This window comes from Lolium rigidum, chromosome 1, assembly GCF_022539505.1.
Source record: "Lolium rigidum isolate FL_2022 chromosome 1, APGP_CSIRO_Lrig_0.1, whole genome shotgun sequence".
NCBI lineage: Eukaryota > Viridiplantae > Streptophyta > Magnoliopsida > Poales > Poaceae > Lolium > Lolium rigidum.
This window is the reverse complement of record NC_061508.1, coordinates 35,225,700-35,296,548: the sequence shown is the minus strand read 5'-3', so window position 1 is coordinate 35,296,548 and position 70,849 is coordinate 35,225,700. Positions and strand designations below refer to the sequence as shown.

The window sequence follows — 70,849 nt, the reverse complement described above, 5'->3', positions numbered from 1 at the left end:
AAACAAATACTTAAGTAATCTAGTAACCATAATGGCTCACACAAGATGACCTATTATCATCACCATCATCATTCAACATCATACTAGGGTTTCTTCTTTAGTGTTTGTAAAATAATTTCCTCTCATTGAAAATTCTATTTGGGTTTCTATTTAGTTCCTTGGAGAAATAATTTCCTCTCGTTGAATCTTGTTAAGATTTAACCTCCTCAAACAATAAAGAATGAGCACATGTTGACCAAGATCAACACTTCACATTTATCATTTGAGAAACATGATTTAAATGAGGTATTACACCTCATGCAATTTAAACCTACTTTGATTTAATATCCACAAGTAAGCAATGATGAGACCATGCAACCAAGGTCATCACTTTACTTCACATTACTTGGGAAGATGATTTAAATGAGATGCTACATCTCATAGATTTGAAATTCCAAATTTGAAATGATTTAAATGAGCTAGAAATGACTACATAGCCATTATTTGAATCTAGCTCATGATCATATGAAGCAACCATGTCATATTTTTACATAATCAATTATAAAATATGAAATGTGATTTATGAGAGTTGGAATCAACTCAAAATCACTTATGGTTGATTTTTAATAATTGTTTGAATTTGAAAAAGGCTCTGCCTTGTTATTTTTGCTACTTTAATTCTACAATACCTCTAGGGTTGGAACCAGTGTAGTTGTTTAGAGAATTTCATAAGCCCTCCAAATATATAAAATTCATCAAATTTGGCTCAGTAGATTTGAAGTTATTTAATTTCTAGCAAAGTATCAGTATTGAATTTCACTGAAACAAATTAATTCGAATTTGAAATAGATGGGCTAGGCGGGAAAAATAAACGGGCCGGCCCAGCTATGCTCTCGGTGCACGCGGGCCAACTGACAGCGAGGGACCCACGCGTCAGTGTGTTATAACGCCGAAACGGTACCTTTTAAAGTGGGCCGCTGGATTAGAACGGCGATCGACGGCTGAGGAGCGTCATCGTCTCCGGCGAGAGGCAGGGTTACTGGCGGCGACGGTGGGAGGTGGGCGAGCTCACCGGTGCTCCGGCGATGATCGGCGAGGTGCAGGAGGAGGTTGCGGACGATGAGGAAGCTCCTGGTACACGCGGCTGGTCCTGGGGCGGCGGCAATCGACGGCGAGCTTGCGGGGTGCCGCGGGCTACTCCGCGTGAAATTCGCGGCGACCGAGGGCTCAATCGAGGAGGGGAAGTGGTCGTGGCGAGCTAGAAGAAGGAGGGAAGTGAGCTGGTGTGGAGATTGGAGGCGGGGGTGCCCTCCTTTTATAGCTGCGAGTGATGGCCGAGGCGGAGCGGCCAGGTCATGGTGGCGATGGTGCTACGGGCGGCGAAGGGGCAAGGGAGTGGGCGTGGACGGTGCAGCAGGGCTCTGTGATCATCACGCGCGTGATGGCGAGGACGGGGGTGGACGGGAGCAGGCAGGCGATGTCGTCGTCTCCGCAGTACCGTGGCGGAAGGACGGTGACGATGGCGACGGTGATAGGTCGAGCGCGGGCCAGTGATCATGTTCAAGCGCTAGCTGGTGGTGAGGTGAAGCTGCAGGCGAGAGGAGAAAGCTAGGGGAGGACGACAGCGATGAGGCGACGCAGTGCTCTGGCACGCTCTGCGTCGTGACCATGCGCGTCATGGCATGTACTGGGTGTCCTGGGCGTGGTCTGGGCACTTCTGGGCTGGTCAATGCCGTGCGTGTCTCTGGTCATGGAGGGTACAGGCATGCTTAGGGGAGTGTAGGGAAGCTCGTTGACATGGTGGAGGTGACCAGAGAGGGCAGGGGAGAAAATTGGCATGATGATGCCATGGTGCACGGCATGGTGAGGTGGTGATCATTTCCATCCTTTAATCAGTGTCTCCAAGGCCTGGCATGGTGTACTGGGCGTAAGAGAAGATCAATGATGATCAAAGGTGTGATGGTTTAGTCTAAGAACCAACATATATAAGAGTGTGTGTAAAATCCAGAAAGTTGCACCTAAGGTGCTTGATGTAATGGCCGAAAGAAATGAATTTTTGAATTTTGCAATTCTTTTTGGTGGAAGTGATTCAAATATTATTTGACACATGTTGATGGTGGTGGTGGGCCAAATTGAGTTGGTTTGTGAAATTTCAAAAAGTATGGAATCTAGAATTTGATTCAATGTCACCACTTTGCATCCTTATATTAAAGAATTGAAAATGAATTAGTCAAGGTGGTCAACACCAAAGTTGTTCACCTTGATGAGGTCTTGGATGAGGTGCAAAGAGTTGGGATTGTTTGGTTTAAGAATGTCTTAATACAGAGGCTCAAAGTGGGTAAGATATTAAAAATGGCACAAGTGACCATTATCACATGTCACTTGAATTTGAATTTTCCTTTGATTTGATTTGAGTTTCTTTGGTTCAAAAGTGTTTGTTATTGGTTTATCTATGTTTTCCAACCATTGGCACAATTCAATATGGCCTTGGGTGAGGATTTGAAAAAATGGCCATAGCCTCATATGAGGTGATATTTGCATTTTTCTTATTCTTCTATTTTGTTTCACTTGATTCACTTGGGCATGGTTTAGGGTCCATTTAGGGTTAGATGGTTTTAGTAATGGTTTCAAACCATTTGGGGTAAGGTATGAGGGTTTTGGTCAAGATTTGCCATTATGGCTATATGCCACATATGCCTCTATGTATATTTTTATTTTATTTTTGTTTCACCTTTGGTTTAGTTGGTAAGTGCTAGGTTGGGTTTGTTGAGGTTTTTCAAACCATCTAAACATGGTACAACATTGCATAGTTTATTATTTGTAAAAATGGTTATTTGCTCACATAGGCTTTGCTTTTTTATTTAATTTATTTTTATTTTGTTTTATCTTAATTGGATGGTGAAAAGAAGAGTAAGGGTTAGGGTTTAGGAGCATTTCAAAGTACTTCACATAAGCATCATGGCAATACTCACAACATATAAGCATGAGTATTATGCACAACCTCTAACTCAATTAAAGTTTTTGTTGGTTCCAATTTTTGGAAATAGGAAAAATCATTTTCTTTTTGTTTTGAAATTTGGGATGTTACAGGTTGCCGCTGAGCCGATTCTGGGTCCTGGAATCGGACAAGGAGGAGGATGCTGACGAAGGTACGGATCTGATGCCGACGCCTGTTTGCAGCGACAGGTCTTTGAGGTATCTGTGTCAATCGCCGTCACCGGTGAGCACGAGGGATATCTCGGAGGAGCCACTGCAACTTTCTCGTCGTGTACAACGGAGGATCGAGAGGCAACATCTCCAGCGCTAGGCAGCCTTGCTGTTCACTTCACCGATGTCATCTTCATCAGAAGGTACGTATCCCAGTTCGTGCTTGTCTCAAAGAGAGAGAAAGGGATCTGCAAGATCAAAGGATCAACTTGTTCTTCCAGTTCTAGAACCCACAATTTTCCCTGATGATTTGAGTGGGTCCTGGACGGTGGTTCGCCGGAGACGTTGGTCACCGATGATCACCACGAAGAAGGACTCTTCGTACAGATCACGATCCGAAATTAACGCAGTTTTCAAATGATCGTCGTATGTTGGGCCGTGGGCCGCAGACCATTGGGTCTAAACGTACGTCTAATCAAGTCTCAACCAAAGCTAACGATTATGGTTCCTCTAATACGGTGCCAAATCTTGTCGCTGGACAAGCTTTTCGTCACTTGTTAGGGTTAGTCTGGTCGACGTTCCAATCTGGGCAACGCTTTGTCAATGAAGGTTGTCGCCAGATGAATGGCGATGGTGGTCGTGGTGGCTTCAACCAAGGCCGAGGATACCAAGGCAGGAACTTCAACCCTGCCTACGCTGGCCGGGGTACTGGACGTGGGCGCTTCCCCTCCGGCGGCGGTGGTGCTGGGTCTGGTGCGGGTGGAGGCCGTTTCAATGGAAACAATAGCAGATCAGGGTTTTTCCAGGGAGAATCAAGGGTACCGTCGGAAATCGGGAGAATGCCTTTGGTGGCAGTGATGTCCAGGGCAATCACGGAGGTAATTCGACCAATTTTTACCGCGGTTCCAATTCAAATACTTACTTCAGAAACAATAGTGGTTATGCTGGGAATCAAAGTGGAAGACAATATAATGGCAATAATAGTATGAGGTCTGGAGGATACAATAATCGCTTTGCGGAGGGCAGACATGTGTTCAATAACAACAATGGAATTGCAAATTCTAATCGATTCAGTGGGTCTACTGGACCAAATGGCAGAAACAGTTCTGGGGTTGATGATGCTTTTCTCCACAAGACTGTCGCAGCCGTTGTGGCGGCTGTTACCGCTGCCCAAAAACCGCCGGAACAGACTGCTCAACATGGGACGGAGGGTCGGTGAGTCGTAACAAATGCAAGTTCTGGGTCTGAACCATCTGGAGGGGTGCCTCAAGGTGCTGAACCTACTGAGCATATTGTCCAACCTCTGGCTTCTCAAACCCAGACTCAGGATAGGGCAACGGTTGCTGATGTGCCCAAGCCGAAGGAGGCCGATGGAGCTGGTCCAGCAAAAAAGAAGAAGCTTGATAAAAATGGTCGTTTTAGATGCAAAAAAATCCTGGGCATTTAATTGATGATTGCACCATACCTTTTTGTTTATACTGCGAGTCCATTAATCATGAGTCCGATGATTGTCAGTTGTTAAAAGCTCCGAACCCATCTGTAGTTCTACATGGTTATGCTTGTGAAGAATTGATGTTCTTTGAACTTCCATGCTCAGAGACATACAAGCCAATGGTGGAGAACCCAAGACTTGCAAAGGTTACGGTGGAGGGTGAAACAATGACAATACCGGACATCATTGAAAATTTGAAGCGAATTGTGCCATATGATAATTTCAATTGGGAAGTATATCATTTTCAGAACAATGTCTACCGGGTTAAATTCCCAAATAAAAATGAGTTCCAGAGATTGAAATTTTTTGGCATATATATATGCCCGGGGAGGCCTTCAGAGATGACTTTTGACTTCTGGTCGACTTTAGAAGAACCACTATATATGTTGCCACAAGTTTGGATGAGGGTTTCAGGAATCCCATCGGACATTGGGAATGACTTTCTATCTCTGTGGGGGGTGGGATCTATGTTTGGCAAGACTGTTGAAGTGGATATGGCATTCACTCGGAGGAATAAGATTTTGAGAATCATGATTGGTTGTATTAATCCCTCCCTTATTCCTGATGAATCGGATCTTTTTATTAAGAGAGGTTTCTTTAAATTACACTTTGAGATAGAGACTGTGATGGTTGAGCAAGATGCTGAAATGATTAAAGCGAATGGGGGTCGGAAGGATGAGCATGGATCTGATAGGGCGAGTAAAGAAAAAGAGAAGGATACTGATGGAAACACTACTGAGATGTAAATGGATGGTGCAAATGATCACACATGCAGGGAGGTTTCTAATACAATGGAAATCACTGAAAGCGAGGGTCAGAAGGGTAAGCAAGTTGCCTTGGACCGGTCATTCATGGAAGTTAAAATTGGGACTTTTGTGTCTCAAATACAACTTTCAGGTATTAATAATCCCATCTCTGTTGATACACATTGTAATACTATTGGAACACCTATATTACATGTACAAAAAATATTATCCCATGCCAAATCTGAGATGTTTTCCGTTGCAGACCCGGTTCCGAACTTAGTACTGCCCAAATGTTATGGTCGCGCTACGGTGTGGAGATCGGAATCGCATGATGGTGCGCAGCAAGAACAGCTACAACCCATGTCGGTTGCGACAGGGCAGACTAGCAGCGACAAGACTGAAGTTGGCACAGCCGCCCAGGTGTGTCCGCTGGTGTTGGTACCCACTCGAAGATCGTCTTCGCCGATGACAGCCGTTGAGACTGTTAAGGGTCTAGATGCCGAAGGAGGGTTACTACATACCACACCTGGTGTTTCATCGTCATTGCATATGACTAAGACCAAGGTACGTACTGAATATGACATGCATAATGTGAGTCCATTTTATACTGATATGACAAGCTCCTTTGATTTGTTCCAAAACGTTGAGCAGATACATGAGTCTGGTCGTGCTCTGCAACCTGAGAAGATGAAGCAGACTATGTAGCCTACACATATGACGCATATTTCAGCTTTGCCGGAACCACAGAAAGAAGCGAACCTCACCAAAATCTCACGTCCCAATTCTGGTACGTCTGCAGATTCATCTGATTTGGTGTCGAATATTTTAAATGAGCTAGCCTGTTGAGGTGACAAATGATATTCATATGTCAGTTCCAAAAAGGCCATCTGTCGAGGAAGTGGTAGCTTTTGGAGGAATACCACGTCCCACTGCGACCGAAGTGCGGATCAGCGAGCGAATCGGTGCCCAATCGGATGCAGAATTAACTCAGATGGAGCGTGCAATGAAGAAAACTCAGATGCGTAATTCTATTAATTCAGGTAATCATGTACCTAAATTTTCTATTATATCTATACTTGATAGCGAAATTGAGAAAAGAGCGAAGTCTATGGGGATCTCTTTAGGAAAATCTTTTGATGAGGTTGCTAGTAGTATAAATGGGATAAAGACCCGCGAGGGGGAGAGAACTCTATTAATTTTACAAAAAAATGCTGATGAAAACATGAACGCAAATGATAGCTCCGCTTCCCTTATTGTTTCTAAAGCATCAGATTTATGTGATGCCCTATTAGATGATGAAGAGACACATGCAGACATGGGTGATCATTTGGATCATCCAATACTGAATACTAAAGGAAAAACACAGCGACGGAAGAAAACTTATGATCTCTCTAATATCCGCAAAAGTACAAGGATAAAAATTAAAAAAACAATACCCATAATGCAAAATATCAAAGGTTTAAATTGGAATAGTGAGGGTTTTAAGGATACGGCCAAACACTTGTTTGTTAAGGAGGCTATTCGAGAACATAAATTGGACTTCATTGCCTTGTTGGAGACAGGGTGATCCAATTTCTCGATGCCCTTTTTAAATCAGTTGGCGGCTGGCTTTAATTATAATTGGTTCTGTTTACCACCTCATGGACGATCTGGAGGTATACTAGTGGGTGTAAATTCAGATACGTTGCAGGTGCTAAATGTGAGATATGGTGATTATTGTGTCAAGTTGCATTTTAAATGTAAGAACGATGGTTTTGAATGGATTTTTGTGTCTGTCTATGGGGTTGCCCAAGAGATGCATAACTCAGATTTCCTGGCTGAATTGGTCCGAACATGTGAGCATGAACCGCTTCCTATGTTGGTAGGAGGTGATTTCAACATCATTGGGAAAAGAGAGGAAAAAATAATGATAATTTCAATGCCTACTGGCCTTTTGTTTTCAACGCTATCATTGAACATCTCAATTTGAGAGAGATTGATCTCTCTGGGAGACAATTCACGTGGGCTAATCGTAGGAAGACGCCTACATATGAGGGAACAGAAATTTCCTTTGGTTACAGTTAGAGCTCTATCTAGAGCTGATTCAGATCATACCCCCATTCTTATTGACTTAGGCGTGAAGGCACATTTGGGAAATAAGGCTGATTTCTCTTTCGAGTTGTACTGGTTACGACAAGAAGGCTTTTATGATATGATTGAGAAAGAGTGGAAGTCGATACTGACTGGAAACTCTCCTATGGATAGATGGCTAAATAAACTGCGTCATATTAAACGCTTTTTAAAAGGGTGGGCAAAAAAAGAGAGACTGCTCTCCATAATTGATGTTTTAGATTTGAAAGCTGAAAATCAACCACTGAATGCAGCTGAACGAGAAGCCCTTAACAAGGCGAATGACGGTATTAGGAAATTAAGAAGAGAAGAGGAAACAAAATGGGCCCAGAGAGCTAAAGTAAGGCATATCCAAGAAGGGGGAAACAATACTAGATATTTTCACTTAATTGCTAATGGAAAGCAGATGAAGAAGAAAAAAATTCAATTCGAGCAGCAAGAAGGAACCATTGTTGGTCAAGATAATCTAAATATCTATATTACCGAGTTCTACAAAAAAATTGTTCGAACGACCAGTGTATTCTTGATGGAGGACTTTGTATAGGATATTCCACAATTATCAGTTGAAGAAAATGAGATCCTAACAACTCCTTTTACTAAGAAAGAGGTGTTTGATGCGATTTCAAAAATGGAACACAACAAAGCACCTGGTCTGGATGGTTTCCCGGCGGAGTTTTATCAGATGTTCTGGGAAGTGATTAAAGATGACATTATGGCACTATTTCTTCAGCTTAGTTCAGGAGACTTGCCTCTTTACAAACTGAATTTTAGTGTTATCACTTTACTTCCAAAGAAACAGGATGTGATCCAGATTCTGCAATATAGGCCTATTTGCCTTCTGAATGTTTGTTTCAAAATCTTCACTAAAGTAGCTACCAATCGTATTACGGGGATTGCCCCCAAAGTAACAAAACCTATTCAGTCCGCATTTATGTCGGGCCGTAACATTCTGGAGGGGGTGGTGATTTTACATGAAACAATCCATGTATTACATAGTAAAAAATGGATGGTGTTCTCTTTAAAATTGATTTTGAGAAGGCATACGATAAGGTAAAATGGTCCTTCTTGCAACAATCGCTGCGAATGAAAGGTTTTGCAAATGGCTGGTGTAAGTTAATTGAATCTTTCATGCATGGAGGAAGTGCTAGTGTTAAAATAAATGACGACATTGGTCGCTATTTTCAAACAAAAAAAAGGTGTCAGACAGGGTGACCCATTATCTCCAATGCTTTTGAATATTATAGCAAATATGCTTGCTATTTTAATTGAAAGAGCAAAGAAGGATGGTCAAGTAGGTGATCTCATTCCTCATCTTGTTGAGGGTGGAATCTCTATCCTACAGTATGTTGATGATACAATTCTCTTCTTAGAACATGATTTGCAAAAGGTGGTAAATATGAAATTAATTCTATGTTTATTTGAAGAATTATCGGGCCTCAAGATTAATTTTCACAAAAGTGAGTTATTCTGTTTCGGGAAGGCTAAAGAGGAAGAGCAACAGTATAAACAAATTTTTGGATGTGATATTGGGGCTTTCCCATTCAGATACTTGGGAATTCCTATTCATTATAGGAAGCTTAAAAATTCAGATTGGTACCCAGTAGAGACCCGGTTTGAAGGAAAATTGGGATGCTGGAAAGGAAAATTACTATCGTATGGCGATAGATTGGTACTTGTCAATCATGTCTTAACAAGTCTTCCAATGTTCATGTTATCTTTTCTGGAAATACCCGTCGGGGTAAGGAAGCGTCTTGACTTCTATAGATCTAGATTCTTCTGGCAGTCGGATGAAGATAAGAGAAAATATAGGCTAACAAGATGGAATATAATTTTCCGACCAAAGGATCAATGAGGTTTAGGTATTGAAGTCCTTGAACTCAAAATAAATGTTTACTAAGTAAATGGCTCTTTAAACTACTTAATGAGGAAGGCGTGTGGCAAGAATTACTACATAACAAATACCTAAGCCAAAAAACACTTGCAGAAGTACATGCAAAACCGACTGATTCCCCCTTTTGGAAAGGGCTCATGCGGATAAAAAATGATTTTTTTTACTAAAGGATATTTTAAAATTGGTAATGGTACGTCGACAAGATTCTGGGAAGATATTTGGTTAGGGGAATCCTCGTTAGAGCTAGTCAGTACCCATCTTTATATAATATTGTGAACCATAAGAATGTATTGGTGGCTCACGTATTAGCACACGTACCGCTGAATATTGGTTTCAGACGTGTACTATATGCTAATAAGTGGACAGCGTGGTTACACATATGCCAAAGATTAATGGTGGTTAATTTAAATAATAAACTGGACTGTTTTATGTGGAAGCTAACAACTAATGGGTTGTTTACAGCCAAATCTATGTATGAGGATCTTATGAATGATCATACAACGTACTTGCGGAAATATCTTTGGAAGATGAAAATCCCCCTAAAAATTAAAATGTTTATGTGGTTCCTAAGTAATAAGGTGATATTAACAAAGATAATTTAGCAAATAGACAATGGAATGGGTGTACTAAATGTGTTTTTTTTGCGGAGAACAAGAGACGGTGGAACACTTATTCTTATCGTGTCCCTTTGCTAACTAATATGGCGAACTGTTAACTTCACTAATAATCTCCCTCCGCCAACCAATATTACAAATATGTTTGGAAATTGGTTAAAAGGTGTTGACAAACAATCCAAGGTTTTAATTCGCATTGGCGTATCAGCCTTATGTTGGTCAATATGGAGATGCCGCAATGATATAATTTTTAACAACAAGAAAAATTTCAATTTTTTACAGGTGATCTTCTCCATGGTGCATTGGATCCAACTCTGGGCTCTCCTCTCGCTGCAAGAGAAACGGGGTGTCATGGCTTCTGGATGCACACGGTTCCAGATGGTCGCTCAGGATATCTTGTGTCGGGCTGGCTGGCAGCATATTAGTCGACTAGAGGATGCTTAGTCACTTTGTGTTGTTTTCTTTTTTTCGCTGGTGGATTTTTGTATCAACTTTAAGCGAACCTTGAGATGTAATAAGTACTTCTAAATATGCTGGGTTTTAATAAAGAGCTGTGTGCATCATCACGATGTAGAAGCCGGGTTTATCCCTTTTCAAAAAAAAAACTAAACCACCAACCCAACCATCTTCCTTTGCCCTTGCAATAAGGATGGCTAGCATATCAGCGACGATATTATCGGAGATAGTGGATCCCCTTTCCAAAGACCCTTCAGCGTTTAAAAATAATGTACAATATCATCGTTAACTTTTAATGCATACACTCCCACACTAAACAAACCTAGCTACACATCGACACCACTGAGGTGGAAATCCCTTCATACGCAAGGCTTGTTGAAGGAATGACCATTTAACTTTATTGTATGACTTTTTAAAATCAATTTTAAAAAGGACCCCAACCATTTTATTCCTATGAATTTCGTGGATAGTTTCGTAAGAGCATTTGCTCCCATTATATGAGTCCATATTTCAAATTGTCAAAAAATTATAAACTAAATTTTTAGATGTACATCTAGATATTTTATGTTGGTACACAAGTTTTCAAAAAAAAACATTTTCTGTGGCTCCTGTAAAAAAGACAAATTTTGATGCTGTAACACGACTACGTACAGGATATTTTTTTGTCTTTTTTGTATAGACCACACAAAATATTTTTTTTACACGAAAACTTGTGAACGAATATAGGATGTCACGATGTACACCAAAAAAATTATGTCAGGTTTTTTTGACATTTTTTAAATTATTTTATTATTATTTTCTATAATGGGTGCATATGCACGCGTGTGTCAAAACGCCACCTTCCTCTGTTAGTTCCAACTTTAGTGAAAACTTTGAAACTAGCATTCATAGACAAATGGGTCTATATTGCTCAATTCTACTCGCATCTTCCTTCTTAGTTAATAATGTTATAACACCAAAATTCAACTTATATGATGGCAACTCCCCATTTGCAACTGCATGAATGCCATCATATCATTTTTATTAACATCCCAAAACTTTTGGTAAAACTCCGTAGCCTGGAGCTTTATTGTGTTCTATTTGAGAGATCGCTTCAAACACCTCATCTTCTGTAAAAGATGATGTGAGAATTACCCTCTCCTCCTCATTGAGTTGTGAGATATCATGAGTGACTTCTTCTCCAATGCTGATACAATTAGGTACCAGCGCACCAAATAATTATTTGTAGCATTCAGTTATGAAGACTTTGAGGTTCTCTTGACCTACTATAGTCCCCTCGTTAAGCCGAAAGATCTTTTTCTTTCGATGCTTTCCATAGCAATAAGGTGAAAATAATTCGTATTATTTCCCCTTTTGAATATGCTTAACTTTAGCGATAGAGCCCACTTGGTCTCTTCATCTCGCTTTAGCTTAGCTAAACTTATATCAACATCTTCTTTTTGCAACCCTCTTGGCTGCACTTAGAGGTGTAAGTTCAGCTTTTAAATCAAGTTCATCTGTTAGAAGAAGTAGCCTCTCTTTCTCCTTCTTACAGACTCCACTTAAATTCTTTGCCCATTCTCTCCTGTCTTAGATGTCTTATCTTATTTTGCCATCTTTCAACGGGAGAATTTCCGGTATAACCATCTCATAAAAACCATCCTGCCGCATCTAGGATAGCTCACATGAAAAGTGATTTTTATTACCAAGGTGAGTTGGCTCTCCTAAAATAAGGGTGTATGATCAGACCCCGTATGAGTCAGAGCACAAACCATTACAAGAGGAAATTTTTGCTCCCATTCTACATTGATTAGAACACGATCCAAGTTCTCAATAATTCCTGGTGTCTTCTATGCCTATATATCTATAAAATGCAAATCCCTAGTGCAAAGAAGATGAAAAAATAATGGACCAAATGGGACTCTGTGCTGGAACTAATGAAAAATGAGCTAGTCGTCTTTGGCTCAGGGAAGCCTTGCTACTTATAAAATAGTTTGTGTGGTAGGCAGTGGCATGAAGACACTCGTCCTCTTGGAGTCTTGGTAGGTAAATAGCTAAGAATCCTCTGGTTATAGCTTTGTACTTCTGTAGGCCATGCACTATGAAAACTTTGCCAATCTTTTAACCTTCTTAGCCTTTTCCTTTTGAAAAGGAAGAACTTTATTAATCTTTTAACCTCTATATCAAGATGATACAGCCAACACACAATTTATCATCACAAAATTCATGAAAAACGAAGCCCAATTGCTACCATTCGGTCATCAAATGAGAACACACAAGCCAATTAGAACCAACAACATCAGTTAGAAACTATCATCTGCGATCGCACCAACAATAAAAAAAAATGTAATTTGGATGTCACTTGAAAGATTCCAATATTTCATTAAAATTTAGGTACGTACTTGTTTGTGGTTAAGAGACCCACCAAACACGAACTGAACCTAGTATTTTACTACTGGATTGTCTTTATTTGTTCAGATGAAACACGAGCAAGACATACTAAAGTAGAGCAACATGATTACATGAACATCAACTTCCATGCTAGACTACTCTCTAAAGTCAAATAGCTGGAAGTCATGCCATACATACAAATTTTTCAATAAACTAGCAGATAGATGTTGTTCATAGCAAAGAACAAGCTACTTGCATCAGCAATTGCACTAAGACGGAACAAGGTAATTGATGAAAGCTTCTGCTTTAACACCCAAAGTTTTCATGCCATCGCGGGTGGCCATCTCATCGTCCTCGAACTGGAACGCCGGAGCACAGGTCACTCCGACGAAGGAATAGTGCAGGTCAGGGTTCCTTCCGGGTGTCTTGACGAAAACACTGCCGTCTTCAGTGAAGGACTCGATGTCGTGGGTCAGGAAGGCACCGAACCACACGTTCGGAGGGACCGTGTACTGCGGCCTCTGCCCTTCCTGTAGATTGGGACCGACGACTGTCATTTTTACTTGCCCATCATCATGCACCTCAAATACCTGAAACAGATTATTGGTTAGACAGGCAGTACGCTTAGAAAAACAGAGAATGACCAGCAAATTTGTTTTGTGTTTAGTTTGCAGACCGTGAGAGGCTCCCCCATGTAGTAGTGCCATGTCTCAGCGCAAGGGATGCGGTGAAGCCGAGCAATCTCCCCAGCAGGAAGCAGGAAATAGATTGCACTACTCACAGCACGGTCCACCTTATCTACAAGAATTAAAAACGAAGTAATAAATTAGAAAATAACTGTTACTTAACACAAGCTTTCTCTCAGAAACCTCAGCACAACCAAGTGGACAACACACAAGTTTCCTTGTTACCTACTTTGGAAACTCATATATCAATGTGACCTTTAATTGCTATTATATTAGCCAAATATGAAGGAAAAAAAAAGTGCACGGTGCTTGAAAAGTATTTAATGGATATGCACAAGAGAGTGTCACTGCTATTCAGGCTGTTTGATTATCCATTTGTTGTAATATCTGAAAGTTAAGGTTGTGATGGCTCATGTGAGCTAACAGAGATAATTCAGTGTTTCGTTGTTCTGACAGGATGGCTCACTGGCACAAGGATGCTAAATCCATTGTTTAGTGTGGCATAGCCTCTCAAACTAGCACAACAATGGCTGAGTAGAGCCGTATTACAGTAGAAAACTGTACGAAAATTGTTGGATAAATATATTTGTTGGGAGATTCAAGAGAAGGTTTCATTCTACAAACCAGTTGAGGGGTTAGGAAATCCCATAAGAGGTAAGTCAAAAAAACTCATAAATTATATGCCAAGTAAGTGACAGGTTCATGTTATTTCTACAACCATATTAAAACATGGACTGCAAATAACAAGTCTGCTTCTATAGTTGTATTTAATCTAGCAAAAAGTCCCGGTAAATTAATATAGAGGCTCCAAAGCATGCTCGACTAAGATATATGAAACATGAAAATACTTTCTTATTTGTACATGTATTCTCACCTTGAATATGTTTTAGGTGCAAGAACACACCAAAATCCATGGAGTTGCAAGCACAAGTAATTTGTAAGTCTAGACTTTGATCATTGTTTGAAAATATCTTCAATGTGCATCTTTCCTACTCATAAAAATTCCAGTTTCTGGTCGTCCGTTCACTCCACCTCCTCTCAGACCTGACGGATGGGTCCATGTGAACCCACGCGCATGGTAGTCAAGCGATCTCTCCCGAAGCCTCTCCCCGTTGCTTATATTGTTTCTGTATCCCGCCCCCTCTGACACTCAATGTCTCAGTCGCTGCCATTTTTTTCCATCCCTGTCTTCCTACTCTGCTGCTGGCATGTGTGCTCCACCGTCTCGCCTGAAGGAGAGGTGGAGGGGACGGCGCTGGCTTGGCCACTGCTGTCGAGCGGGAGGGACAAGGCCTTGGTGAGGGAGAGGTGTTGGCTCCGCCGTAGCTTGAGCGCCAGATCTGATTGGTTCGCTGCCATCGTGCCATCTTGCTACCATCATGGATTGTGGTGGAATGAGTACCGCGACCATCCTTAGGAATGCTGTCGTGCTCTACTTCAGCTTAACCAGATCCAGGCATGGGTGGCCAGGGGTAGTATACATGGGGGTGGCATCGGGGGCAAGAGAAAGAAATGGAGAGGAACATGGTCTAGCTTGAGGCACTGCCGCAGCCACATACGAGCTTCGGGCTTCCATCAACTTGGCTGCATCCCTCGCAACGAAGGACATCAAACCTGGATTAGCTCGTTGAACTTGTGAATCTATCTACTGAAGTGCAGGAAGGAGATGGGGCTCGTGGCTTCCGGATAAGAGAAGAAAAAATTGGCAGACAGAAATGATTTGTTCCTTTTCTCTTTCATTGATGACGTATGTTACACATACTAAACGATATGTTACTCCCAGTCAGTAAGTCACCAACCAAATAAGAATTAACATGAGTTTGATTGCAGTTTGCTGCTGAATAGAGACACACGTCTAAATTATAGTAGTAATTAGTGTTAAGCTTCATGCACTAGCCACTTGAACCAAAAGTCCGAACTGATGGAAAGAGCTAGGCAATCCACATATACAATTCACAACACCCCCACTCGCGTGTGACGGGAGAAGAGAAAGTTAACACGTGAAAGAAGAAGAGCACACCGAAACAGGGCATCAGCGGTGACTAAAGAGGGGGACAACAGCAATTTTTAGGCTTAATTGCGAAAACCATGAACAACAGCAATTTTTTGGCTTAATTGCTAAAACCATGTGAAAGCCAGGATTTGAACTCGAGACCTGGGGCTCTGATACCATGTTAAGCTTCATGCACTAGCCACTTGAACCAAAAGTCCGAACTGATGGAAAGGGCTAGGCAATCCACGTATACATTTCACAACAATTAGTAGGTTAGTACGCATATCTAAATGTAGATTAGAACTACTCTTTTTTATTGAATTGAGAAACATGTCTAAATTTTTACAGTCGCATGATTACGAATCAATCGGCAATATGAGACTATATTGATAATTACTCCCATGTCTGCGTATAGAAGTCTCAAGTGTATTTCGAGGCCAACATGGACAAACATTTTGATAGAAAAATATAAATTATATACCCAAAGAAAATACACATATAACTCACATCGTTTTGATCAAAATTGAGGTTTAAATTTAGACTAAAAATACGTGGACTTATACACCTCGTGAGGAGTGCAGGATATCAATAAACTATAGAAAAATAGAATATAAGTCAGATTCTTGTCTAAACTTTAGCATGGGTGCTCACATTTTTCTGGATTAACTCTACACTTTCTGGCAATGTTCTTTAGTGGGAGGCAGTGTGCATCACATATCAGTGACATAGTGCCAGTCAACTAGACGTCTATGTTAACTTCGTCAATCTCAAAATTCGTTGGCTCGGTATCTCGTGAATATATGAACATTTGCACATTGGCCACACCCTATGTCACTGATATGTGATGGACACTGTGCAAAATAATCAAAATTCAAAGTAAAGTATGACAAATGAGCAAATATTCCGGGCGCAGGCCATCTATACATTTCCCAAAAAAGTTAGATGGATTGTATCCGCGGACAAATAGACATATGCAGGTTTGCTACTGTACTTACTCTTCATCCTACCAATGTTCGCCCGGTCTATAAACTTAATGTGCCACATTGCCATACACATCAATTTGACTTTCAACCAAGTTATCAGTCTTACTCTATAATTGATAAATAAAAATATTAGAGTGGATTAACTCAGCCATAACTTTGGTAAACCATAATCACTTTGTTTTGATTCGTAGCGTAGCACGGGCACTTGACTAGTATCTAGAAAATGATGACATGCGTGTTTTCCTGAACCAGAAAACAGCACATGTACGACAAAAAATTTAAGCATGAGAAACAATAAATTTCTCGGTGCATGCTAATCGAAACAAGGGAGTAGTAAGAGGCAATAGAAGTGATTAGTGGAGAGTTTAATCTTTGGTCACAAGTATTGGATGGAGAATCATGAAGTTGAGTTAAACTTTTCTGACGGCTAAGATTTGAGAACTTGGAGCAATCTTATAGACAAAGAAACCGATATTGCTATCTTCATTAGTGGATTATAGAGATACACCTCACAAGAACGAATTCGATGTTGCTAGCAACTCTTGAGAGAACCCCCATAAACCGAATAGTCATGCACCACTCACGAGCATAGGCGTTGTTTCCTGATCTAAATCAAAATAATTACCATCACTCCCAAACTCAGTTCACAAAATGGACTGCAGCTACTTGCAAGAACTGAAAATTCACTGAACCTAGTGCTTCTAATGTTCTCAAACTCCACTCAGGCCGGTCTAATCGAATAGAACACAAGCCCAGCGCGAGATCAAGCAAACGATCCACCTACAAAGGCGGGCTTACATTGGGGTGGGAGCGCGGACTTGGGGAGCGCGACGGAGGGGTCGCGGAAGGTCTCCAGGTAGAAGCCGCCGTCGGGGTGGCGGTGCAGATCCAGCGTCGCGACCATCTCCGCGGCCGTCTTCTTCTCCGCGGTCGACAGCGCCATGGATTTCGCTTTTGCCTACCCCCGGTCGGTGCCTTTCCCTTCGCTTCCGGCTCCTATCTGGTCTCCTGAAACAATCTGGGCCGTGATTACGACAGATGGCCCAGCAATCAACGGCTCGGATTGCACCACGCCGAGTTCAAGGCGCCTACCTGCCTCGGTCGGTCAGGAGCACGAGCCACACGCCGCGCACAAGCCAGACCCAACCACGGCGAAGGGCGAACCCACCACCACCACCACCACCACCACCCAAACACCCCACGCGCGGCGGCGGAAGCGGCGGCGCCCCGCTCGACACCGGCGACCATGGCTCTGATGGCCATCTTCGTATTCCTCCTCGTCGCCGCGCTGCATGTGCTCGACAGCATGCTCGATCTCGCCAGGAAGGTCAGCGCCGTGGAAGTTCTTCATGTTTTTTCCCCTCGATGAATTTGGCACCGAATCACCCCCACCTCCCACCCCCGGAGACTTAAATCGATCTTTGGTTTAATTGAGGAGGATGGGATTCTACAAATTTTCTTGGATTAGTGGATCTGCTACATTATGCAATTTCGAGAGCTAGTCATGTTCAAGTAATGTTGTCCTGCCGGCTTCTCTTCCAGAGGGGATCATTAAGCGATGCGCAGCTCAAATTACGGGTGGAAATTTCGGAGATCAACAAAGAGGCCAGCCTTCTGTCAACGTAGGCTATTTCCTTACTGTCTCCCTCTCCTGTCCCTTCTTATTTCGTGATTCTGATATAATTGTTCTTTCCACCTGTATTTAGGTTTGTCACATTTCACCGATTATTTCCCTGTTCAATGTTGCAGGCCATCGACGTTTGCGCAGTGCGCAAAGCTCAAGCGGCTCGCTGTTGCTAAAGAGAAGGAACTTTCAAAGTGTAAGAGATGAACTCGATCTTGCTGTCTTTGTATCGGTTCAGCTTGCTGTCAAATTATGAGATGTGATCTTTCCTATATATCAGCTAAAATCCTAATTAATTATGGACGGTATATTTTTGTTTGGTACAAAAAACCTCACTAATTCTGTAAAGAAAAAACCTCACCAATGTTGATATTAAAGCAACTCTCATCCATTAGCATGCAATACACTAATAAGCTGTGCATTTACAATCTGCAACTGGTAAATTCTCTTGTTTCTACTTTGACTATGGCTGTTGCTAAAGAGAAGGAACTTTCATAGTGTTAGAGGTGAACTCTTGGTGTCTTTGTAGTTGGTTCGCCGTGTTGTTAGCATCATGGGATGTGATCTTTCCTCCATATTAGCTGATCTCGTAATTTGTTATCAATGTTATTTATGTATGTTTGAGATTTTTTTTTAGAAAAAACACTCACCGATGTTGTTACCAAAGCAATTCCCATCCATTAGCATGTAGTACATTAATAAGCTGTGTATTTACAATCTGCACCGTCTAATTATCTTTCCTTCTTTCTTCCAATTACAGTGCAACAGTCGGACATTAAGGGGAAGCAGTCTTTACATGACAAATATGGAAAAGTTTTGTTGGGTGCCAAGGTGCTTCTTCATTGCAGCTCGTATCTATTTTATTTGGCATTTGTACTCTCAGGAGTGTCTCAGTAAATTCATCTGGTGGTAGGTCCTAACCTATGGTCTGCTCATTCTGTGGTTTTGGAGTGCACCTGTAACTACTGTACCCATGCATCTTCTGCAGCCCTTTGGTATGTCATGCCACTTATCTCATATTCACATGTCAATTTGTTCCAATGCCTTGTTAGCTACAAGCATGGATAGCTCACTGTGTTGTGTTAGTATATTACTCCACCTTTCGTTTTTAGATGCTGTTTTATATGTAATGTGTACGGTTGACATTTTTGAAACATTGAGATACAGAGTTATATAAAGTTCGTCATATAAACTTCCATCTCATTAATTTTTTAGTAGTTAATACTTGTATTAAATGGGAAAGCTAATGGTCAGAAGTGTAATCAGAGACAGGTTATGTCAGACTCGGTTTCTAAAACGAGTAGAAGACAACTAAATGCACTCATTAGCACACAAGGAATGGAGCCTAGTGAACTCTAGAAAGAAATTTATGGTTAAAAGATCAACAATATAGTAATTTTTTGACCGAACTATATGGGTATTTTTCACTGCAAATAGACAAACTGCCGGAGTGTATCATTCTGTTCATTTTCATATCATCAATATGCACAATTGCTATAAGGATACTGGAGTAAAATTTGTATTTGTATTTGGTACTCCCTCCGATTCATATTAATCTAGTCAACAAATGCATCTGGATACATTCATATCTAAACAAAGTTGAATCAATTAATTTGAATCGGAGGGAGTATTACTGTCTACTTGAATATTGAGTTGTGGAGTGTTGACATACTTGCAAATTTTTTAAGGGAACAATACTATCGAGTTTCAATTTGGATGTTTGGTTCTTGCTTTACACTATCAGAACATAATTACTTCATTTGGTCCTTTTTGTTCCCATGGCACATATGTATAAATCAGCAATTATGAAGAAGTTAATAATTTGAATGATTCACAGGAAGGATGTTCTCCTGGAGAGGTATCGATCCTGCTACAGGCCATGTTGTGGTACGCATAATGAAACTTCAAATTAAGGACCTTCTTTGTATATTGTTTAATCCCACTGCTGAAGATATCACCCATGAACATGAAATGTTGATCTTTGGGATATCCTTTTCTGGAGATAAACTAAAAGGGTTAGGAAAATACAGCATGGGGCTGTCTTATTTTGCTACACTCTCTATTTTTTGTGCACAAATATCTTAACAAATTTAATATTTGGAAAAGCTTGCCCAGATGAAAGTTGCACCGAATAAGTTTCATGGAAATGAAAGTTAATACATTTTTCTGTGTCTAATTCTTCCTTGTTGGGTGCAGGTTGGAATTATCCCATGGCTATTTTTGACTTCTCGCGTCAGCAAATTATTATCCCAAAAACTTGTCCCCATTTTTCTGCATTAGTAGATCATTTTGATGAGTTAGACGTGATTTGAGTTTTTTGTTCTCTCTCACATTTTGTACATGACCGTTCTGCCTGATTTTGTACTTCTGCAACACCATTGCTTGAGGTGCTTGCACTTTCTGCAAAATTCTGCTTGTGCTTACCCGGCAAACTGATACCTATGGAGGTGTTTGATGTATCTTAAATGAAGCATGTATGGTGCAAATAGGCCCCTTTTTCTCAAGAATTCCACCCTTGCATTACTAGCAGTGTAATCATATTCCGTTGATTCAATTGGACATGGAATGACAATGTAAGTTATAAAATAGACCAAGAACATTTGATTCGTTTGGCATTTTATTATCAGTTTGATTAGACGCGTTATGCCTTGCCCTGCTCAGGATTTGCTCTAAGTAAAAAGGTACAGTTACGGGCTTCACAACTAATCTCACATTCCACAGAACAGTACATCCGCAGTTCGTAATGCAGGAAATCATACTTTACTCCATACTTAATGACGATCCACTTTTACGAAATTACAAAGTCTATCACAGGGATCCCCGCCTCCGGGTCGCCCCCAGGCGACTCCGAGGTGACCGCACCACCACCGCCACACCCCACCCTCCATCCCCGCTGCCGTCGGAGGAAGCCGCCCAGCGGCGGACGGTGGCAGCGGGAGGCCATCTCCTCCCAAAATCCAAGCTCCCCACCCCCAAGAATCCCCTCAAATCGAGCAGCCTCGGCCCTCCAGACCCATCGCCTGTGGCCCTCGCACCAGACGACGGCGGACGCCGGGATCTGCTGCGGGCGCGCGGCTGCTCTCCTGGACGGGCTCCTTGCCTTGGCCTCGCGCCAATTGATGGCGCCCCCGTCGAGATCCGCCGTGGCTTCTACTCCGCCCGCAGCAATCACCATGAGGGGCGACCGACTTGCCCCCCCTAGCCCTCGTCCCATCCACCGATGCCTTACGCCCGGCGACTGCCTCTGCCACACAGACTGCTTCCCCCGCCGCCGTCACACCGCACCGCCGCCAACACGTTACTCCGCCGTCGAGCACCTCACGGCCACAGGTCTGCGCGGGTTTGCTGCTCCCGCCGCCGATGCGTCCCATCAGCCATCTGGGCGCCGGCCGGCCTCAAGTCCGCCTTCGGGTCGAGGCTAGTCTGCTTCCGAATCGACAGTTCGAGGCCTGCCCTGGACCCAACCGCCCCTCTTCCATGCGCCGCGCGACGGGGCCCTCTTCTTCGACATCGATGCCGCCCCTGACCTCGGTGTCTCCTCTGCCAAGTCTCGCCCTGTCGTGGCGCCCTTTCCAGGACATTCACATCGACGGCGTGCACCATACTCAGGCCAGCTCCCGTGAGCATTTGGGCGACGTTCTAGCGAAAGTTGAGCAACGACGGCGCTCGTGGGCGTCGTCCACCTTCCTGAAGGCGTCGCGATGGACTACCCTTTGTCCCTTCGCATGGCAGCACAAGGCCTGCGGTGCTGGTTGCGGGTGAAAACCCAGCAATGATGCCACCATTGGTGTCATTCTCCTTCTTGAAGGCGCCGTGGAACCTTTCGTTGTTCGGGTGGCCTAAATGGGTTGTTCATGCCAGTGAGGCGAAGCCTTGCAGCGCTTCCGTATGGTGCCCTCATCCCCATTCTCGATCAGTTGTGGAAGCTCGAGGGTGATGACTGCTATCACGGTGTTGAGCTCTATATTCCCGCTGCGGTCTCGGTTGATCGATCTCCTTCGATGGCGGAAGTGTCAATCCTTTCCCCACAAGTGCCTCTGGCGTCCCTATGGCAGCTGGCCAAGGTTCGTGAAGTCTACTGGAATCTCGGTCTTGCAATGCCCTTCGAAGGCATTGCTAACTTCTCATCTCCAATGTCATCTCGGCGGAGCATGGCCCTTCGACAAAGCAGACGGCACTCGTTGACCAGCATTGCTCGAACCACCAACCCGTGGATGTCCGCTTGTGTTCAGAAAGACTAACATTTGCAAGATCTCAGTATTGTGATACCCTTCGACTGTGTTTGTTGGCACTTCCTTGTACTGTGTCTATATGTTGTCTCCTCTTTTAGTCGACGAACCTGTGAGTTTATGTCGATCTCCTCTTGTTTTCTAATGTAACAAACTATATATCCTGACTAATGTCAACCCTTGGGGGTGGACAGGAGCCTGGTCTTGTAATGCCCTTTTGAAGCAATATATTCAGGTGGGGAGTCCCCCCCCCCCCGAAAGTTTTTTAAAAAAACTCCATACTTAATGTATGTCATTCTGAAATAAAATTCAAAGGGGGTTATATTTATGCAAGAGAAAAATTGAAGGTAATCTATCTTGAAATGGAAGATGACATGTAAACAAAATGTGAATGCTAGAATGGCATGTCCTTTGAATTTTACACGCTAGAATTTCCTGACTACGTACCGACAAGTAATTGATCTTACAGATAACCCCCTGAGAAACTTTGTTGTCGATTTGAAAACCGGTTTGATCAAATTTCTTGCAAGTACAAGTTCAGAGAATTATGAAAAATTGCCTTCCAACAGTGCACGTACACTTCCACTGTGATGCGTGTTAAGCCAAGTAGCCAACAATGTTCATTTCCCGGCCAAGCAGCCGCCGCAGCAGTCCTGCAGTTGCCAGTCGCAGCAGACAATTTGGGGTTATTGATCTAAAAGCACAGATGACCACTGATAATTGCAGCAGAACTACAAACGTGCAACAATTTCGTGCATTTGAGCTGGTAAAATCCCTGCCTCACGCGCGCGCATGCGCCTTGGCGCCATCCTCGGCCGCCCTACTATTCCCGGCGAAGAAGCAGAGCCCCAAGAAACCAAAACTACCCCGGGAACCATCCTCAGGCAGGCGCGTCTCGCACGCCGGCCTCCCCGCCACCATGGGCCCTTCTCCCCTCCACCTCCTCCTCTTCGCCGTCGCCGTGGTCCTCCCGTTGGTGGCCGCCGACGAGGGCATGACGGAGGCGGAGGCGCTGATCCACCTCAAGAAATCCTTCTCCAACTCCTCCTCGGTTTCCTCCTGGCTCATCACTAACAACGACGGTGGCAAGTCCCCCTGCGCGCCCGGATCGCACGAGTGGCACGGCGTCGTGTGCAGCAACGGCAAGGTCACGGGCCTCCGCCTCAGCGGGCTCCAGCTCGGCGGCACCATCGACGTCGACGCGCTCTCCAGCTTCCCCGACCTCCGCTCCGTCTCCTTCGCCAGCAACAACTTCACCGGCCCGCTCCCCAGCTTCCACCGTCTCACGGCGCTCAAGTCCATGTACCTCTCCGACAACAAGTTCGACGGCCCCATCCACGACGAGTTCTTCCCCAACCTCAACCACCTCAAGAAGCTCTGGCTCGACGGCAACGATCTCTCGGGTCCCATCCCGGCGTCCGTCGTCCAGGCCGAGGCGCTCATCGAGCTCCACCTCGAGCGCAATAGCTTCTCCGGGGAACTCCCTCCCGCGCCGCCCCCCGCGCTCAAGTCCTTCGACGTCTCCGACAACGACCTCGACGGCGTCGTCCCGGAGGCGTTCAGGCGGTTCGACGCCGCCGGGTTCCGCGGGAACCAGTACCTCTGCTTCGTGCCGAACCCCGGCCAGCAGTGCAAGCGACCGGATGTCGCGCCACCGCCCGGGTCGGCGTCCGGCCTCGGAGATATCTTGGTTCTCGCCGCGGTGATCGTCTCGGCCGTCGTGTTGGCGGTGGTCCTCTGCGCGTGCTGCTGCGGCGGCGGTGGTCGCGTCCACGACTACGACCACGCCAACAAGGGCGACACGGAGGACTCGCCGCCGGTGTACATGGTGAAGCAGGGATCGTCGGCGACGCATAGGAGGAGCACGTCGTGGCTGGGTAGGAGGTCGGGGTCGTCGCAGGGCGGGCGGCACCGGAGGTCGTCATCGGCGGCGAAGGTGGACGACGGGAGCTCCGGGGGCGGCGTCGGCGACCTTGTCATCGTCAACGACTGCAAGGGTGTGTTCGGGCTGACGGACCTGATGAAGGCCTCCGCGTCGGTGATCGGCGGCGGCGGAGGTAGCGGGATCGGGTCGGCGTACAAGGCGGTGATGGCCAGCGGCGTGGCTCTGGCGGTGAAGCGCGCGCGCGACATGAACCGAGGCACCAGGGACGCCTTTGAGGCCGAGATGAAGCGCCTCGGCGCCATGCGCCACGCCAACCTGCTCCCTCCGCTGGCGTACCACTACCGCCGGGACGAGAAGCTGCTCGTATCCGAATACATCCCCAAGGGCAGCCTCCTCTACGTGCTCCACGGCGACCGTGGCATGGACTATGCCGCGCTCGACTGGCCGACGCGGCTCAAGGTGGCCGCGGGGGTAGCGCGCGGCGCGGCCTTCATCCACGCGGAGCTCGCCGGACACGAGGCTCCGCACGGGAACCTCAAGTCCTCCAACGTGCTCCTCGCGCCGGACTTCGAGCCGCTGCTCGTCGACTTCGGCTACTCCGGCCTCGTCAACTACACGCAGGACTCGACGACCATGTTCGCTCGCCGCGCGCCCGAGTGCGTGGCGGGACACCCGGTGACCGCCAAGGCGGACGTGTACTGCCTCGGCATCGTCCTCCTCGAGCTACTCACCGGCAAGTTCCCGTCGCAGTACCTCCAAAATGCCAAGGGCGGCACGGACCTCGTCATGTGGGCGACCACAGCGCTGGCCGACGGCTACGAGCAAGACCTGTTCGACCCGGCCATGGTCACGGCGAGCAAGTTCGCACTGCCGGACATGAAGCGGCTGATGCAGATCGCAATGGAGTGCGTCGAGGCGGACCTGGACAGGCGGCCGGACATGAAACAGGCCGCAACCAGGGTGGAGGAGGCGGTGGCCGCGGCGCTGGCTAGGGTGAGGGAGAGGCAGGGCGCCGGCGAGGGGGACGCCGACAGCAGAGGCTCGCACGCCTCGTTTGTAAGAGACGAGTCCATGCAGCGGGTCACAAGCGACGGCGAGCGGTCGTAGCGGCGGGGCAGCAACGACGACTCTTGCGGCATCTCGTGAGTCAGTGAGCTGGCCGGAGTCAAATTTTGTAAGTCGATGTCATTGGTCCCTGTTTACCCAGCCCTTTTCTGTATATCACTAGTCATCTCCTGTACATGTAAATGTAGCTCCAGAAATGAGCAATCAAAACATTTATTCTGTAAAAAGGGTAAATGTATGTACAGTAGCTCATGTACATTGCACAATTTAGTTGATCGATTCCTCCTCACACAACAGATGTATTCTCATTGTTGTCTACTCACAAATAATCTTCCTAAACACACTCACAAAATCCTCACAGAAGAAACATAGTACCGTATTCATTTTTACCAAAAGCATTTGATCAGATTGAAACCACTCAAAAATGGATGTTGCTAAATTTCTACTTTTCTAACTTCACTTGTCTTCTCCTTGTCATACAGCCTGCTGAGCGAGGTTGTTCTGCAGCGAAAAATAGAACATACAGATATACATCAATACAGGAAGCACAAGAAAAGGTAGGAAGAGGATACATTGCAAAATGAGGAGAGAATGAGGCATTAACGGAAAATCTGTAGGATCCAACAGCTCTAACAGTTCCTTTGATCTTAACTGTACTGTATGTAATTGTGTATGTATGGATGGTTGTATTCTAACTCCATGTGTAGAATGGGATGCATATAAGGTCCTTAATTTGTTTACATGGCTTTGTTTGACCTTGGTAGATGACATTTTTCAGGATGCGTCTGCCACATGTTTTTAAGACTGTGTGCATCTATTGATGCAGAGGCCGGAGCAATGCTCCCATATCGAAAAAAACATGTTTTTAGGAAACCACGGGATAGGGTCATGACCTGACTTGTAAGCCCTTGTCTCTCAGTAAGTGTTTACGTCCTTAATTGGTCGCATGATCCATTGATTCCTGATGCTTTTTGCTTTGAGTGAATTCTTGAAGTTCAGTTCATCGTCCCCTCTGCATCCGCACCTTTTTCAGCAAACTTTTTTCTGCGAAACCACACCAGAGTGGCAGAACCACATGAAGTGCTCAGCTAGCTTCTGAAACTGAGAACCAGCTGTGACCGGCACCCTTCCTGACATTACTGCCATCAAGCCGCTCTCTCAACACCTCCTTTTCACGCCATTGACATTGTTCAGCATACATATTGGACAGCAAAACATAAGGGCCATAATTCCATGGCTCTAGCTCCATGACCTTCCCTGCTGACCTCTTCCCCAGCTCGACTTCTCCATGTAAGCCGCAAGCACCTAGGAGTGACTCCCATGCCAATGAATCCATTTCCAATCCCATTGCTCTAATCAATGTCTCTGCTTCCTTTAGCCTCCCAGCGTGTCCTAGAAGATCAACCAAGCATGCACAATGCTCTCTCCGTGGTATAACATCGTGATCCTCAACCATGGAGCAGAAAACCGCAAGCCCCTCATCCACAAGATCCCCTTGTCTACAGGCAGAAAGGACTGCGAGGAATGTGACACCATCCGGCCTAAACCCGTCATGAACCATTTCTCTGAAGCACAAAACAGCCTTCCTGGCCTCGCCATGACGCCCAAAGCCGACGATCATAGCTGTCCACGACACCACATCGTGCACTTGCATCGTGTGAAACGCAGACGAAGCGTCCGATGAGCTGCCACACTTGAAGTACATGTCAAGAACGGCGTTCCCAACAATTGTATCAGAGCAAAACCCCGACTTCGTGACACGACAATGCGCCATCTTTCCATGCTCAAGGCTTGCAAGGGCGCCAAATGCCGAGAGCACCGAGGTGAAGCAGTAGTGATTCTCCCTTTCTGCCGTCTTCAGCATCTCTTTGTAGAAGCTCACTGCTTTCACAGCAAGGCCATTCTGAACGAACCCAGAAATCATCGATGTCCAAGTGATTATGTTGGGCTCTGAGGTCCTTTGGAAGACTCGGACAGCTGAGCTCGTCTCCGCGCCGCATTTCAGGTACATGGTGATAAGAGCATTGCAGATGGCCGTCTCTGAGTCAACCCCAATCTTACAGGCCCATGTATGGAGCTGCAAGCCGAGGCTGATATTGTCCTCACGCGAACAACACGCCTTCAAGAAGCTCGCCAGCGTGAACCCGTCGGTAACGCCTCCAGCCCTGCGCATCCTTGACAGCATCTCCACAGCACGCGGCAGTCTCCCGCGCCGCGTGCATGCATCGGTCATCACATTCCAGCACACGGCGTCTGGCTCGACAACCTCCTGAAACACGGCGGTGGTGGCGCCCGTGTCCCCCCGCTGCTCGTACGCACGCACCAGAGCTGTTCCCACAAACGCGTTCGAGCAGAGCCCGAGCTGCACCGCGTGGGAGTGCACTTGCCGGACGAGGCCATGGCTCGCCCCGGCGGACGGCAGCGCAAGGAGAGCCGAGAGGGTGGTACCGTCGGGCCGCACGCCGCCGCCGTCCTCGCGTAGCATGCGCGAGTAGGCGCTGGCGCCCTCGGCTGCGGAGCCTGAGCGGGAGAGGCGCCCAATGTGGGTGTTGTACGAGACGGTGTCACGCTCGGGCATCGCGTCGAACAGCTTGCGGGCGAGCACGGGCGCGCCGCCGCGGGAGAAGAGACCGAGCAGCTTGTTCCATAGGTAGGTGGTGGAGGAAGAGGAGGAGGCCTCTAGCCTTAGGACGCGCGCGGCGACAGCGAAGATGTGGTGGTCGCGTGCACTGGAGGAGGCGCGCGGCGGCGAGCGGGTCACGAATCGGGAGCGGACGCCTTTCACCAGCGTCTGCGTCTGGCCTCCCATGCAGCACAGCGTGGGTCGTATAGCATCCAGACACAAGATTTATTCCTTTCTCCCTGTCAATTCGCGCCGGTCAATGGAGACATATTTAGCCAAATCTTTGGTGATGGCCCCAAGACACGGAAGGAGGAAGAAGCAGTCTCAATCTAATCTGCACTTCAGCTGCCGCAAGTAGAGCATCCGTACCTGAAAAACGAAGAGCACCAAAGCCACAAGTCCGAATTTCTCGAGAATCAAAATCATTGCCTGGTGGCTCAATTCATCCACAGATTACATGCAGTGCCCAACTCCCCCTGGGCTGGTTGGACTGAACAAGCTCATTAGTCATTACTACAGAGGACTTGGGGATGCTATCTCCACAGGAACTAGTACCTGGAATTTGAAGACATTTGAATTGGAGATGAACTGCTACATCTGCGTGTACAGAGAGATCACCGCAGTTCCTTGGCAGCACGACTATGAGAACTGTAACATTTTCTTGTTTGATGACTGGATGGTGGATGGCCCTCTTTACAGATAATTCCCTGCTTCGTACTCACACGCTCTCAGGCGCAGCATATGTTTGGACTATCCCGTTGGTATACTTCACAAAGAACATGGTGAGATGTCTTTTACTTCAGTCTTTCAAGCCATTGAAGGATGTCATATCAGATTATTGGCGCACATACAAATCAAAGACTTTCTGTGTCAAAAACTTGTACCAACTGCCCAATTCCAGGGTTCTAAGGGCATCTCCAACCGAGCGACCCAAACGGACGCGCTGGGTCGTCCGTTTTGGGCCGTTTGCGTGGCCGCCCGGACACGCGGACAGCGCCCCGCGTCCGCGTGTCCGTTTGGGTCGCACGCGGCGCCCAACGCGGAGACCCAAAGAGACGCCACGTGGTTCGTCTTCGTTGCGCGGTGCTGCGCCACGGCAGGCCTCGACGGGACAGCCACGGTGGGCGGTGGAACGCGCGGGAAAGATCCCGCGCGCACCAAGGTTCCCGCGCGCGAAAACGCCATTGGCGCGCGCTCGCGCCCAAGTTTCCCGCCAGACCGCCGGCTATAAAAGACGGCGGCGGTCTCCACACGGACCGCATCACCGTTCTCTCCCCTCCACCTTCTCCGGCGCCATGCCGCGCACCCTGCATGCCACATGGGCCAAGCTCTCCTCGCCGCCCGGGCCGGGTTCCCGCGGACGGAGGAGGAGGAGCGCGCGGACTCGCGGTGGGTCGCCGACGACGAGGCGCTCCGCGTCGCTGCCGAGGCGGCGGCAAAGAAGGCCGGTGACGCGGAGATGGGGGAGGCGGCCGCGGAGGGCCGGCACGAGACCGCGGACGGCCGGTACGAGGCCGCGGAGGAGGGGCGGCCGCCGCGGAGGAGCCCGTCGCCGAGGAGGACCTCGCGCTGGCGAACATCAACGCCGCCATCGAGGAGCGTCTCGCCGACCTCACGCGCGTGACGAAGGAGCACGAGGGCATCTGGCGGGCCGGCCGCCGCCGCTAGGCGACCTCCTCGGCCGGAAGAACGAGGCTGCTCGCTATGCGAGCAGCCCGTCACCTCATCCAGATGTCGCCGCCCGAGCGGCGCGCCCGGGAGGACGCCGAGTCGGCGGAGCGCGGCCGGCAAGAGCGCATGCGCCGGCGGCAGGGAGAACCACGAGGCCCGGGCCCCCGCCCGCGTCCGCCCGGAGGCGCGCACCGCTGTGCAACGCGCCGCTCTGCAGGAGGTGGAGCTATGCGGGAAGCGGATGATTCCGCCGCAGGAGGCGGAGCGCGAGCGCGCCCGAGGTGCGCGGACGGAAAGGAGGAGGATGATGGCCTCCGCCCAAGCTGCCGCCGCCGACGCGCCTGAAAGAACATCTCTTGCATTTTGTTTTGTGTGTTTGATGTCAATATATGTGATACACTAATGTTTGATTAAGTGGTACAGGGATTACATAGATATTCATATTCATGTGTGTTGGATTTGATCAGTCTGTCAAAAAGTTATCGAGAAAAGATTGGTCGGGCCGGATAATCCGGGCCGGATATTGTTGAAATATCCGGCCCCCTGTTTTTGGCTAAGTCTTCGAGGAAAAGCGGCTCGAGTATGGGGGCCGGACATTTGGCCGGATATTGTCCCGTATTGTACCAGGGCCGGATAATCCGGGACGGATATTTTGGAAATATCCGGCCCCCCGAATTTGGCTAAGGACTGGAAGAAATGCTGACTCGGCATAGGGCCGGACTTTTGGCCGGATTTTGTCACGGTTTTGTTCCGCAGGCCGGATTATCCGGGGGGAGCGGATTATCCGGCCCTTACTTAGGCCGGATTATCCGGCCCCCCGGTAGCTGCAACGGCTCATTTTCGAGAGGGGGTATAAATACCCCCCTTCTTCTACCTTGGTTGCTTGCTCAATCATTACACAAGAAATCTGCCAAGCCACCTCCATTAGAGCCACCTCAAGAAAGTCAAGATTTGCAAGATCTCCTTCCTCCCCCAACCAAAGCTCTTGATCTTTGGAGATTCGAAGGAGAAGACACCGATCTACATCCTCACCGAAGCGTTCTTCATTTCCCCCTCTCTTGTTTGAGGGATCTCATGCTAGTGTTCCTATTTGGTTTCCTAGTTGATTTGTTGTTGATGTGTTGTTGTTGATTGTTGTATTGTTACAGATTTGGGAGCCTCCAATTTGGTTGTGGATGTGTGCCCCAACAACTTTGTAAAGGCCCGGTTTCCGCCTCGAGGAAATCCCTTAGTGGAAGTGGGCTAGGCCTTCGTGGCGTTGCTCACGGGAGATCCGAGTGAAGCCTTCGTGGTCTGTTGGTTTGGCTTGCGTAGCAACCACACTCCTCCAAACGTAGACGTACCTTCTTGCAAAGGAAGGGAACTACGGGAATCATCTCCGTGTCATCGCGTGCTCCACTCTTGGTTACCTCTATCCCACTCTATCTACTATTGCGTAGCTATACCTTGCTTAGTTGATATCCTTGTCATATAGGTAAATTCACTTAGTTGCATATCTAGAGAATTTACCTTTCGTGTCAAGCCTAAATTGAAAAAGAACTAAAAATTGGTTAGCACCTATTCACCCCCCCTCTAGGTGCGGCATACGATCCTTTCAATTGGTATCAGAGCCTCGGCTCTTATTTCGGGCTTAACCGCCTAAGAGTATGCCGGACGAGGAGCCCTCGGAAGGGGCCGCCAAGTTGGTCTCCGTGGAAGACTTCAATTCGTTGAAGTCCTCCATGGAAGCCCAAATGGAAAGCATGAAAAAGATGATTGCCGAGCTTTTGGCTCCGGCCCTTCCCAAGGCTCCTAGTGTAGATGTAAAAGACACGGGTGCGTTAGATGAGGGAGAGGCTTCGGACTTACCCTCATCTACCAAACCCGTGGAAGGTGATAACTTAAACACTATCAAATCTACCAGTGCATCTCCTAGGGGAACTAGTGGAGGTGAAAGCTACAATCGAGTAGCTCCACCTTTCCTATCTCCCGATATACCGGTTCCCCATCCCCATTTGAACATTCGGGGCGACCCACCTAAGTTTTCCGTTGATAATTTCGATACTTGGCAATTTGAGTTCCGCTCTCATGTTTGTAGTGCCTCCAATGAACTATGGAGAATCATCTTGGAGGGCTTCAAGCCATACAATCCCGACAAGTTGACTAGAAGAGAAGCGATTGATAGTCAACTCAACAACACCGCCCTACACATGATTCAAACTAGTGTGGGGACACCGGAATTGCATCGTGTCCGGAACTACACCACCGCCAAGGAAGCTTGGGACGGCTTGGCCGCTAGTTGCATTGGAAGTGAGAGCACAAGGAGGAACAAGTATAATGCTCTTAAGAATAAAGCCGAAGGGTTCATGAGGCTACCGGATGAAGATCATGAAGTCATGTATGGAAGACTTGTCACGGTTGCCGATGCCTTCCGGCTTATTGGTGCCACCCACATCAATGACTCTTGGATCAAGGAGAAGTATATTGAATGCATGATGCCATTTGCACCCATTGATGTCAAGACTCTTGTGGGAAGGGAATGCTATTCCTCTCTCACCTCTCAACAAGTCGTGCACGAGATGCAAGCTCTCAAGGTGCTTGAGGAAACCTCTCATGATTCTCGCAATCGTGCTCTTGGGATGGCAAAAGGTTCCAACCTTGCCTTGGTGGTCAACTCCGGTGAAGAAGTGATTCCTCAAGAATCTTATAGGGCATCTTGGAGTATGTCCTATCCGGAAGATTTGCAATGCCACTACCATGATCACATGGCCTTCCATGCAAAATCCTTTTGGGTTGATCCCTCCAAGGCCAAGGAAGACAACATCAAGAGGAACAACAAAAGTGGGTTCACTAGCTTTGGTCCAAAGACAAGATCTTGCTACAATTGTGATGACAAGCGCCACTTCATTGCCGAATGCCCCTATGAAAATAGAGAGCTTCACAATGGGAGGCTCATTCCCAAGGACAAGAGCAAGGACACAAAGGGCAAATATTCAAAAGCCCCCAACAAGAAGTTCTACAACAACAAGACCAAGAAGGGCAAGAGGCCCTCAAGAGTTGTGCTAGTAACAAGGGAAGAATATTCATCCGATGAAGTTGAAAGTTCTAGTGGTGATGAAGATGAAGAAAGCTCAAAGGAATTGGCCGCCATCGTCACCACCAACATACCCTCTTCATCTCTCTTTGAATCTCCCAATGAGAATCCTCCTATCAAGAATGCACATTGCTTCATGGCAAGGTCCTCCTTGGACACACCTATTGTGCTATCAACTCAAGAAGAGTATACCTCCGGAGATGATGATGTTGATGATGAAGAAGATGCAACTTCTAATGGATTGGTCGCTCTTGCCTCCCTCTCCACTAACTCTTCATCACCAAGTGAATCCCCCAATGAGGTCATTCTTGTGGAGGAAGAAAGTTGCCTCATGGCTAAATCCTCCGAGGTATCATCTCCTAGCCCCTCTATGCCTAACATATCTAGTGATCTAGGGGTTGATGATGCTAGTCTAAAAGTGAAACAAGAAATGCTAGATTTTGATGATTTCATTCTCAACCTACAAGGTAACACTAAAAAGCATGTTTCAAACCTCATGATTCGTTTAGCTCAACAAAGTGATATGCTTGAGAAAAAGGGTCAAATAGAGAGAGAAGACTCTCTCGAAATTCATGCTCTTAAAAATGCTCTTGAGGAATGTCAAGAAACTATAACTTCTCTTGAGGAGAGGCTAGAAACTCTTGAAGAGCCTCAAGATAAAATTAACAAGCTCACTAAAGCTAGAGATCTCGCTAGGGCTAAGTCTAAAGTGCTTAAAAAGGATAAGGCCCAATTTGAGGTTGATCATGAGAAACTTGTGAAGGATCTAGATGAACTAGACAAAGCTCACAAAGATTTGAAGAGTGAATTCACTCTCCTATCCAAATCCTATGAGCAACTTCAAATTAGGCTTGCTTCATATGATGTGCCTAGTTCCTCTACTCCTCTATGTGATCATGCAAATATTGTTGAGGAAAATGCTAGGTTGAAGGATGAACTTGCTAAGGCCTCCTCTCCCCAAAGTAAACTTTCTTTGGATGATCTTTTGAGTAAGCAAAGATCAAACAATGGGAAGGAGGGCCTTGGTTTTAATGCCAAGGCAAAGAAGGCAAACAAGCAAAAGGCCAAGCCCACACAAGAGAAGAAGAAAGACGTCACTAATGGTGAAGCCTCCAAGGGCAAAACCATGAATGATGATGATGCGGGAATTGCTAACCCTCACTATGTTTTATTTAAAGATTATTATGGTGATGTTTATGCTAAATATGTTGGCCCATATGATGGTTATGTTGCTTGGTCTATTTGGGTCCCAAAGACCCTTGTTGCTAACAAAAGAGGACCCATTGCGAAATGGGTACCTAAATCCAAGAATTGATCTCATGTAGGACTATGCCGTCGGAGGTTCAAAATGGGTACTTGATAGTGGATGTACAAGTCATATGACCGGCGGCAAGAACCTCGTCAAGGAGTTGAGGCCTAACATTAATGATATCACCGTCTCTTTTGGCGATAATTCTACATCCGAGGTATTGGGTTTTGGCAAGGTTGTGGTTGCACACAACATTACTCTTGTGAATGTCATGCTTGTCAAAACCCTTGGTTACAATTTGCTTTCCGTTTCCGCCCTTGGCAAGATGGGTTTCGCCGTTGATACGTCCAAATTGCATCACTATTTTATATCATAATTTGCTGTTATTCATTGATATATTTCATATTTGGACACAATACTTATGTTATTTCATCTATTTTGCATGTTTCATCATTATTGGAGGATCGAACGCCGGAGCCAGGATTCTGCTGGAAAAAGCACCGTCGAACGCAATATTTCGGAAGATCAAGCTGTGGAAGGAAATTATACCAAAAATCCTATTTTTCAAGATGACGAAGGAAGCCAGAAGGAGGGGCCAGGAGGAGCCGGGGTGGGCCCACACCCTAGGGCGGCGCGGCCCAGGCCCTGGCCGCGCCGCCATGTGGTGTGAGGGGCCCACGACCCCTTTCGCCTCCTTTTCTTCGCGAAACCCTTCGTCCCGAAGACCTAAGCCACGAGAGGGTACCTCACGAGGAGTTACGGCCGCCTCGCGGGGCGGAGAACACCGAGAGAGAAAGAGCCCTCCGGCGGGCAGGAATCCGCCGGGGAAATTCCCTCCCGGAGGGGGAAATCGACGCCATCGTCACCGTCATCGAGCTGGACATCATCTCCATCACCATCATCATCATCTCCACCATCATCACCGCCATCTCCACCGCTGGACATCGTCACCGCTGTAGCAATTTGGGTTTGATCTTGATTGTTTGATAGGGGAAACTCTCCCGGTATCTATTCATACTTGTTGTTGATGCTATTGAGTGAAACCATTGAACCAAGTTTATGTTCAGATTGTTATTCATCATCATATCACCTCTGATCATGTTCCATATGATGTCTCGTGAGTAGTTCGTTTAGTTCTTGAGGACATGGGTGAAGTCTAAATGTTAGTAGTGAACTATGGGTGAGTAATATTCAATGGTGTGATATTTAAGTTGTGGTGTTATTCTTCTAGTGGTGTCATGTGAACGTCGACTACATGACACTTCACCATTTATGGGCCTAGGGGAATGCATCTTGTATTCGTTTGCTAATTGCGGGGTTGCCGGAGTGACGAAACCTAAACCCCCGTTGGTATATCGATGCGAGGAGGGATCGCAGGATCTCGAGTTTAAGGCTGTGGTTAGATTTATTCTTAATTACTTTCTTGTAGTTGCGGATGCTTGCAAGGGGTATAATCACAAGTATGTATTTAGTCCTAGGAAGGGCGGTACATTAGCATAGGTTCACCCACACAACACTTATCATAACAATGAAGATTATTTAGCCATATGTAGCGAAAGCATTAGACTAAAATCCCGTGTGTCCTCGAGAACGTTTGGTCATTATAAGTAAACAAACCGGCTTGTCCTTTGTGCTAAAAAGGATTGGGCCACTCGCTGCAATTGTTACTCTCGCACTTTACATACTCGTACTTTATTCAACTGTTACATCAAAACCCCCGAATACTTGTCTGTGAGCATTTACAGTGAATCCTTCATCGAAGCTGCTTGTCAACACCTTCTGCTCCTCGTTGGGATCGACATTCTTACTTATCGAAGATACTACGATACACCCCCTATACTTGTGGGTCATCAAGACTATTTTCTGGCGCCGTTGCCGGGGAGTGAAGCGCTATTGGTAAGTGGAATTGGTAAGGAAAACCTTTACTTGTTGTGCTGATTTTATTTCGCTCTGCTTGCTATAAGTCATTATGGAGAGATCTTCTCTTCAATTTCTATTTGGGAAATCTACTACTACCGCAACGGTAGTGGATGAGGCGCCAGGTGAGGAAGTAATACCATATAAAATACCTACGAAAATTATTGAACATGTTATGGATAACCGCTATGAAGGGGATGGAACTGTCCATCCTGGTGATCATTTACTGTTTTTGCATGAATTATGCGGGTTATTCAAGTGTGCAGGTATTTCTATGGATGAAGTGAGGAAGAAATTATTCTCTTTATCGCTGTCCGGTAAGGCGGCGCATTGGTATAAATTACTGGATAATGGGGATTCTCTTGAATGGAATGATATTGTGCCCCGATTTTATTCTAAGTTCTATCCTCCAAGTGAAATTCATAAGGATCGGAATCGCATGTATAATTTTTGGCCTCATGATGGAGAGAGTATTGCCCAAGCTTGGGGGAGATTGAAGTCTTTAATGCTCAAATGCCCCATTCATGAGCTTCCTGGTAATGTTATTATTGATAATTTCTATGCAAAACTTTCTTTTCAAGACAAGACCTTGCTAGATACTTCTTGTTCTGGATCATTTACACGCAACAAAGAAGAGTTTAAAAGGGACCTTCTTGATCGGATCCAAGAAAATACTGAAGGTTGGGAGAACGACAAAGATAGAGAATCAGGTATAATTTATGATTATAAATGCATTGAAGCTTTTATGGATACTTGATACATTTCGTAATATTAGTGCTACATATGGTCTTGATTCTCAAGTTGCTTGCAAACCTTTATAAAGCTTTTGCCTCTCATTATGAATTGCCTAAGAAGAATTTTGATAAGTATCATGAACCGTATAAAGATAAAATTGATTCATCTATTAATAAGTGTGTTGTAATTGAAAGCTGCTGATCGTGTTATTCCTGAAGCTTATATTGAAAAAACTCCTTTTCCTGCTAAAATGAAAGAGTACTCTGTTATAAATAGTGCGGTTCATAAAAGTGAAAAGAAACCTAGAGAACACTGAAGAACAAATAAAAGTTGAACTCTGTTGTTGCAATAGTTAAAGATCTTGTGACTGAAAATGTTGAAGATGGTCATATTATTTTATGTGAAGATGCTTCTAATATTGTTTCACATCCTAATAAACCCAAACAAGCTAGTGTTCCTATGCTATCTGTTAAAATTGGTGATCATTGCTATTATGGATTATGTAATATTGGTGCAAGTGTTAGTGCTATTCCGTATGAGCTTTACACGGAGATTATGCACGAAATTGATTCTTGTGAACTTGAAGAAATTGATGTGGTTATTCAGCTGGCTAATAGAGAAACTATTTCACCAATTGGTATTGTCCGAGATGTGGAAGTTTTATGCGGTAAGATTAAATATCCTGCTGACTTTTTGGTACTAGGTTCTGCTGCTAGTGATTATTGTCCTATTATTTTTGGTAGACCTTTTCTAAATACTTGTGGAGCTATTATAGATTGCAAGAAAGAGAAAATTTTGACTAAATTTGCTTGGTGAATCTTATGAGTTTAACTTCTCTAAATTTACTAAAACTCCTTATAAAGCTGATTTGCCTAGTAATGATTTTAAAATGGAGCGAGTGTGCATCTATTGTTCTTGTTCCTAACAATCCTTTGCGGCAACATTTGGAGGATAGCGAGAGTGAAATTTTTAGGAAAGAAAGAGATGAACTTGAGGAAATCTTTCTTCGCCAACCTATTCTCAAGCACGATTTACCGGTGGAAGATTTGGGTACAACACCGCCACCTAAGGAAGATCCTGTTTTTGATTTAAAGCCTTTACTCGATAATCTTAAATATGCTCATATTGATGATAAGAAAATATATCCTGTTATTATTAGTTCTAAGCTTACGAGTTTGAAGAAGAAAGATTATTGCAAATATTGAAGAAACACCGAGGAGCTATTGGCTACACTCTTGATGATTTGAAGGGGATTTCTCCATCTATTTGCCAACATGCTATTAATATGGAAGATGATGCAAAGCCTGTTGTTGAACCTCAGCGTCGTCTAATTCCGAAGATGAAGGAAGTGGTAAGGAATGAGGTATTACGACTTCTTGAAGCTGGTATTATATATCCTATTGCTTGATAGTAGATGGGTTAGTCCTGTACATTGCGTTCCCAAGAAAGGAGGTATGATCTGTTGTGCCTAATGATAATGATGAGCTCATTCCTCAAAGAGTGGTTGTAGGGTATAGAATGTGCATTGATTTTCGAAAAGTTAATAAAGTTACTAAGAAAGATCATTACCCTTTACCATTTATTGATCAAATGCTAGAAAGATTGTCTAAAAATACTCATTTTTGTTTTCTTGATGGTTATTCCGGATTTTCACAAATTCTTTGTTAAAGCTAAAGATCAAGAGAAAACCACCTTTACTTGTCCCTATGGAACTTATGCTTATAGGCGTATGCCTTTTGGTTTATGTAATGCTCCTGCTACTTTTCAAAGATGCATGTACTGCTTATTTTTCATGGTTTTTGTGAAAGTATTGTAGAGGTATTCATGGATGATTTTTCTGTTTATGGGAATTCTTTTGATAGTTGTTTGCGAAACCTTGATAAAGTTTTGCGAGAGATGTGAAGAAACTAACCTTGTTCTTAATTGGGAGAAATGCCACTTTATGGTTAATGAAGGAATTGTATTGGGACATAAAATTTCTGAAAGAGGTATTGAAGTTGATAGAGCTAAAGTTGAAGCAATTGAGAAGATGCCCTATCCGAGGGATGTTAAAGGTATTCGTAGTGTTCTTGGTCATGCTTGGGTTTTATAGGAGGTTTATTAAAGATTTCTCCAAGATTTCAAAGCCTCTTACTAATCTTCTTCAAAAAGATGTACCTTTTGTTTTTGATGATGATTGTAAGGAAGCTTTTGAAACTCTTAAGAAAGCCTTAACAAGCTGCTCCTATAGTTGAACCTCCGATTGGAATCTACCATTTGAAATTATGTGTGATGCTAGTGATTTTGCTTGTAGGTGCTTGTTCTTGGACAGCGAGTAGATAAAAAACTGAATGTTATTCATTATGCTAGTAAAACTCTTGATGCTGCTCAAAGAAATTATGCTACAATCGAAAAGGAATTGTTGGTCGTAGTCTTTGCTTGTGATAAATTTAGATCTTATATTGTTGATTCAAAAGTTACAATTCATACTGATCATGCTTGCAATTAGATACCTTATGACAAAGAAAGATGCTAAGCCAAGGCTTATTAGATGGGTACTTCTTTTGCAAGAATTCGATTTACATATTGTAGATAGGAAAGGTGCTTGATAATCCTGTTGCTGATAATTTGTCTAGATTGGAAAATATTGCTTATGATCCCGTTCTCGTTAATGATAGTTTTCCAAATGAACAATTGGCTGTAATAAAGGTGAGTTCGCGAGACGAGTCCATGGTATGCTGATTATGCTAACTTTATTGTTTCCAAGTACTTGCCTCCAACCTTTTCAGCTTCAGCAGAGGAGGAAATTCTTTTATGACTTGAGGCATTATTTACGGGATGACCCACACTTATATAAAGAAGGAGTGGATGGTATTATGCGAAGGTGTGTTCCCGAATACGAACAACAAGAGATATTGAGTAAATGTCATGGCAGTGCTTATGGAGGACATCACGCCGGAGATAGAACCGCGCAAAAGGTTCTACAATCAGGTTTTTATTGGCCAACTCTCTTCAAAGATGCAAGGAAGTTTATTTTATCTTGTGATGAATGTCAAAGGGTTGGTAATATCTCCGAGACGCAATGAAATGCCTATGAATTATACTCTTGTTATTGAACCGTTTGATTGTTGGGGATTTGACTTCATGGGACCTTTTCCCTCTTCGAAAGGTAACACTCATATACTTGTTCTTGTTGATTATGTTACTAAATGGGTGGAAGCCATACCTACAAAAAGTGCTGATGGTGAGACCTCTTTAAAAATGCTTTTAGATGTTATTTTTCCTAGATTTGGAGTACCTAGATATATTATGACTGATGGAGGTTCTCATTTTATTCATGGAGGTTTTAGAAAAACTCTTGCTAAGTATGGTATTAATCATAGAATTGCATCCGCTTATCACCCTCAAAGTAGTGGTCAAGTAGAACTATCAAATAGAGAAATTAAATCTATTTTGGGAAAGACTGTTAATAAATCTAGAAAGAATTGGGCTAGTAAATTGAAAGACGCACTATGGGCTTATAGAACTGCTTATAAAAACCCAATGGGAATGTCACCTTATAAAATGGTTTATGGAAAAGCTTGTCATTTACCTTTAGAACTAGAACACAAAGCTTATCGGGCCTGTTAGAGAATTAAATAAAGATCCTAAACTTGCCGGTGATAAGAGGTTGCTACAATTAAGTTCTCTAGATGAATGGAGAAGTGAAGCTTATGAAAATGCTAAACTCTTTAAAGAAAAAGTTAAAAAATGGCATGATAGAAGGATCATCAAAAGAGAGTTTAATATTGGGGATAAAGTCCTATTGTATCGGTCTCGTCTCAGATTCTTTGCAGGGAAATTACTCTCGAAATGGGAAGGACCATATGTTGTTGAGGAGGTGTATCGTTCAGGAGCAATTAAAATTAGCTCTCTCCAAGGCGATGCCACGCAGGTGGTGAATGGGCAAAGACTCAAGCACTATATCTCAGGTGATTCTTATAATGTTGATGTTGATATTATTCAAGTGGAAACACCGGAAGCTTTCATCAAGGGACAAATTGACAGTCCGTCGGAACTCAACTTCGAATAGGTAACAGATCGGTAATGAAAAGTTCGCGATTTACTTTCCGAACATTATTTTCGCTGTTTTTGGAAAATATGAGAAATTACGAGTTCGAAACGGAGTGGAAAAGACGCACGATGGGGCGCCACCATAGGCCGGCGCGGCCAAGCCTGGGCCCGCACCGACCTATGGTTTGGCTGCCCCGTCGCCCCTTTCCGACTCTGGTTCGATCTGGTACTTTCCTTTTGTCGAGAAAATTTTTGCTATATAATCCCCCGGACCCCTGGAGGTCCGTATATCGTGTTTTCGACGTGTTTTGTTTCGAGCTGTTTCTCCGGGATCTATTTTCAGTCTAGAAGCACCATGGTCTCCAAGAACAAGGGCAAGGAGTTTCCGGATGAAGAAGATCGAGATCTTGGGTGGAAAGAGGAAGACAAGGACGTCAAGAAAGAGGATGAAGAAGATGTGGAGGAAGATTCGCGTGCACACCCGCGTGCTACCATTGCAAGCATCAAGGTGGTGGACAACACTTTCAGTGCAAACAAGAGCGCAAGAATTCGCACTTGGAGGAGCGGTACCACGTCATTATCTAGCTTCGAAAACATCTCCATCGGGAGAAAAGGAGCTCGAGGTCGAAGAGTGGGGAAATAACTCCAAGAGCCGGGACTCGCCATTAGACAGACTCTCTAACCGCGTCGAGCACAATTCAGAGATGATTCGCAATCTCATATACAGGATTGACGAGCTTCAGGAGCTTATTGAGAAGCTTGTCGGGAATTCATCACCACCATCTCCTCAGGAGTAATCCATCATCGGTATTGGCATCCCCTTGGTTTGTTCCAAGCTTGGGGGAGTGCCGCGGTATCACATTATCACTACCTTTTACTTTTATTGTCAAGTAGTGTCATATCATGAATAGGGAAGTTATCGTATGAGATGGGTTGCGTTTGGAAGTATCTCTCCTTTAGTTGTCTATGTATCCCTTGGTGTGAGTTATCGATATGGAATATTAATGAGAAGTCTTATCCTTTACACATTGCACATCTTATTTTAGTTTGCAATCTACTATATGATTCATCTTGTTGTTAGTATTGGTATCACTTTGGGAGCATTGAATAAATCTATTTGGTTTTGGCAAACTTAGCATTGGTCAATAGCAACAACACTTTGAGGTTTAAATAGAAAAGAGAAATACATGTAGATGTTTCATTGTCTTTCTTGTTAGCTCATAGCTCATTATTCGAAGTTAAAATTGTTTGTGCTTACAAGGAAGATGCATGATTGTTTCTATCATATGTATATTTGTTTGTTTCCCTCGACTCTTATGCTTGCTAATTAACCTTGCTAGCCAAAGACCCGTGCTCGAGAGGGAATACTTCTCGTGCATCCAAACCTTCAACCCAAACCTATGTCATTTGTGTCCACCATACCTACCTACTACATGGTATTTTCTCGCCATTCCAAGTAAATACTTCATGTGCTACCTTTAAACAATTCAAAACTTAGTATCTTCTTATTTGTGTCAATGTTTTATAGCTCATGAGGAAGTATGTGGTGTTTTATCTTTCAATCTTGTTAGGCAATTTCCACCAATGGACTAGTGGCTTCATCCACTTATCCAATAATTTTGCAATAAGAGCGGCAACGGGATTCCCGGCCCCAATTAATTAACTTTCGTTAATAATTCTCTTCACATGTTTTGCCCTGATTCATCGTAAGCAACTTAATTTTGCAATAGACACTCCTCCATGGTATGAGATTGTTGGAAGGCACCCGAGGATTCGGTTAGCCATGGCTTGTGTAAGCAAAGGTTGGGAGGAGTGTCATCACCTTAAAGCTAAACTAAAATACACTCCGTGTAATACGAAAGAGAAGAGGGATGATCTACCATGGTTTGTGATAGAGAGTTGAAGGCGTGCCACCAGGAAAATATCATGGGAGCCGCTCTTTGGAGGGTTGTCTGGCAAGGGGGTTAGAGTACCCGCTACCAGTCGTTGACAACAATAAACACCTCTCAAAATGTTACTTTTATTATCTCTATATGATTTCAAAACTGAAAAAGCTCTAGCACATGATTTAATCTCTGCTTCCCTCTGCGAAGGGCCTGTCTTCTACTTTATGTTGAGTCAGTAAACCTATTTCTCTCCATCTCAAGCAAGCATTTGAGTAGTTGTGATCAAACCATTATATTGTGATTTGCTACATCATGTCTTTTATTCTTCCTTGTTTAGTACAAGTTTTATTTGAATGAATATAGCTTTGCAAGTTATCAATGATTATGAAGAGACCATTATGATTGAGTATGCAAGATTGTGCATTATAAACTTTAAAATATGAGAGCACTGCTCAAGAAGATGAATATAATTTGTTAAATGTTCTCTGACCAAGAACAAAGTTTGCCATCACCAACTATGATTCCTTATGCACCTTTATTTGTGACTACCTTATACTTGTTTCAAGATTGAGTTATATGAGGAAGTTGTTTACTATAATGTCTTGTGTGAATGAATATGATGCTTCTTGTCCGTATTTTGTTTATCGACTCTTCACTCCATAAACATGTGGACATGTATATCGAGTTCGGTTTCGCTTGGGGACAAGCGAAGTCTAAGCTTGGGGGAGTTGATACGTCCAATTTGCATCACTATTTTATATCATAATTTGTTGTTATTCATTGATATATTTCATATTTGGACACAATACTTATGTTATTTCATCTATTTTGCATGTTTCATCATTATTGGAGGATCGAACACCGGAGCCGGGATTCTGCTTGGAAAAAGCACCGTCGAACGCAATATTTCGGAAGATCAACTCTGGAAGGAAATTATACCAAAAATCCTATTTTTCAAGATGACGAAGGAAGCCAGAAGGAGGGGCCAGGAGGAGCCAGGGTGGGCCCACACCCTAGGGCGGCGCGGCCCATGCCCTGGCCGCGCCGCCATGTGGTCTGGGGGGCCCACGACCCCTTTCGCCTCCTTTTCTTCGCGAAACCCTTCGTCCCGAAGACCTAAGCCACAGAAGGGTACCTCACGAGGAGTTACGGCCGCCTCGCGGGGCGGAGAACACCGAGAGAGAAAAGAGCCCTCCGGCGGGCAGGAATCCGCCGGGGAAATTCCCTCCGGAGGGGGAAATCGACGCCATCGTCACCGTCATCGAGCTGGACATCATCTCCATCACCATCATCATCATCTCCACCATCATCACCGCCATCTCCTCCGCTGGACATCGTCACCGCCGTAGCAATTTGGGTTTGATCTTGATTGTTTGATAGGGGAAACTCTTCCGGTATCTATTCATACTTGTTGTTGATGCTATTGAGTGAAACCATTGAACCAAGTTTATGTTCAGATTGTTATTCATCATCATATCACCTCTGATCATGTTCCATATGATGTCTCGTGAGTAGTTCGTTTAGTTCTTGAGGACATGGGTGAAGTCTAAATGTTAGTAGTGAACTATGGGTGAGTAATATTCAATGGTGTGATATTTAAGTTGTGGTGTTATTCTTCTAGTGGTGTCATGTGAACGTCGACTACATGACACTTCACCATTTATGGGCCTAGGGGAATGCATCTTGTATTCGTTTGCTAATTGCGGGGTTGACGGAGTGACGAAACCTAAACCCCCGTTGGTATATCGATGCGGGAGGGATCGCAGGATCTCGAGTTTAAGGCTGTGGTTAGATTTATTCTTAATTACTTTCTTGTAGTTGCGGATGCTTGCAAGGGGTATAATCACAAGTATGTATTTAGTCCTAGGAAGGGCGGTACATTAGCATAGGTTCACCCACACAACACTTATCATAACAATGAAGATTATTTAGCCGTATGTAGCGAAAGCACTAGACTAAAATCCCGTGTGTCCTCGAGAACGTTTGGTCATTATAAGTAAACAAACCGGCTTGTCCTTTGTGCTAAAAAGGATTGGGCCACTCGCTGCAATTATTACTCTCGCATTTTACTTACTCGTACTTTATTCATTGTACATCAAAACCCCGAATACTTGTCAGCATTTACAATGAATCCTTCATCGAACTGCTTGTCAACACTTGCTCCTCGTTGGGATCGACATTCTTACTTATCGAAGATACTACGATACACCCTATACTTGTGGGTCATCAGCGTCTTTATTGATCAATGACCTTGTGGTCCTCTTGTGGAGCAAGACTCTGAAAGTCGCATTCGTTGACTATCGCGAACAACTCGTATATGATGGACTTACGGGACCACCACGACAAGTGCGATGTGCCTATCGGAAGGCGGACGTGGGTCAGTCGTGACATCGCCGCCTAGCCCATGTCAACATGAGAACTTTGCAAAGTCTTCACAAGGGGAACCATATTGTGGGACTAATGGAAAATGTGTCTTTTGCCAAAGATCGTGTTTGTAGGGCTTGTGTTGAAGGCAAAATGCATGACTCTCCGCATCCAAGCAAGACCATTATCTCTTCCAAGAGGATCTTGGAGCTCCTTCATGTGGATCTCTTTGGTCCCGTTACTCATGCAAGTCTTGGTGCGAAGAAACATTGCTTGGTGATTGTCGATGACTACTCAAGATACACTTGGGTCTACTTTCTCAAGACGAAAGATGAGACTCAACAAATATTCATTGACTTTGCTACCGAGGTGCAACGCCAACACAACCTCCTCATTATGGCAATAAGAAGTGACAACGGCTCCGAGTTCAAGAACTACACACTCAATGATTTTCTTAGTGATGAGGGGATTCGTCATCAATATTCCGCTGCTTACACCCCTCAACAAAATGGTGTTGCGGAGAGGAAGAACCGGACTCTTATGGATATGGCAAGGTCTATGATGGCGGAGTATAAATCCCGCTATAACTTTTGGGCCGAAGCCATCTCCACCGCTTGTCACTCCTCCAACCGGCTCTATCTCCGCAAGGGCTTGAACAAGACTCCATATGAAATACTCACCGGGAACAAGCCTAATATCTCATACTTCAAGGTGTTCGGGTGTAAGTGTTTCTACAAAATCAAAGGAGTTCGTTTATCTAAATTCGCTCCTAAAGCTTTGGAGGGTATATTTGTTGGTTACGGTGCCGAATCTCACACTTATAGAATCTTTGATGTATCTTCCAAGATTATCATTGAATCTTGTAGTGTGAAGTTCGAAGAAAATGATGGCTCCCAAGTGGGGCAAGTTGATGTTTGTGCAGGTGATGAAATACCTCAAGATGCCATAGTAAGAATGGGTGTGGGATTTTTCCGCCCCATTGAGGGACACGGTGTGGCGTCTCGGGAAGAACTATGCTCTACCACGGTGGAGCCCTCATCTTCTCAACATCAACAAACCTTACCTAGTGAAGCAAATGATGCACCAACCCAAGAACAAGAACAAGACCCTCCCTCTTATGTGCAAGATCAAGGACAAGATCAAGGTCAAGATCAACCTATCACTCACAATGGCTCCAATGAGGAACCAATCAACTCTTGCCCTTCTCCGAACATTGTTCAAGATCAAGCACATGAGATTGAGCAACCCCAAGCAATTGAGGAAGCTCAAGTTCAAGGTCAAGACGGGGACCCAAATGATCAAGTTGATCAAGTGACACCTCCAAGGCCTAGAAAGACCAAGGAGGAGATCGAGGCCCGTCGTCTAGCAAGAAGAGATAGGAACCTCGAGCTACGTGGACACACTCATGACAAGGTTCTTGGTGATGTTAGGGCAAAGGTTTCCACAAGAAGGCAATTGGCGAACTTTAGCCATCATCATGCTTATATCTCCTTAGTGGAACCTAAGAAAGTATTTGAAGCCCTTGAAGATTCGGATTGGTTGGAAGCTATGCATGAAGAACTCAACAACTTCAAGCGCAACAAAGTGTGGACTCTAGTAAAGAAGCCTAAGGAGTGCCGCAATGTTATAGGCACTAAATGGATTTTCAAGAACAAGCAAGATGAGTTTGGAAATGTTGTGAGGAACAAGGCAAGATTGGTGGCTCAAGGGTTCTCTCAAGTGGAGGGTATTGACTTTGGAGAAACCTATGCTCCCGTGGCTCGCCTTGAGTCCATCCGTATCCTTCTTGCTTATGCTTCGCATCATAACTTTAAGTTACAACAAATGGATGTGAAAAGTGCTTTTCTTAATGGTCCTTTACATGAAGAGGTTTATGTTAAGCAACCCCGGGGTTCGAGGATCTCAACTTTCCTAACCATGTCTACAAGCTTGATAAAGCACTTTATGGTCTCAAACAAGCTCCTAGAGCTTGGTACGAGCACCTTAAGGAATTGTTGGTAGACCGTGGGTTTGATGTTGGGCTAATCGACCCCACTCTTTTTACTAAGAGGGTCAATGGGGAGCTTTTCGTTTGCCAATTATATGTTGATGATATTATATTTGGATCTACTAACAAAGCTTTCAATGATGAATTCTCAAAGCTTATGACCGATAGGTTTGAGATGTCTATGATGGGAGAGATGAAGTTCTTCCTTGGTTTTGAGATCAAGCAATTGAGGGAAGGAACCTTCATCAACCAAGCAAAATATCTCCAAGACATGCTCAAGAGGTTCAAGATGACCGAGATGAAGGGTGTGGCCACTCCTATGGTTACCAAATGTCATCTTGCACTAGATCCCAATGGTAAAGAGGTGGATCAAAAGGTATATCGCTCCATGATTGGATCCTTGCTTTACCTTTGTGCATCTAGACCGGACATAGTGTTGAGTGTTGGTGTGTGTGCAAGGTATCAAGCTTCTCCTAAAGAGAGCCACATGATGGCTCTCAAAAGAATCTTTCGATATTTGGTTGATACCCCAAGATATGGTATTTGGTACCCCAAAGGCTCAAGTTTTATTCTCAATGGTTATACCGATGCGGATTGGGCGGGTGATAAGGATGATAGGAAATCAACTTCCGGGGCTTGCCAATTCCTTGGTAGGTCCTTGGTGTGTTGGTCTTCTAAGAAGCAAAATTGTATATCTCTCTCCACCGCCGAAGCCGAATATGTTGCCGCCGCAAGTGGATGCACTCAATTGTTATGGATGAGGCAAACTTTAAAGGAATACGGTGTCATTTGTGACAAAGTGCCTCTATTATGTGACAATGAAAGTGCCATCAAGATTGCCTATAATCCGGTGCAACATTCAAGAACGAAGCATATTGAGATCCGGAATCATTTCATTAGGGATCATGTTGCCCGGGGTGATATTGAGCTTATCTATGTTCCTACCAAAGATCAACTTGCCGATATATTCACGAAGCCTCTTGATGAAGCAAGGTTCTCTTATTTGAGGAATGAGCTAAATATCATTGATTCAAGGAGTATAGCTTGACCATCTTGCAAACACACTTTCGTCTCAAAACTTTATTTGGTTTAGATGTGGGCATGGAAATAGGGGGAGTGCGGTTTAAATTATTGAGCTATCCCTCCCCCCATAATGCCAACATTAAGAAATCATTCTCTTTATATCATATGTTGATATGTGAGCTTCAATGATGAGTAGTGGCTTGGACCCAAGATATATCTTCGCGGTGCCATGCCACAACACTCATATATGGTGGCCTAGGCCACCACACTCTTCTTTGTGAAGAGTTGGAGTTATTTGGATCTTATTGCCTCTTATTTGACAACTCCATGTTCTTATGGGAAATCACTCAAGTTTGGCCTTATTTGCTCATATCTTGCAAACTTGAGTGATCATGTACCATTAACAGTTTGAACCCTCTAAACCTAAGCCTATTCTCTCCAATAAGCCACTTCCATCTTGCTCATTTGTCATGTTTGGTAAAAACTTGGAGTTTGAGGTTGTCTCGGTCGGATGATCTAGGTTGCCCCATCTTATTGGTAAATATGCATCTCATATGTGACGTGATAGTTCATTACATCACATATGGTTTCGCAAATATCCAACTAAAGATAGGCTGGATTTACGGAATTCCGGAATCTTCCGAACACCGGATAATCCGCCCCCGAGCGCTCCGGATATCCGGCCGGGCCGGATTATCCGCCCCACTTTGGGCCGGATTATCCGGCCCGGGCGTTTGCGGGAAGACTAAGGGAGGCCGCGGGGTGAACGGTTGGCACACCAATCAGTTCCCCCACGCGCCCCTTCTTCCTCCTCAAGCCGCCGGAGCTCCTCCTCCTCGCCGGAGCCACTCCGTCCGCCCCCTCTCGGAGTTCTTGGGTGGATCGGGTGGATCTCCTCCCTAGCTACCTTCTCCTCCAAGCGGTTTCCACAATGGATGTGGGTATGATTCACAATCTCTATCCCTAGATGTTGTGTTTTATATGTGCTATTTTCTTGGTGGAATTGGTGTCTAGTTGTTCCAAATCGTGTGTAGTGTACTCCTCTTGCATGCTATGAGGCCGATCTAGTCTTAGACATGGTTTTTGATTGGAAATCCGCACATCTCGAAGGGCCGGATTATCCGCCCCCGAGCCGGCCGGATTATCCGGCCAGGCCGGATTATCCGCCCCTAGGGGACCCCGGATTATCCGGCCTGGAGCTTCATCGCCGCTGCAGTTTGCCTCAATCTGTCATGTCTAGATTTGTACCGACTTATTTGCATGCTTCTCGAGTGTATTACTCGTATCTTACATGACTTATGAGCATTACCTTCTCTTTGCTACCCGCCTTTGCTTCTCACGGTGGTGCTTCTCGGGGTGGTCGGAGACGCCAGAGGCATGATCGATCTAGTGACGAGTTTGCACCCAATGCACCTCGCAAGTCCGTCTCCTCAAGGCGGAAGAACAAGGAAGCGAGGGAGAACTACAAGGCCATGGATCCTATTTCTTATTCAGCTATCCGCTTGAAGAACTGGTATGAAGACGTTCCAAGGGATGAAGAGATAGAGGGCAGGAGATATTGGTGCATGGAGCAAATGTACATCTACAAGGACATCTATGAACCAATGAAGAATCTGAGACCCATGCAAGCCATTGATGTGGACATTCTAGCCGAGAACAATCATTTTGAAGATGCTATCTCGGGTTGTTGGAAGAATGGGCTTGAAAGATATCATGAAGATTCAATGTAACTATAGCCCGGATTTGGTGAAGCAATTCTTTGCCACTTTGGCAATCAAGACCGATGAGGAACGCACTATGGAATGGATGTCCGGCTCCACACACCGCACCGCCACTCGCGCCGCTTTGCCGGTATCCTTGGAGTTTCTATTGATGAGGGTCGTCGTCTTCATGGACCTCAACAGACCGACAAGAATGCTCTTGCAAATCTCTATACCTCAGCTGGAAGGATTGGTTATACTAAGGGGCTGCTCACCATATACGATCGGCTGCTCGGTTCTTTCGGGCAACCATTTGCCCAAGTGGTGGTAACAATGATGCTATCCGGGGAGTTCTTGTGGATCTTATGCACCTCGGCTATAAGTGTGCTCGTGATGGTGATGAGGTGCGGGACTACACTCTTGATATCATGGACTTTATCTTCCATGAGATCCGTGATGCCATGGTCTCCCGGACCACCATACCTTATGCCCCCTACATCCAGCTTCTCATCAACAACTCTGTGTCTGTGAGTGAAGATTTGAGTGGGTATCCGTTAGTGCAGCACCATGTCAAGAAGGCCTACAAGCTTAAGCCAGTCTCTTCAGCTGTACCTGCACCTGACTCTTTCATGCATGATGCTCGTTCTAGTGGTGTTGCTCCTGCTCGTCATCCTGATGCCCCGGCTCTGAGGAAGGAAGTGACTCGGCTTAGTTGGTTTCAGCGTCACATCCTTTGCATGAACATTGAGATTCACAAGGAGAACTATGCGGCTAGCCGTGAGCGTTCCGAGATCAAGCATACTCGGGCGGTTATTCTACACAAGCTCGGTGGTGATCAAGGTCCCCCGCCTCGCCCTCCAGCTCACCCGGGTTACACTAGGTGGCACTCTGCACAAGTTCCATGGAGTGATCTTGATGATTGCCTTCAAAGGTCCAACACCTCTCGTCGCTCTCCGGATGCTCCTGACACTGATGAAGAGGAAGAAGAAGAAGAAGAGGTGCAAGAGTCTGATGATGATTATGCCTCCGAGTGATTGCCATGGGACGTGTAGCATCGCGCTTGTCCCCTTTTTGGCGTCTCGATGCCAAAGGGGGAGAAGTGTTCTATTAGGATTCTCCGGGATTTGCATGGTTTGGGCACAAGCATATGCGTTTATCATTCTTATGTTGCTTGTGTTCCCCTTTTAGTTGAACTATTTGGTTTGTTTGTGTGCCGTTCAAAACTATGTGCTATGTGGTGTGAGACATTGTTATGGTTTTCGGATTTCTATTTGTTGAGATCAAGGATATTACATTGTGTGTGATGCTATATCTCCGCATTATATATCTACACATGGGTATGATTTCTTGCTTCCTATCTCAACTTCATATGTGTCAATGTCTTTTGTTAGAGCTCATGTTGGATATCTTTTATGTTGAGGCACCATACTCCTATGTGTTGTGTATTTGTATTCAAATGCAAATTACTTATATGCACACATGTAGGGGGAGTGCCTCTATGTCTTGCCATCATGCTTGTCTCTTTTTTTGTGATTCCTTGGCAAATCCGTATATTGTCATCAAACACCAAAAAGGGGGAGATTGAAAGAACATCTCTTGCATTTTGTTTTGTGTGTTTGATGTCAATATATGTGATACACTAATGTTTGATTAAGTGGTACAGGGATTACATAGTTTCATATTTGCGTGTGTTGGATTTGGTCGGTCTGTCAAAAGATAACAGGAAAAGTTTGGCCAGGCCGGATAATCCGGGCCGGATATTCTTGAAATATCCGGCCCCCTGTTTTTGGCTAAGTCTTCGAGGAAAAACAGCTCAGTAGGGGGGCCGGACATTTGGCCGGATAATGTCCCGGTATTGTACCTGGGCCGGATTATCCGGGCCGGATATTTTGGAAATATCCGGCCCCCTCGATTTTGGCTAAGGACTGGAGGAAATGTGAATCGAGTACATGGGCCGGATATTTGGCCGGACAATGTCACACTTTTGTTCCGTAGGCCGGATTATCCGGGGGGCGGATTATCCGGCCCCTACTTACACCGGATTATCCGGCCCCGGAAGCGACAACGGCTCAATTTCGAGAGGGGGTATAAATACAACCCTTCTTCTACCTTGGTTGCTTGCTCAATCATTACACAAGAAATCTGCCAAGCCACCTCCATTAGAGCCACCTCAAGAAAGTCAAGATTTGCAAGATCTCCTTCCTCCCCCAACCAAAGCTCTTGATCTTTGGGGATTCGAAGGAGAAGACACCGATCTACATCCTCACCGAAGCGTTCTTCATTTCCCCTCTCTTGTTTGAGGGATCTCATGCTAGTGTTCCTATTTGGTTCCCTAGTTGATTTGTTGTTGATGTATTGTTGTTGATTGTTGTATTGTTACAGATTTAGGAGCCTCCAATTTGGTTGTGGATGTGTGCCCCAAGAACTTTGTAAAGGCCCGGTTTCCGCCTCGAGGAAATCCCTTAGTGGAAGTGGGCTAGGCCTTCGTGGCGTTGCTCACAGGAGATCTGAGTGAAGCCTTCGTGGCTGTTGGTTTGGCTTGCGTAGCAACCACACTCCTCCAAACGTAGACGTACCTTCTTGCAAAGGAAGGGAACTACGGGAATCATCTCCGTGTCATCGCGTGCTACACTCTCGGTTACCTCTATCCCACTCTATCTACTATTGCGTAGCTTTACCTTGCTTAGTTGATATCCTTGTCATATAGGTAAATTCACATAGTTGCATATCTAGAGAATTTACCTTTCGTGTCAAGCCTAAATTGAAAAAGAACTAAAAATTGGTTAGCACCTATTCACCCCCCCCCTCTAGGTGCGGCATACGATCCTTTCAGCGCCACCCAGCCCGTAAGCTGGAGTGGAATCCTCACGCGTACAGGCCGCCCGCGTCGAGTGAAATCCACGGCCCCGACGGCGAGCCGGCGAGGTGTCGCCGGCGAGCCGCCGGCCCCGTACGTATTTAGGATAGAAGTAGTACCTAAAAAAAATGTAATGAATCTCTTTAATGAAAAATATTGTTTATGCCTATGACACGCGGGCCAGAGGCGGACAAGGGGCGGATGCGAGCGACCAGCCTTTCGCGTCCGCGGCCACGCAAACCCGGCCAAGATTTGGGCTGGGTTTGCGTCGATCCGGACGCCGCGGACATCCGTTTTAGGGATGGGTCCGCGCACTAGGCCGGGTTTTTATCCGGCTGGACCCATCCGGACGCGCGGACGCGGGATGGGTCGCCCGGTTGGAGATGCCCTAAGACCTTGCTTCCTCTGCAGTTTGGAAGGAAGTGCGCGGCTCCAAAAGAAGGAAAACCTTCCTGTGGCTTTTGATTAAGCAGAGGTCTCAAGTTTGGGCGGTGTTGCGTCGTCAGGGGATTGTCCACTCTGATGTCTGTCCATCTGGCTGTAGCACCAGCGAAACAGCAAACCGCTTGGCATTGTAGCGTCCTCATACTAGAGCTGTGTTGCAGAATTTTGGAACTAACACGCTGGGGCTACTAAGAGCATCTCCAACCGCGTCCCCCAATATGTCCCCCAAGCCGCGACGAATTGAGCGTTTGGAGGACGTGTTTTGTTCGTGCCGCGTTTGGGGGACGTCGCTCCCCAGCCGCGTCCCCCAAACGCCGCCCCGAACATTTAAAATACTTCTTTTTAACACATAACCATTTATCAAATATAGCATATGAATAAAAATATTTGCCAGGATTATTTTCAAATTAAATTACAACAAACAATAAAACAAGTAAACAAATATAGTAAATAGGGCTAGATGCTACATCAAGGTGCCACGGTATTTCCTTTGATCCTCCACAAATGCTCAACGAGATCAGCTTGAAGTTTCTCATGAACATTGCTGTCACGGATCTCTGCGTGCATGGCGAGAAAATCAGCAAAATCTGCAGGCAACTCATGATCAACCTCCACAAGAGGGCCTTGACACTCATAGGGACCAACATGTGACCTAGCATGATTCTTGTGGTCATCCTCGATGATCATGTTGTGCATGATCACACAAGCCTGCATCACCTCCCACATTTGGTCGTGAGACCAGCTTAGAGCAGAGTACCGGATAATGGCAAATTGTGCTTGAAGCACACCAAATGCCCGCTCGACATCCTTCCTGCAAGCCTCCTGTCGCGTAGCAAAGTGGGAATTCTTCAGACTCGATGGATTCGAGATTGTTTTGACAAAAGTGGCCCATTTTGGATATATACCATCGGCTAGATAATAGCCTTTGGTATATTCGTGGCCATTGATCTCATAGTTGCATGGTGGAGCATGTCCTTCCACTAGTCTGCTGAACACCGGAGACTGCTGCAACACGTTGATGTCATTGTGTGATTCCGCCATGCCAAAGAAAGAATGCCAAATCCACAGGTCATAATCTGCCACAGCTTCAAACACCACACTGCAATATCCATGACGCCCTTTGTATATACCTTGTCAAGCAAACGGGCAGTTCTTCCATGCCCAGTGCATGCAATCGATACTTCCAAGCATTCCAGAGAATCCTCTGGCAGCATTTTGTGCCATGATCCTTGCGGTCTCTTCCTCGCTTGGCCCTCTCAAATAGTATTTGCCAAACTTTCCCACCACGGCTCGGCAAAACTTGTACATGCACTCAATGGCGGTAGACTCACTCATGCGAAGGTAGTCGTCCTGTGTATCGGCAGGTGCTCCGTATGCAAGCATCCTCGTGGCGGCGGTGCACTTCTGAATGGACGAGAACCCGACAACGCCTACAGCGTCGAGCTTGAGCTTGAAGTAGGGGTCGAACTCTCGAACGCCGTGGAGGATATTCATGAACAGCCCCTTGCTCATCTTGTACCGGCGCCGAAAATTGTTGGCATGTGTTGCATCATCGGCGAAGTAGTCGTTGTACAGCATGGCATGCCCCTCCATCCTCTGCCGGGGCTTCGACTTCCTTTTTCCCGTCCTTGATCCTCCGCGGCGCGGCCTCTTCCTCTTCTCCGCCTCAGCGTCAACCATGTCCTGGAGGGACGCGATGATCAGCAAATGCTCCTGCAGGTCGTCGTCGAAGGCTTGCTCGTCCTCCGGCGAGCGGGGGCAAGCATCTCATCGTCGTTGTCCATGGCTAAAGCAAAATCAATGGTTAAAATTGCGCCGAGGCGAGACGACGCAACAAACGGCCGGCCAATCGCGCCTACGTGGCAAGTCGTCGAGCACCTTCCGTGCGCGGAGGTGGGGGCGGATTTGACGGCGCGTTCGGGACGCGCGGCGGCGAGCGGCGGCGGCACGACCGGCGGGTGCCCCAGCCGCGACAACGGTGCCGACTCTTAGCAGAGATCAGACGCCCAAACGGCCGGGAAATCAAGCGGCGGCGGTGGGGTGGGAGGAAGGAGCGACGAGAAAAGAGGCGCGAACCAACGGTTTATGCAAATAGTCGCCGACATGTGGGAGCCCGCCTCGCTTTTCGGTGTGTCCGGCGTCCCCGGAGCGTCCCCTGTGGGACAGGAACGGGCTCGGAGCGCCGGACACCGTATCGGGCCGCGCCGGACAAAAATGGGCTTTGGGGGACGCGGCTGGAACGGTTTTTCTGTCCGGCGCGCCCCAAATCCCTTTGGGGGACGCTTTGGGGAACGCGGCTGGAGATGCTCTAACACCGGAGGTCTTCTCGACTTCTCATATTATGAAAAGGAGCTGTTTCGCAAGTTGTGTGACCGGTTAATTCGTTTTGCAACATATGTGACTTAAGTGCACATATAGAACAAGTTGTGTGACCGCGGGTGCCACTAACTCGACAATCTGCTTGTCTCGCAATAGGAAGGTCTTCGACAACATCACAACCCCACCTCATGTGGTGGTAAAACAATGCACTGAAAACCTAAAGCTGTGGCTGTCTCCGACAAGGCATTTGGAATAGCGGGCTACTATCTGCTGGATTGAAGATTGGCCCGATGAACAACCCTCTTCAGTTCTTTGTTTCTCCCTTTTGTACTTTATTTTTCTTTTCACCTTCCCTTAATGCCTTTTGCTTTCTTCCCCTGTTATGTCCACATAAAAGGATAGTTTTATGCATACAGTACTATAAACACAAGACTACCACACATAAATAACGCAAAGTGATGTGTTCGACCAAAACATTCAGAACTAACTGACAAATTTGCAACGCATTTTGTACCACTGGATATGGATCCACCAGTGCTGCGGAACAACCCCACATTCATAGCATTGAACTTCAATATCCACAACTTCAGTTACTTATGGCAAAGTTTACAATGGGTGAAACTGTATCAATTAAAGGTGCATTAATTCAGTCATGTTCGGAAGATACAAATAGATAAGTAGACAAATAGTTCCAGCTTCAGAAGAAATGTGCAGTGAATAGAAGATTGTCGGAGCCCCCTTCCTCCCGTGTCGCTCCCGCTTGGGGCGACACCGGAGGACCCCCAACCCTAGACCTCCTAGCCCTCCCCTCTCCTTCCCTCCTCCTCGCTGCCGCCGGAGGTGGCCGCCCGGAAATCCGCGCGCGGCCGCCAAGGAAGGTGGCGGCCGGGATCTCGCTGCTTCGCGGTCCTCGCGGAGAGCTCGGGCATCTGGGGCGGCGGCCTCGCTTGGGGAGGGCGGCGCCGTTCCGGCGGCAGGAGGCGCCCGCCGATGCCGGTGGTTCCTCTTCTTGGCCGGCAGGGGCGGCGAGGAGAGGGTGTGGCGAGGTCGCGGTGCGGTGGCTGCCCCGTCGGCCTCCCGGCCGGATCTCGAAGACGGTGGCCCGTGCTCGTGCCTGTTCCGATCCCGATGCCTCCGGATATGGCCTCGCCGGATCTGGTGGGTAGTCGCGGTGTGCGGGGCCGGGGCTTTGGTCCGGGGAAACCTTTGGCCGGCGGAGGCGGCCACGGCGTCAAGGGCGCTCCGGCGCACTCCTTGGAGGTGACGCCGAGGTCCAACCCTATCCCCTTCCTCCCTCCTCCCGGGTGAAAACCTAAATCTCTTGGATTGGGCGGCGGCGGCGTTCTGACGTCGTGTCCTCCTTGGAGGCGTCGTCTTGGGACGGTGGGAGGTGAACGGCGGTTCGTGGGCACCTGGTGGCGGCGTTCAATGGTGGCGGCTTTCTACCATGGTCGGCTGCGGCCTACAATGGTGGTTCTGGTGCCATTATCTTGGTCGTGTCTTCTTTTGGCGGCTTCGCCCTAAAGCTTGCTTCTTGATGAGTGTTCGGTGGCCGAGGATGACGATGTGCGTGGACAGCTCGTGTGCAGTTTTGATCCTCGCTCGATGTTCGGCTCCCGGCAGCCCTTTTGGTCGGCTCCTTCTTGCGTGCTCTAGGATGAGCTATTCTACCTTCCGATGGTTCGATGCCTTTCGACCCAGGGCGAGGAGGCCGGGGCCTTCTTCGGAGGTAGAGGCGGATTTCACGACCACTATGGTGCTGTCGAGATTTGACGAAGACAGGGCCTTTCTCAGGTGTGTCTACTCCACGACTTCTTCTTCAAGGCTATGAGCGCGAGGACGGATGAAGGCTTCGTCTCAGGCGGTGTTTTTTTGATGTATTTTTTGCTCTGTGTGCGTTGCCTGTTAGCTGAACTATCAGCATCTTGTATCTGCCATTCGTGGCTTTATTAATTTAAAGCTGGGCTAAGGCCTGATGTTTAAAAAAAATATTTAGTTATCTTTTGGTAGTAATGTTAGCTCGTCATGGTTCCAGATTTTTTGGAAATGAAGCATTATCATATAGGTTCTGAAAGGGTCCTAATAATGTAACAGAACAATAAAGTTATGAATTTATGATAGTCAGGTTGAATATTGTACTGTGAAGAGATACTATGTCTTCGGTTCTTCATTTTACACATAGTACAAAGCCACAAATCAGGAAACTCGAAATGATGCAACCCAATGTGGGTAACTAGATAGACATATCAGCTACTCTCAGTTCACTGACCTGTCACCATGGCGACATATACATGAGACTACAAAGTGATGAAATCACCACAGTAAATGATATCAAGTTATCAACTTACTAACTAATCTATTTTAGCAAAATATGAAGAAAATAACAAGATTTATATAGAAAACAGCCGAGCAAGAGGAAGCTATGAAACAAACTACCCATATAAAGGTATAAATAAGAAGACTCACCAGAGAAATGGTTCATGGCTGTTCATGTAATAGGAGTCTGCAGCCATCAACCATGTACCTCATGTTCCTGACAAGATTTTAGTGTGCAACAAATGTGAGTACAATAAATTACAAACTGCTAGGGTGTATTCAGCCCACTGAAATGTAGATAGGTATCATAAATGTGATCAATTCCTAAGCTGGTGTTAACACTCATTACTCACCCCTACGAGGCTGCTATAAATATTCTAATGATGAATATCATTGTGTTACCAGTTCACCACACTATCAAATGAAGCATGTGTTAGGCAAAAGAAAGCAGCCCCTTTCTAATTCTACGAGTTTGGGCCAATGCATCAAATGAAATTTAAGTTTGAGACCAATATAATTACCCTTTAAACAATTCAAAAGCTTACTTAGAATATGACATGAATAAGGCATTGTTTTGCATCATAATGTCGCATGACGATGTCACATTGAGTCAAAGATGCTATCTCCGTTGCTTGTTCGTCCTGCAAGGAAATGATAGAAATACAAAAGTACTATGTAAAACCATAAAATTGTAGGCTACAAGTTACAGAAGAGATGATAACCATTACCAGTATGAACTTGCTACAACTGTGACAAACCTGGAACCAAATGCATCCCATCTTTTCTTTGATCACACTCATACCTTGACTGATCAACATCGCAGTGATGTCACCATTCCTTCTCCCTTTTTCTCTCATTAAGAAACTTCATGTAAATGCCACAACGCCGCTTGAGAAAATGCCATGATGAAGCAAAATAAGCACTACTTCAGAACTGCCTGTGTGCTTTGTTCTCTAACAAATCTTGCTCTCCGTGTTCCTTTTTTAGATTTTCTTGATATGACAAGACCCTGTTTTTTCATTCTTTCCAGTTTTTCTTTCCTTCCTTGTATATCAGCCTTAATAACTTCGGCCCTGCTTTCTTCTGACAACAGAGCTAATCTGGAGAATTTCTTTGGCCATACTTCCCCAAGTTTGCCGTGTATATCTTTAAATGTGGATACAAGACCAGCTCTCATGAAGTACCCTTCAGTGAGCTTAATTGAGTTCATTTTTGGAAGAGCTGGGGCGTCTTTCAACTCAAGATCCATGCAGAAAGGAGAATCTTTCAGCCACATCTTAAGAGAGTAAGACTTTGCCACAAAGCGACCTGATCGAGTTCTACATGGCAAGAAAGGGGAGCCCATTTCCAAAAGGTAAGCTCTAATGGTTTTACGCAAGGATACCATGTTATATTCCCCCTCCCCTGTGACCAGTACAATAGATTTGGGAGATTCTGGTGAACCTTGGAGTGAAGCATCCTACATTGCAAATGGAATTTATGGATGGCATGTTAACAATCAGATGGAGGAGTAAGATTTAAGGAATCAACAATATTTTAAACCATTTAAACGAAAGTCTCTCCACATTAGGTATACAGGACTAAAGCAAACGGAGTAAGGGTAAATTTATATCAGGACGTTGAAACTGGAAGAACATTTTTTTCAGGGGAATATTCTGAGTTGTTTTGGTGCTTTCAATCAAATTAATGCCCTCAAGTAGAAATCATCTATACCTAGCTACTAAGAAATGCGATAAATAACCTGCATTTAAGCAATAAATATGTTCACTATGTTATAATTACTTTATAAACTCCAGCATAGGGCATAAAGTACATACATGCTAATTAGTGAATCTGTCAAGCTGGCATGATTCTCAGTGAGTCCAGCCACAAAAGCCGATGAGAAAATTTTACTACTATTGTATTGTACATATGCAAACATATTTCTTTAAATTGGTGTTTTCCTCTATTATTATCTTAATGCAAAATGTACTATAAAGAAATGTTGTTAGGAGCACCTACTTGCATGTGATCAAGCCATAGTGTTAGAGCGATAAGTGCAGCCCCAGCAGACAACTTCCGGACGTCAGCTCCCCAATCTTTTTCTATCACCCTGAAATCATTCACACAATTAATGTCAATGCCACTACCCTCTCCTTGAATTGTAACCTAGATGGTAACGGCTGAAAGGTGATAACAGCAGTGGAAACAATGAATAAGAATTTAACAGGAAAATGGTATTTTTACAATTGGCCAAAAAGCAACGGCATCGTTAAAAATCCAACACAGGCTAGTGTCTCTTTGGGGTGAAGCCTGGGGACAGTAACTGTTTGCTCACATATATCTTTAACCAACTCCTAAATGTTCAGATGAAAGATTTAAAACATTACAATATTACATTGTGCCTTTTTCTGCAATAGTTTTTTGTAAGGCTGTCAACCGAGTTGCTATCTGTAATTATCTATGATTGCTTTCCTTTATCAGTTGCATATGTCTGGACAGGAACTATCAGTGTGTGGCCCACTTATTTTGGTTAAAAATAATGCACATGAAATGCAGATTCGAAAGCACAAAGTTAAGTATAGCTTCTAACGAGAATATTCAGACTTCAGAGTTAAAGATTGTGGTATGTACCGAAAGACATTATGATGGTATATGCTTCTGTTCACTGCCAACTGGAAAATGTATGAAGCAGTTGATCGACGTTCAAATGCCCACAACAGGTCTTCTAGTGCATTTACAAAGTTCAGAGCAGCAGAATCTTCTAGTGCCTCGAGTTCTTTAAGAAAATTGTCAGCCTCAGTTAATAGAGATGAAGTCCTCTCAGTCAGGAGCCTGCAAAATGTGCAAGAAGTTATAACCAAATTTAGCATGTGAAGTACTCCCTCCGTCCTGTTGAAAGTTGACGTAGATTTTTCTAAATTTGGATGTATCCACACAGTAGATAGTGTCTAGATACATTCAAATTTAGGCAAATCCAAGACAACTTTCATGGGACGGAGGGAGTATGTCCCATCATTTTAATCATACTCAAAGAATTGTGTCAACCTAATGGGAAGATCAAATCCACAATCCCGTAAAGAGTTTAGGAGAAGAATGGCATCATCAGTTCGCTCGCACAAACTAGCGGCCCTAATGAAACATGTCCAAACTTGATGATCAGGTTGTATACCATCTGTTTTCATTTCCATTAGCTTTGTGATTCCAAGATTGTATTCACCATTTTTCAAGTAAGCATCAAAAACAGTACTGTATGGTAAAGTGCTGACTTCCAAACTGGAAGATTTCAAGCTGTTCAGTACTTTCTCAGCTTCATCTGGGTGCCCTGCAGTCCCATAAGAAGTCATAAGGATGTGCATGGTGGCAATTGTTGGTTCGATGCTATCCTCTTTCATAGCTGCTAGTAGTTGCTCGGCTTTGGAATGGTTGCACGAATCCCTGTACATTTTCATCATCGTATGATACAAAGATCGATTTAATCGATAACCCTTTGATTTTATTTCTTCAAAAAGCTGTTCACCTTGCTCCCAGAGTTTTGCTTTTCCAGATGCCACAAGCAAGCTTTTATATGATTCTAACCTGGGTGTCAAACCTCGTCTACCCATCTCATTCAAGAGAGTAAAACCTTCTTCAGGCCTCCGGTCTCTACTGTACATGACTATCAATGTATTATATGTATCCTCATCAGGCTCTAAGCCAGCTTCCAGAATACTATGGTATAATTCTACTGTCTTGTCAAAGTTTCCATTCCCAGTATACATCAAAAGAAGGGTATTAAGTATGGATAGATCTGGCTTGAATCCTGCTCCCTCCATCTCCTCAACCATCAATTCAACATCCCTGAATCGTTTATTACGGCAGAGCAAGGAAATCATACTTCTGTAGATGTGCATATTTGGCAGGTATCCTGCTTCCTTCATTCCATTATATATTTTCATTACCTCGAATACATCTCCGGCATTTGCAAAGGCTTCAAGCATAAGGATTACTGTGCTTTTGCTAATCTTGAAACCCATATCTTGAAGCTCCTGAACAATCACATACAACTCATTCAGCCTGCCATCTATAATCAATGCTCTCATCATTCCATTAACTGAATCAACAGTTGGTAGAGGGCCCTTTTTAATCATACTGTCAAAGACTGCCCTCGCTTGCTCATAAAGGCCACTCTCGGCATAGGCATGTATCAACGCATTCCAAATCCGTCTGTCAACACCTGACTCTTGCTTCAGTCCTTTCACGAAATTTTCTGCATGCTGCCAGAGTCTTGTCTTCCCATATGATTCGATTATAGTTATTCTAGATGAAAGAGTGTTTAGCCAAATACCAGAATGTACAGCTTCATCCATCAATCGGTGAGCTGTTTCTGGGAAGCCCAATTTACAGTATGTAGAGATCATACTCTCGTATATCTTCTGGGAAGGCTTTACACCGATAAACTGCATATCGCAGAACACCTGAGAAGATTCAGGAAAAAATTCAGCCTCCTCAAGGCATGTAATCAAGTGCTCGTACAAGTTACAATCTTGGCCAAAAGATCCACATTTTAATGTCTGCATACTGTTGTACTCTTGAATGGCAGCAGCAACCTTCTTCTTTTTGCACAGAAGCATGATGGAACATTCAGCTATCAAGTTATGGGAGCTGGGGACATACTCCCGGATGCATTGAAGCAAAGAGAGACCTTCTTCATGCTTTCCCATCGTTTCATATGCATCCAAAATGGACAGTAAACTCTCACTGTCAGGCTCATGTCCCTGTAGGCATGCCTTCTTTAACAGTGTAGCACCCTGAGAAATGCACTCTGCCTTGATGAGTATACTATATACCAGTTGCGGATTCATTTGACAAACAACCCCCATGTCTTGCATAACTCCTTCAATCTGCTCACATTCATTTCCTTTTGCAAGTGCAGAAAGCATGACCTGATACAAGGTGGCATCTGGTGTATAACCATCCTTCATCATTGTCCGATACAGAAGCATCAGTTTTTTCGTCTCACCAGACCTTGCGATAATGTCCAGCATAACCAAATAGGCTAAACGATCAGGTTTGACACCTGATGCAAGCATACGATCAAATGTCCGCTCCGCCTCGTCCTGCCTCCCACCTTTGGCATACGCACATATCAAAGCACTGAAAGTTACCAGCGTTGGCTTTAGTCCTGCATCTGCCATCTCCTCCAGCACCTTCCCCGCATCAGTAATCCTATCCATCTTCCCCAAGGAATCAATCAAGACAGTATAAGTAACAGCATCTGGAGTGCAGCCTATAGCCCTCATCTCATCATACAGACCAAGCGCCAAGTCCAGCCTGCCCATCTTTCCGTACATATGGATCATCGTATTGTAAGTTATCCCATCCTTGTTGAACCCAGCCTTGAGCAATTCCTCACAGACCCGCTCGACCGCGTCGACATCTCCTTCCTTGGCAAAAGCATGAAGGAGAGAATTATAAGTAACTGCATCCGGCTTAAAGCCCTTCTGTAGCAGCTCCACAAACATCCACTCAGCCTCCTGTGCCGTCCCGCAGCGGCCATGAACCGACACCATGGCATTGTACGTCCACAAATCAGGCCGGCACTGTGAATCAATCATATCCTGAAACACCGCCACCGCATCGTCCAGAATGGACCCTTGCGAGCACGCACTGATGAGGGTGTTGTAGGTGATAACATCCGGCCTCAGCCCGGCCTGCCGGACCTGGAGCAGGAGATCGAAGGCCGCGCCAGGGGCTAAGCTCCCAGACTTGGCTCTGGCGTTGATCAGCGTGTTGAAGCTAACGAGGTCGGGCTCAATCCCCTGGCCGCGCATTGCGTCAAGCAGCTGCCGGACGTCGTCGAAGCGGCCAGAGCGGGCGTAGACGCCCATCATGGCGTTGAACACCTGCACGGTGGCGCCCTCGCCCACGAACCGGAGGAAGACCCCCTCCGCGAGCTCGTCCTGGCGAGCGCGGCCGAGGACTCCGAGCACGACGGCGACCACGCGGGGGCCCGGGCCGGCGGCGCCGCTCGCCACGAGCCACTCGAAGGCGTCGAGCGCGCGGCGCCAGGAGGACGCGCCGACCGCGCGCACGACGTAGGCGAGCTCGTCGGGGGACACCCACGCCTCGTCGAGCGCCTCCGCGACGGGCGCGCCGGGGGGCAGCGCCAGGAGGCGGTCCGATAGTTCGGAGACGCGCTCCCGCCAGTCCCGCGCCTGGCGCAGCGCCAGCTTGCTCAGCTTCTTCACCCTCGCGCGGTGCGCGCGCGCGTCCAGCGGCTCGACGGCGGAGGCGGCGGAACCGGGGGCGGAAGCGGAGGGCGCGGGAGAATCCTTCGCCGGCTCCCCTTCGCGGGATGGCCGCGACGGGGTGGGAGGAGGAGCGGTGTCGGCGACGGGGAAGCGGGGCGCGGGGAGGTGCGGGAAGCGGAGGTTGGGCCAGCGGATGGAGGGGTCGGCGAGGGGGTAGTCGAAGTCGTCGCTGGCGGAGGACGCTGCGGCGGCCGTGGTTGCGCGACGGAGGTGGCGCGTGGAGGGGAAGGAGAAGGGTGGGGAGGAGACGGCCATGAGCGGCATCGGGCGCAAGAGGGGGATCAAGCGCGCATGGAGGTGGCGGTGGAGCTGCGGGTGTGGTTGCCGGAGGCGGCAATGGCGGAGAGTAGAACGCCAACTAGGACACTGCCTAACTGGACGCGATAACGTTGGGAGTTTGAGCGGGTAATGGAGAAGAAGATATTTGGCATCGCGCTCGAAAAAATCTGTTCGAGCTAAAAGAAGAGTCCACAGGATGTGAGGGAGCACCACATGATATTTGTGATCATCATTAGGTATTTAGACGGAACGTGTCTTTAACACATGGGCACCAGTGCTTCATGCACTTTCAAATTTTTGAAATTTCTAAAATCTCACACTTCTATTTTCTGAAAATTATGGTGTTAAATATATAGATAGATATATATAGACGTCATAAATTTGTCTTTTTTGTATTTCTCGAAATACAAAGTATTTTTTACCGGGACTTTTTTGTGTAGTCTCCTCCTTTACATATCTATCTATATATTTAACGCCATAACTTTTGGAGACATAGAAAAGTGAGGTTTTGAAATTTTCAAAAATCTAAAAGTGCATGGAGTACTGGTGCCCATGTGCACCAAATCCCCTCTCGGTATTTAGGTCGTTAGATTTTTCATTTTTCGAGAATGCAACCTCTCAAAGGAGGTAGTGTAGAATAAAAGTTTGAAGTATCTTATAGTATTATCATGCATATTACTAGTATATCATATTATCTCAACAACGCATGGTACTCCCTCCGTTTCGACAATCTTCATGGGATGGAGGAAGTATTATCATGTAATACTATCATAGGCTAATCATATTTATTGATTTGTAGAATCTCGATACAAAAATGTGTACAAGATTTGTTTGTAAATTTAATTTTTCTAGTTTTACGTGCTATGATACGTTATCTACCTATGATGGTATTATCATTTTTTCATCATTAATTGATGTGTCCAGCTTTTTGCATGCACGTGGTGCATGTACTAGCTATGATACCTCCATTGTGAGTAGTTTTAGTCAGCCAGTACATCGCTAAAGATGGCTACAACACACACCATATGATACATGGAAAGCCTCATCACAATAGCACGATGAAGGCTCCCCTTGCACCTTCACCCACCATGAAGGGCGATGGGAAGGGACATAGGTCCCCAAGACGGTGTCACCTGTGAAGATGGAGACCTCGGTAGAATTCAAAGGTGAAAGATGGCACCCGCCAGAATCGACGGGTGCATGATATCTTCCTAGCCCAACAATGATTCCAACGTCCAATCGAAACAACAGATGGCCACACCATTGAAGAGAGACAAGTCGCAACACGACATTGTTGTAGGGGGTAGTTCATTAGGCCCTCTCGAGGTTATATGGACCCGCAAGCAAGCCTAGAGCTCGATGTTGCAACATCAAGAACTAACCTATCAAAACCCTGCTTAACTCTACATGTTGCCGCCACCAAGAAACCAAAAAAAAAAAAATGTGACTTGGGGGTAAGAAGCTCTCCAGTCAATTCAATAGAAGATATTTGGGTGTATACGACGAGCTATCCAGCTATGCCTCAGGCACTCGGTTCATCCGCCACCAAGAAACCCGTTGCCACCATGCGAAGGAGAGGGCACCACCGCCATCACACACACACACCAAGATTGCCCAACGATGACCTCGGTGGCGATGAGAGCGCCAGGATGGCCACTGCCCATGCCACTTAGAGCCAGGTGACAGCAGTGGACTAAGCTAACTCGTTAGATTTTACATGAATTCAATCAAAATTTGCCTACAGTTGTTCCTGGCAGCCTAAGGAACAGAATTGGGATGGATGAATTTAAACATAAGCAGCTCAAAGTGTCACATGTTTGTCCCAAATACTGCAAGTCCCCAAATCGATTGAAACCAGCCAATTCTCTCACGTTTCACATGTGACCTATGTGTGTAATCCGTCAGTCCATCTCGCATGCACTCCAACGAACATCATGAATACGCACGGCAGAAGGGGATGGAATGTGAATTGAATGGATCTATGTATAATTTTACACTGTATTCTGTTTGTCAGGCTATCTCCTGCTGGCTCCTTTAATATACAACTACCAAGAACTTACAGTGCTGCAACAACGCTTTTTTAGTGTTTTTTCTTGCATCTCTTTCTCCTTTTTTTTGGGTTGCTTTTTTCTATCGTGCTTACCACCTAAGAGATGTTAGTACACAGCAACACGAAGCAGACCAGGCTGTGGTTGCGTGTAATGCAGGCCTTCGTCCAGAAGGAACTGCTCCACAGCAATAGGCAACCTTGCGGTGCGAGAACCCTTAGTATGGTGGCCTGTTCCCACGCATATCATGACCTGCATCCTCTCCCCTGTCGCCCTAGCAGCGCCCCTCAGGGAGCCGAGCTCAACCTTCAGGATATGAATTGCTTCGCTTACATGGAGGCCATGTAAATCAATCAGACGGTCACTCCCCCGTTGCAAAGAACCAGGGTTCCTGAACAGCAAAACAATGAATCAGCATAAAGTAGATGTGTTTGTAAAATATGTTTGGGGCAGCTATTATTAGATATAGTACAAGGAATAAAGTTATTGAGGCACCTCTGTCGATAAATAGCTTCTCTAGCTTTCTCATGAGCTGCTTTCATCTGTGAGTTATACGTCTGTCCTTTGATGCTTAGTTCCTTGGCCAGAGCTTTGTTGCCGACTAGGTAAGCTTGTCTAGCCTGTCAAGCACTCTTTCATAAATACTTCAACAACTAACAAAACTAATAAGTACAATATGCAGCACGTAGCAACTCCTTCATGAAATCTATGTGATAGTAGATATAGGTCGCACAAAATGACCAATTTATATGGCTTGTGAACTTGCAAAAAGTAGTGGAAACATATACAGAAACATGAATAGTCTCTGCCACTTATTCAGAAAGGAAATGAACAAGACAGCACTATGCCATCGATGGTTCAGCAGAAGATCAATTTTCATACACGTGTTACTGGGAGATGTGATGATTTACAGTTTATTCTTAAGTGCAGATACAAAAGGTAATCATATGACACTGGTGCGTATCAACAATAAATAGATGACAAACAATTTAAAATTCAAATTCAGCCAAAACCAATTAGTGAATGTCACATTCAATACGTCAGCAAAGTCCTCAACAAGTTCATGCTATGGTTCTCTTGATGATTTTATTACAATATTCCTTTTGAACAGATATCTACACAAGGCATGCAAATGTGAACACATAATATGTACAACCGAGCATCTGAGACCACAATAAAGATGCTTACCTGCTCAAAGCATGCATTCCGGACACGAGCAAAATCACGAGCTTCCTCCCTGGATTCTGAATACATATTTGCTGTTGGGCCATGTAAAAAGATATATTCATCAGTCTGTACTTGCACATATATCGAAAAAATGAAAAACACTAATACTCCCTTGCTTTTAATTTTTTTGTAATTTGGCAGTCAAATTAACAAAAACAGTTTACTTACTTCCAATTATTCACATCTAACTACAATTGTCTCCTGAGATATATCCAGGATCCACATAGCCCTACTTCAAATGCATACATTGCAAAGTAGAAGGTACAAATGCTAACTTGCCTGTTATAAGATAATAACAATACAATATGCAAAATCATCAAAATACACAGGAAGAAGTTATAAGATTCAGATGAGTATTACCGACTGCGTCACCAGTATCAAGCCATGGAGCTGCACGTGCACTGCTGTAGCTTTGATACTTGTTCCCAGAAGATGCTTTAGTGCCAAAATTGTACTGCTTGGGTACAGGAACGGTTGAAACACCATTGCTATAATCAGGACCTTTCTTAAACTTCCCATGGCCAGAATTCTGCGATGCAAGTTTACGAACAGCTGAAACAAAATCACCAGTACCACTAGATATGGTGTTTGAATTGCGTCCATTGAAGATGCTAAGGATATCCAAATTTCCCTTGGAGTAACCATTTTGATCTTCTACTGTTGGCAGAGCAGGGAAGTCCCCTGTGCTAAAGTTTGGTGCACTGGGGGTCATATTCATAGTATGGTTGGAGGTTGGATCGACTTGCATCTGTGAAAATAAATAAAAAATGATTCTACTGAATATTGCAATTGTAACAGTTACTCGAAGCGATATACACTGTCAACCAAATAGGAATGTAATTTTTCAAAGGTTACATGGTACTCCCTCCAACCAGAAATAAGTGACTCGAATTTGTCTAGATTCGCATGTATCTAGACACGTTTTAGTGTGTAGATACATGCAAATCTAGACAAATCCGAGTCACTTAATTCCGGACAGAGGAAGTACATTTAATACTGGTGCCTTCACAAAAAATAAATTCACAGTTAAGCTTATGGCGATATATGTCAAGAAGAGATGCCTATGTTAAGCTCTAGGTGGATGCCTGGGAGAGTTAAGATGAATACTACAGACAGAAAGAGATTACCTCTAGCTGGGTAAGGATTTCAATAGTATGATTGAAATCACATCCATTTGCATAGTACAGCTCCCCAAGACTCTCTGCTGAGAATCCAGGAAACTGGGACGCTAAATACTCTAGTGGGTCAAAAAGGCCATCTGATGCAGCAACATACTCACTAGCAAAATTGTCAGGATCATAATGAAGGTCCTGATTCTCATTAGCAAAATGGAGATCACCCACATAGTTTTGCTCCCAGTTGCTTGAACCAACAGTTGAGAAGGCTGCCTGTGAATTATCGTCATAAAGTAAATTGGGATGCCCATGTTCCAGGATTTTGCTAGCTGAAGACAACTCCTGGTGTTCTCTTGACAAGCGGCTAGCTTTTGTCCCATAGAACGGAGGCGCGTTCAAGGATAATCCAGCAAGGGACAAGTCTTCAGGTTCAGGTTCGATTTTCTCGAACGAGGTGAAGTCTGGAATGATATCATCTGGAAGCTGCTTACGCCAGAACTGGTGCGCCTCGTCGTCCGAGTTATTAGACTTGGACGACTCGGACCTATCTAGGATTTTTTTCCCAGAGGACCCCATAACTTCAGACTTGGATACACCTGAATCTGCGTTACCACCAAATGATGATGGTCTAATAACACATGAAGGGACAAATTCTGCTGCATTGGGATTTAATGCAGTGACTTTATTTGGTAACATTGCCCTTGCGTCTCCATTATTTGGAACAACTTTATTCAGAGAAGTCATCGTTTAACACAAAGTACATGTACAAGAAAACTCTTCTAACAAGATTCAACCAGGCCCTGAAAAGATGGCAAAGACGAGGGTTAGTAATAGCATGGTTCAGCATGTTTACGAGTATATTCTTAATGAGTAACTGAAACAGTAAAGGCATAGTGGTAACTAGAGATAATAAATTTATGCCAGATTTTCCAAACTATGTTAAGACATTTACTTCTAATTTACATGGATGAAAAAAATGAAGATGAATTCAGTCATAAAAACAAGTTCAGAAGCGCCAAACTAGCCAGTTACTTTAGGTCGTATACTGTTAGGTTTCCACGAAGTTTATTTTTGTGACTATCAGTTAGACATGGCAACACTAGCTTCCCCATTAATAGAAATAGCGGTTTCCAAATTTACACAGGACCCATAGCCGGTAGGTATCTTTCCAAAAAGGGCGTTACAGCAGCGCGTCACCCGTTTGCACACGGAATGGCGTGCCCTTTCTTAGCTCATAATATAACTGCCTGCCTACCTTACCGGCACAGCTTCCGACGTCACAAAAGCAGCATCTCCCTATGCAGTTTTACCAGTCTGTATTCGTCAAATTCATACGATAAGACGTTAAAAATAGCAAGGAGTTTGTTGGTATGCATGGGATTTTAACAGCGAAATTTTGTACGGCCCTAAATTACTGAATTCGCGTGAGCGGCATAGCAGCAAGAGAGAGAGAGCAAAACGGAAGATGAAAATAAGTTTTGGAAAGCTAGGTCAATCACGAGCAGCTCCGACTCTAACGAAAACATGTGAAAAAACGCACGAACAACGGGGAAAAGAGATAGAGCAAACAGTTGCAGCACCTGGCTCGCTCTCCAGGCCACCAGCACGCGCTACGCCGCTACGAAGAGAGATAGAGAGACGCTGGGAGGGAAGAGGGCACGGTGAAGCAAAGCAGGACGCCGCGCTAGATCCGGACCAGATCTACCGGCAGAGGCGAGGCTATGTAGCAGATCTGGAGAGGTTCCGCCAACGCGAGCCGATGCCTTTCCGCCGGTCGACGAGCTGGTAGTGGTATATGACAGGCGAGCGGCCCATAGGGGGCGCGAAGGAAAGCCTCGGCCGCCCTCCCCCACGGCGGCCGCGGGGCAGGGTTCGGTTTACCGCCCGCGAAACGGAGTCGGATGGGGAGCCGAGGACGGCGCGGAGACGGAGTCGCCGGGATTTGTGGGGCTGGTCGCCGGGAAGGGGAGGAGGAGGTGGATGGGTAGGGAGGGGCAGGGCGGGGGAGGATAGGCGAGGGATGGTGGAGTTTGACCCGACGCGGCGGGTGGTGGTGGTGGGGCCCAACCCAAGGGCGGAGCGGTGGCGTGGAGGAGAAGGGATGGTGGCCTTGGAATCGGTGACGGGATCAGGCGGGGCGCACCTGGCTGCGACGCGAATATGCGGCTCGCTCGCTGATTCCACCAAGGAAAGCTCTGGTTGGTGGTTTTGCTGGCAATACCTATTCTACGCTTCAGGCGAATGATAACCTGTCTAGGTACCCTTCTCCTTCTTTCCAACAGTTGCTGGGCCGGCCCACTTCTCCCTCACAGAGACACGAACAAGAAGACGAAGCTTTGACGACCTTGCCGAGACGGGGCGGCGCGGCTGGCAGCAACGTCACCGGAGAGGAGAGGTGGCCCACTTCTCCCTCACGTATACAATACAGGTACAAGACGACGAG

At 45.5% G+C, this 70,849-nt stretch overlaps 4 protein-coding genes and 1 pseudogene across 6 annotated transcripts; 2 read left to right on the top strand and 3 right to left on the bottom strand.

Moving 5' to 3' along the window:
* Positions 1-12,769: 12,769 nt before the first annotated feature.
* Positions 12,770-17,426, bottom strand: LOC124670994. The gene is made up of 3 exons (XM_047207448.1): positions 17,265-17,426; positions 13,481-13,602; positions 12,770-13,394 (listed from the first exon to the last, which is right to left on the bottom strand). The coding sequence occupies exons 1-3, from the start codon at positions 17,407-17,409 to the stop codon at positions 13,074-13,076; spliced, it is 588 nt and encodes a 195-aa protein (XP_047063404.1). The 5' UTR covers positions 17,410-17,426; the 3' UTR covers positions 12,770-13,073.
* Positions 17,427-17,688: 262 nt separating this feature from the next.
* Positions 17,689-20,700, top strand: LOC124670983 (protein GET1-like). Its single transcript, XM_047207440.1, has 7 exons — positions 17,689-17,793; positions 18,009-18,088; positions 18,216-18,286; positions 18,851-18,921; positions 19,004-19,085; positions 19,928-19,977; positions 20,287-20,700. The coding sequence occupies exons 1-7, from the start codon at positions 17,713-17,715 to the stop codon at positions 20,368-20,370; spliced, it is 519 nt and encodes a 172-aa protein (XP_047063396.1). The 5' UTR covers positions 17,689-17,712; the 3' UTR covers positions 20,371-20,700.
* Positions 20,701-23,025: 2,325 nt separating this feature from the next.
* On the top strand, positions 23,026-25,350 carry LOC124706628 (annotated as a pseudogene).
* Positions 25,351-25,527: 177 nt separating this feature from the next.
* On the bottom strand, positions 25,528-64,160 carry LOC124685201 (pentatricopeptide repeat-containing protein At3g18110, chloroplastic). Of its 3 annotated transcripts, none has more exons than XM_047219531.1 (8): positions 60,493-64,160; positions 60,079-60,279; positions 59,467-59,557; positions 58,194-58,924; positions 58,011-58,106; positions 57,616-57,682; positions 55,664-55,770; positions 55,491-55,526 (listed from the first exon to the last, which is right to left on the bottom strand). In XM_047219531.1, the coding sequence occupies exons 1-4, from the start codon at positions 63,999-64,001 to the stop codon at positions 58,388-58,390; spliced, it is 4,338 nt and encodes a 1,445-aa protein (XP_047075487.1). In that variant the 5' UTR covers positions 64,002-64,160; the 3' UTR covers positions 55,491-55,526; positions 55,664-55,770; positions 57,616-57,682; positions 58,011-58,106; positions 58,194-58,387. The 3 variants fall into 3 exon arrangements, with proteins under 3 accessions (XP_047075488.1, XP_047075487.1, XP_047075489.1); XM_047219533.1 differs by having other exon boundaries at positions 58,224-58,924; XM_047219532.1 differs by lacking the exons at positions 55,491-55,526; positions 55,664-55,770 and adding an exon at positions 25,528-25,770.
* A 1,806-nt stretch (positions 64,161-65,966) lies between these two features.
* LOC124685203 (polyadenylate-binding protein-interacting protein 7-like) lies at positions 65,967-69,206 on the bottom strand. Its single transcript, XM_047219534.1, has 5 exons — positions 68,419-69,206; positions 67,652-68,039; positions 67,253-67,323; positions 66,560-66,684; positions 65,967-66,455 (listed from the first exon to the last, which is right to left on the bottom strand). Exons 1-5 carry the CDS (start codon positions 69,148-69,150, stop codon positions 66,173-66,175), a joined length of 1,599 nt encoding a protein of 532 aa, XP_047075490.1. The 5' UTR covers positions 69,151-69,206; the 3' UTR covers positions 65,967-66,172.
* Positions 69,207-70,849: the final 1,643 nt, after the last annotated feature.

Bases quoted from the DNA above. Each gene is read 5' to 3' on its own strand.
- LOC124670983 (XM_047207440.1), top strand. From the start codon at position 17,713: ATGGCTCTGATGGCCATCTTCGTATTCCTCCTCGTCGCCGCGCTGCAT. The intron at 17,794-18,008 runs GTCAGCGCCGTG...CTTCTCTTCCAG, and splicing joins TGCTCGATCTCGCCAGGAAG to AGGGGATCATTAAGCGATGC. The intron at 18,287-18,850 runs GTAAGAGATGAA...TTCCAATTACAG, and splicing joins AGAGAAGGAACTTTCAAAGT to TGCAACAGTCGGACATTAAG.
- LOC124670994 (XM_047207448.1), bottom strand. From the start codon at position 17,409: ATGGCGCTGTCGACCGCGGAGAAGAAGACGGCCGCGGAGATGGTCGCG. The intron at 13,603-17,264 runs GTAAGCCCGCCT...TAATTCTTGTAG, and splicing joins GTCCGCGCTCCCACCCCAAT to ATAAGGTGGACCGTGCTGTG. The intron at 13,395-13,480 runs GTCTGCAAACTA...AATCTGTTTCAG, and splicing joins ACATGGGGGAGCCTCTCACG to GTATTTGAGGTGCATGATGA.
- LOC124685201 (XM_047219532.1), bottom strand. From the start codon at position 64,001: ATGCCGCTCATGGCCGTCTCCTCCCCACCCTTCTCCTTCCCCTCCACG. The intron at 60,280-60,492 runs GTTGACACAATT...CACATTTTGCAG, and splicing joins GGATTTGATCTTCCCATTAG to GCTCCTGACTGAGAGGACTT. The intron at 58,925-59,466 runs GTAGGTGCTCCT...TTTGCAATGTAG, and splicing joins TATGGCTTGATCACATGCAA to GATGCTTCACTCCAAGGTTC.
- LOC124685203 (XM_047219534.1), bottom strand. From the start codon at position 69,150: ATGACTTCTCTGAATAAAGTTGTTCCAAATAATGGAGACGCAAGGGCA. The intron at 68,040-68,418 runs GTAATCTCTTTC...TTATTTTCACAG, and splicing joins AAATCCTTACCCAGCTAGAG to ATGCAAGTCGATCCAACCTC. The intron at 66,456-66,559 runs GTGCCTCAATAA...TTTGCTGTTCAG, and splicing joins GAAGCTATTTATCGACAGAG to GAACCCTGGTTCTTTGCAAC.